This window comes from Tasmannia lanceolata, unplaced genomic scaffold (genome assembly GCF_043159265.1).
Source record: "Tasmannia lanceolata isolate RefF3 unplaced genomic scaffold, GAP_Taslan_0.1 ptg000018l, whole genome shotgun sequence".
Classification (NCBI taxonomy): domain Eukaryota; kingdom Viridiplantae; phylum Streptophyta; class Magnoliopsida; order Canellales; family Winteraceae; genus Tasmannia; species Tasmannia lanceolata.
The window spans coordinates 34,767,260-34,839,348 of NW_027518695.1; the positions used below are offsets into that span (position 1 = coordinate 34,767,260).

The 72,089-nt window shown below is 37.9% G+C and overlaps 1 protein-coding gene, 1 long non-coding RNA gene and 1 pseudogene across 2 annotated transcripts; all 3 read right to left on the bottom strand.

Annotated features, from left to right (window-relative positions):
• Positions 1-21,360: 21,360 nt before the first annotated feature.
• LOC143851295 (uncharacterized) lies at positions 21,361-30,029 on the bottom strand. The gene is made up of 2 exons (XR_013236281.1): positions 29,737-30,029; positions 21,361-21,623 (listed from the first exon to the last, which is right to left on the bottom strand). It is a non-coding gene; the product is annotated as an uncharacterized LOC143851295 (long non-coding RNA).
• Positions 30,030-35,698: 5,669 nt separating this feature from the next.
• Positions 35,699-36,295, bottom strand: LOC143850308 (uncharacterized). The gene has a single exon (XM_077359566.1). It carries the CDS (start codon positions 36,293-36,295, stop codon positions 35,699-35,701), a length of 597 nt encoding a protein of 198 aa, XP_077215681.1.
• On the bottom strand, positions 36,292-41,459 carry LOC143850309 (uncharacterized; annotated as a pseudogene).
• Positions 41,460-72,089: the final 30,630 nt, after the last annotated feature.

Sequence of the window (72,089 nt, forward strand, 5' to 3'; positions counted from 1 at the left end):
TTTTATATTTTCAAATTTCTTACCGTCGCGGTCGACCGACCCCATGGCAGTCGTCCGGCGAGGCTAACCTGTTTGATAAAAAATTCGACTAAAAAACATATTCGCGGTCGACTGACCCATTGCGGTTGTCCGCCAAGCCCAACCTGGATATTTTCTGGATTTCCAGAAAATCAATCCGCGGTCAACCGGATTGGCCCAGTCGACCGGCCCGATAAATTCTGAGATGTCCTGGATTTCCAGGTTCCATCCCGCAGTCCCCTGGAAAAGCCCGGTTGACCGGCCCTGTATGAAATTCCATTTTTAACTTTAAAAATCAGGGGCTTTTGGGCCATGGTCTTGGGCTTATGTCCTAGGTTTTCAAACACATTTTAGCATGTGTGTATGGTTTTCAAAGATGTAAGAAGTGAAGTATGAAATCCATTTGAGAACCTTTTGAAAGTGCATTTAAACCTAAAATCAAGAGGACTCTAAATACATTCTAAAATGATACCGTTGAGTCTTCTTGGAATGTATTCGCTCCTTTGCACTTTCTTGGACTTCTTCGGCTTGTGAGTGAACTTCTTGACCTTGTTTGGCTCTTGTGACTTGTCCTCCAATCTTCAATGCATGTTGAGGTACATCAGGTGTCACCATGGCATGTTCAACTCCAAGCTCCTTCTTGACACTTGCTTAGGGAACTTGTGGGATCTTTATGTTGAGTTTCTTGACTTGATCATCTCCAAATGAGGATGACTCCAATGTAGGTGCAAGCTCTTGGTTCCTTTGCTCCTTGATCCACAAGCCATCTGTTGAGAATAGTTGTGTAATGATGATTATGACATGAAAATCGTGTATATAACACAACACCTCAAAGCAACACATTAGTTCATAAATGCTAATCAATTTGAGTTTGCTAGCATCAAAACAAGAGGTAAGATGAATGATTAGACCCATGGGAACCCTTCGGCTTACATTCTCCCCCTTTTCTATGATGGCAAACAAATTTATTAGGGAGGCAGGAGATATTAAACAAATGTATGAATAAACATTTAAATACTACAAACAATGAAGCAATGCTCCCCCTCAATATATGCACAAGTTAATGCATGAATGTAAAACATATGGGGCATATAAAATATGGACTACCTAATCAATTCTCAAAAACTATCTCCCTTTTTGCAATGGCAAAAAGGAAGGATATGCAAGTGAAAGTGCAAGTGGGGTGTCAAGATAAATGTATCTTATATAAGCTACATATATGGTCAGCTAAGCATGCGAATCATCTAAAGAAAGCAATCATTCAAGCATACAAACAAGTATCAGACCACAGATTCCTATGATTCTAGGACAATGAACCCTAAGACTCTAATGTGAAATTCGACTCGGACCAGGATGGCCATCCCGACTATGATGCCTAACCATCTAAGACCGCTATCCTAAACTCGATCAACTAGACTCGATTAGTTTTTAAAGCTTCTTGTGTGATTGCTTAAGTTCAAGTGAATTGTGGATTTTAGGACTCTCTATATGCCCTAACTACTGCAAGTTAGCCCCAAACTAATGCAGGTGGGCCCTACATCCTATGTGTAACTAGGCTGTGTGTCCTAAGGAAAACCATGGCGTAACTAAGTGCTTCCTAGTCTAGCCATCGGCTCGACTAAGTGTCCAACCGGCCACGACTCGAGGTCTCCTAACTCTAGGGACACTTACACGAAACACACAAAACATCAACATAACCAGGACAGACTCCTAAATCTAAAACATTTCAAACATGTAGAACAGATTCCTAACTCTAGGAGAAGAACTTTTCGAAAATCGGTGTAAATGGTTTGTTTGAAGAATTTTTGTATTTTTGAAAGATTTGAACATGTTTATTTTGAAAGGTTTGACTGGACCTGGGATAAGGATCCCAAGCTGCCTACGTACCCCGTGGGAGGGGATCAAGCCAACGTAATTCGAACACAGACTCTCCTAGCTACTCTCCTAATGACTCTCGACTTTTCAGATGCTTTTAAGGTTTTTTGAAGTGTTCTGGTTTATCAGATGTTTTTTAAGTGTTTTTGCTTTTTTTGACTTAAGAGGACAGATTCCTATCATCATAAGGGTAGGACAGACTTCTAATATCCGGCAAAGGTTGGACATAATTCTATGCTCTGCGAGGGGGTTGGACAGAATCACGACTCTGCAAGGGTTGGACAGAATCCTATGCCTTGCAAGGATTGGACAGAATCACATGACTTGATGAAAGATTGGATAGAATCATAGCTCCTTATGACGATAGGACAGACTCCTATGACTCTATGATAGGTGGGACAACTGACTTTCTATGACAACATGACAGACTCCTAAAACTAGAGGACAAACTCCTATCTAGAGGAACGACTCCTATGCTAAAGACTGACTCTCTAACTAATGGACTGACTCTCTGGCTAAACTGGTAACTCTAAGAGAAGGTGATATCTAGACAAAGCATGTCCTCTAGAAGAAGGGGAAACAAGGAGAGTGCTAGCGAGACTGGGCAAGTCTCCTAGACACAGAGGTGGGCTCCAAGTATCCTTATCATTGCCCCTGCAATGATAAATAGGAACATGGCGACTAACAGACCAAGTTGGTCTTTAACCTAATAGAGGTGTAACTAATTGTGAGACTTAGATACTCTTCTAAAGTGTTGACTCACCAATGAGACAAAGCCTGTCTCCAAAGAGTATAACTTTTTCTTCATGAGACATAACTTGTCCCCTAAAAGAGGGCTCTAGATCACTCTTTCATTGCCCTTGCAATGAGGGAGCTAAAAAAATCTAATGGCTTAAGGTAAGCATATTTAAGACTGGGCAAGTCTTTTAAGTAAAAGAGCGAAGTGCTACTTGGACTGAGCATGTCCCCTAATAATGGGCTTGGACTAGCGCCTTCATCGCCATTTGCAATGAAGGAAGGATACTATGGTTTGAATACGTCTTAAAGACTTAACAAATCTTCTAAATGAGAGTGGGGAGAGCTACTCGGACTAAGCAAGTCCCCAAAGGATGGGCTTGGGCTAACGCCTTCATCACCCACTAAGCTAAGCATGAATCAAGCATCAAAACACGCATTTGCATTCTACATGGAAGCAGAGAATTTGTATTTACAATTATACTCTCCAAATGACCAAACTAGCAAGTGTAATAGACATAATAGTTCTAGGGGACACATCAGGGAACATTTTATTAGTTATGTACTTCGTCCGGTTCTCACCGGATGTTGCCGGAAAACAGTCATCTTTGGGGTGATTTCAGATTTCATTTATGCAGTTTTATTTTTCAAAAGTTCTGATTTGGTTTTGCAAAACAGATGATCAAAAATACATTTTCAAGAAAAGTATTCAAGTACAACCTTTTAGGAAATTGATCAAATAAACTTTTCTTTGTTGAACATTTCGGTTGGATCTTGCCGGAAGTGGCAAGAAAACTACCATTTCCGGGCAAATTCAAATCTGGAAATGTAGTGTAATTGGCAGACGTCTATAAAGTAGCATAACTTTTCTATTTGTCATCGTTACGAGGATCATAAGATGCCAAATCGAAGATTTGGAAAAGATCTACAACTTCCGTGTCTATCACTTTTGTTAGATCTAGTTGGATTTTAGTGAAAAATTAAAAATAAAATCTGGACAGAATGTAATTCAACACAATTTTAAGACATTTCACATCAAAAGTTCATTCAAACACAAGATCTATGGGAATTTGACACAAATATATGATAATACATGCTGATTAGGCTTAGATCTAACCATATTAGTTTCAGTTTTCAAGATCTTTAAGGAATTCTCATAAAAATGTATAGATTCACCATTTTAACCTAAATTTTCAGATGAAATCTTGAAATTGGCATAACTTTTTCGTTTCTTGGCCAATTTTGGGCCATTATATGCCAAATTGAAGTTCTCAACAAGCTCTACAAATATTATGTGAAGTACAACACTCAGTTCTAAATAACATTTAGTGAAAAATGTAAAAAACAATCTGGACAGCATATATTTTTAATGTTTTTCAACATCTTACAAGAGCATTTCACATCAAAACCCTAGATCTACCATGAATTTCACTAGATATTCACATCACACACATATTAACACATAAATTTTTGAATTTCAAAGCCTAACACATCAGATCTAAAGATTTTCACAAAAATCATCCAAAAATTCACCATTTTAACCCTAATTTTCAGCTGAAATCTTAAAATTGGCATAACTTCTTTGTTTTGTTACCAATTTTGGGCCATTATATGCCAAACCAAAGATCCAAACGAGCTCTACACCTTTAAATAAGAAATCTTCATGAATTCCAACCGAAAATTGATGAAAATGGCAAAAACGAACCTGGATAGCACTTTATTTTGCTATTTTCACATCGAAATTCAACTAGAGCTCAAAATCTAAGGTGAATTGCTTTAGATCTTTATACGAGACATATTTTTTAAACATATTTTTGTAGGTTTTAGCCCTAAGTTGCTAGATCTAACCATTTTAAAGCATTTTTCACTTAGATTTTCCATTTTATGTTAGATTTTCAAAGAAAACTCAAAATCTACTAACCTTGTGCTCTTCTCTTGAATCTCTCCTTTAAATCTTCTTGTCCTCCTTTTTCTCTCTAGATCTCCTTCTTTCTCTAGAATTCTCTCTTTCTCTCTCTAGAATCTTCTCTCTCTCTCTAGAAAACTCTCTCTCGCCCTCTCTCTAAAATTAAATTAAGATACCTAATTTTTTTTCAAATGAGAGCACAAATTCTCTATTTATAGAGCTTTCCCTTAATTTTTGTCCCTATTAGTATATAAGAAAACCCCTTTTCAAAAAATTTGCTTTGGTTTTAGTTGCAAAAGGGTGGTTTAAGGAGAAAAATTTAAGTAAAAAATTAACATAATTTTATCCCCTTCTATTACCCTAAGACACCCCTCTTATGTGTTTTATATTTGATTTTGCTGAAAATTGGTGGTCTCGGAAAGAAATTAGGACAAAAATTAGAGTGGAATAATTCACCCCCCTTTAAAGGTAGCTTACATCCTAAGCTAAGTTTTCTTAGTATAATTAACTAAATCACCCCCCTTTTCACTCTAGTGTAAAAGCTGGCTAAGCTAATGGCTAATACGCTATCCTATTTACACTATCATTCTAACTCGACTTGTCTTATTAAGCATTTTTGATCGAATTTTGACAAAATTTTGCAGGAACTTAGCCGGGACCCTGCCCTAGCGTGGAATTTGGGACCTTAATTCACTGATTTGGTGAGTTTTCTATTTACACGAGGAGATTTAGGGCCCGGTCAAAATGGGGTGTCTACACCCAACGACTAGTTCTCGATACTTGGGAAGTCGACCGAGGTACGGAGGTCGCCCGCCCGTATCGGGCGCTTCTTTTTTATTTTGGAATTTCAAACCACCGCGGTCGACCAGGGTGGACGCGGTCGCTCGCCGAGGGCTTCCTGTTTGTTTTATTTTTTTCATTCAAAACCTATACACGGTCGACCAAGCCAGTGGAGGTCGACCACCAAGACCTTTCTGGATTGCTCCAATAAATCCAAGAGCATATCTGCGATCGACTGGGGTGTCCTCGGTTGACCGGCCTACTTTCGAAAGAAAATTGGTGAAATTCCAGCAACCCTTCCGCGGTCGCCCGGGGTACCTTGATCAACCAGCCCTGCTTTGAATTTTAGTTTTACAATTTAAAACTATGGGGCAATGGGCTAAGGTCTCTGGGCTTTTGTCCTATGTTTTCAAACATGTTTATAAGTTTGTCAAAATGTATTTAGAAGAGTTTTGAAAACATAAATCCATGCAAATGACTCCATGTCCTGAGGACTCTATTACACACTACATGAACCTTGAGTCTTCTTGAGTCTCTGTCTTCTAGGCACTTGCATGCGATGTTCACTTGGAAGAGTCTTCTATCTTGCTTTGGTGCATGTGGTTTCCTTGAGTCTTCAATACTTGTAGGATGACCACCACGGCTTGACTAACTCTAAGTTGAGCCCTTCTTCTCTTTGCTTCTAGTGATGAGTTCAATGATCCCTCTCTTGATCACAACACTAGAGCAACCATTAGTAATCTGCCCTCAATTTGGGTTTGTTGATCATCAAAATATGGATGGGTTGCACCCTTGGGCTTACAAGATATTACTCTTAAAAACAATCGAAGGCTTTCTTTTAGCCAACCAGAGTCTAAACCTTGTAGGTGTTTGTACCCATACAAACGCTAGTCTTTTGGCCAACCCTTAAACCGATAAAATCTCCAGATGTTTGAGAAACATCTTTTCAAAATCAGTACTGTTAAAGTACAGTATCTCATCATATTCAATCGTCAGGTGCCACTTCGGCATTTCAATTATCAGTGTCCGCACTGGATGTCATAACGACATACCTCGAGGTCTCTCTCCATGTTAGGCTCCAAACCTGACTTACCGATGAGCCTCTTGGCTGTCAGTAGCGACGTCCACCCAAGACTTGTTCTAACGGTCGTATTTTCATAAACCCAAAAAACCGTCAGCGAGAGGTTTCAACTCGATGACCTGACATCAAGTCTCCTCGGTGAACGCTGTACGCTTTAGGATCCGATGCGAGTCTTACAAGCCTATCATTAGTCTCTAGTGACAAAATTTTGTTGTCTCCGTACTTTAGCATTTAGGTGCCTTGCACCCTCTACCAAAGAGGGGCATCTATAGACACCGAATTTTGTCAGGGAGGTACTAATGATAGGTGTCGCAAGGAAGAACCTTATGACGAGTCCTAGAGCAGCAGTTCAGTTTCTCTCAATCTCTCTTTAGGGTGTTTTCAGAAGAAAGTAATTTTCAAAAGCTATTTTTTACAGCCGGAAAGCCTTTTTTACACAACACCTGCCTTTTCGGCAACCGAAAGCATGTTTTTACACAGCACCCGCCTTCTACAGCATAAACCGGTAAGCCCATTTTTACACTACATTTCAATCGTAAGTTAACTTTGGGTCGAAAACTTCTGTTTTCACATGAAGGACAGTTCATTTTCTGAAAGTAAGCGATATTAGATTCATTGGAAAGTCCCCAGAACTAGGAATCCATTGGATCTGACCGCGTGCAAATCGGAATTCAATCGGAGGAGTTAATGACATGAAACTCACTGATAAAAGACGAAAAATCACATTTTACGAGACGGGAAGAGACGAAACATCTCGCCTATCGAAATATGATGACACCAAATTTCGGCCTCGGGCGAAATTGACTTTCGCCCCCAGCGAAATTTGGTCGAAATGACTAGCAATTACCCCCCCCCACAAAAAAAAAACTATAAATAGGGGGGTAAGAATAAATCAGGCTTTTACTCTCTCTCTCTCTCTACCCCTCTTTTTGGTTTTTACACCCCCTCTTTCCCCTTTTGTGATTATTCACCCCCTTTTTGGTATCCCCAACCCAATTACCCCTCTGAAATCAGAAAGAAACCCTAGTCTAACGGTTTCTAGAAGACAGAAAGTAGAGAAATTCAAGGTAGCTTACACCGGGCATCGGCATTTTGCCAAAATTCTGAACGTTCAGAGCAACATCCTCCAAATAGCACCGTTGTTCTGTCGAATTTCAAAGAACCACTTGATATATTTCAATAATAGCGCCATTGTTCTGCCAAAATCTTGGCAAACCCGAAGCCCCTTTGTCAGAATAGCGTCGTTACGCCGCCGATTTTCTGACAAACCCTAAACCTCTTTGTCAATACACCACCGTTGCGCTGCCGAATTTCGGAGAACTCAAAAGCCTTATTATCCAAATAGCGCTATTGTTCTGCCGAAATCTCGGCAAAACCCGAAGGCCTTTTGTCAATACAGTGCCGTTACACCGCCGAAATCTCAGCGATTTTGGATTCTCCTTTTCAGAATAGTGCAGTCACTCTGCCTATTTCTCTTCACATAAATTTACATTTATTTATCAGCTTTATGTCATTTTCTTTAAAAAGTAAGGTACGAGGTGGTGACATCATAAGATCTCCGGCTCTCATTTGCCCTCAGAACTTATAATATAAATCCCTCTACCTTCCTTTTATTTTCTGCGCTTTCCTTTACAATGTAAGGTACGAGGTGGTGACATCATAAGATCTCCGGCTCTCATTTGCCCTCAGAACTTATGATATAAATCCCTCTACCTTTCTTTTACTTTCCGCACTGTCTTTTCCGTTAGATTTCAGTTAACCTGATTGTGATCAGTTGCGAGATCTTTTGGGACTCATGTTACAACATACGATCTCAATCAGGATAACTACCACTTATTTTGGGTCTTTTTTTTGTAAATTCACTTTATTTACATCCTGAAATTAAGCATAATCTAAGTAAAGGATAAAAAGATAAGTTATCCTGGTTAAATCCTTCGAAAAATGCCAATCTAAGTTGAGGGACCGGATTCGTCCGGGCAAGAGGGGTGCCTAACACCTTCCCCGATTGCAACCATAACTCTTACCCAGATATCTGTAAGGACCATGCCTTAAACAAATAGAGCAAAAGATAAGGTTCTAGGCATAGAGCAAAAGAACCCCTTTGGTTATTGCTCTTCTAACAAAATTCGAGTACTATTACTCATTTCAATGGAAGAATAGGCACGGGTCCTAGGCCCTAACGTAGGTGGCAACTCTGAGTTTCTCTTTCTTGCGAAGTTAGGATTTCAGTCCCGAGTCCGCAAGAAACACAAATCAAATAAACACTCCCTGAAAACCCGATGTGGTAATCCCCTGCTGTCATGCGCGCCAGGAAAAAAACCAGCGATTGTGATATTATAAATAACCGCAAGTGCACGAATAGCGTGTAAATACGGGTCGAACTCAGGGAAGATCTTATTGTGATTTATACGCTTCTACGCTTATACTAATTAGAAAATAAACTTATAATATATTGTTGCCTGGAATGGACTTAGAATTTTCGTGGACTACAACTTCGGATCCAACAATATATTTAAATTTATAAACTAAATAGACAAGAATCGAAAACAATAAAGAAACGATTACAAGTTTAACTCTTATATTTAGGCAAAGTGAACCAAAAGGAAGTCTATTAATTATCTACCCTAATTATAAAACTAAAATCTAAAGCGTAAATTAATTGGCAAATTGATTAGAAATACCACTCTAAAGTGAATTGGAAATCAATTGGAAAAGTAATTGAAAATTAGATTGGAACCTTAATTCGATTAAAAGACAACTTAGGGTTAGAATCCACCATGGGTTTGGATTGAATAATCAATTAAACCAATGTTTGCATTGGATAGTGTATTTGCTAAATCCGGTCAATGGGGAATAAGATCTATGGATGTCATTACCCATGAGTAATTGATCAAATATATTACCCAATTATATAAATTATATAAGAAAATTATATTTGTTTATCGGCAATTATTCATACGAAAGGGGAAAGCCAATGGCATGAGTGATTGTGATCCAACAAATATAAACTCCTATATATGATGTTACTCTATGCCATTGATTTTAATTAATCATCTTTCTCCTTCCCCATGGTTTTATCTAAACCCTAAGTATATGGATTTAGTTACTCACGGAGAAAGGGAAAGAAACAAAAATAAAGAAGAAGAGGTAGAGAGCCATTCTAGAACTTTTACCTTACAAGAGGTGGTCTGGGTAACAATGGTGTTGAACAAAAAAGTAATGACATATATTTTATTTTCTTTTTTTCTATGGACAATTCCGTCAAGCATATTTATGACTATTCTTTTCTTATAAAGGGGTGGTCTTGGTAAATTACGGGAAATGAATTTCTTTTCTCTTTTTTTTTTTACACTCAAGAACTAGTATGGGTGCACCTCTACCTAGATAACTCACACCCTTTTGGTTTTTCATTAACACATATATGCTTTGATGAATGCACTTAATCAACTTGGTCTTATTTGAAATTTCTTATCCAAGTTCTATTAAATTTATAGGGACCTACTTGGAATCCTGAACTACCCTAGGGTTAATTTTGGGACACTAACTTACTAGTTTGATGGGTTTTTATTCAAACTTGATGGTTTAGGGTTCGGTCAAAATGGAGTGCCTACAACTAGTAATCCTGGTTACATACAATGGAATGCTATAAATAGAATACTAAAGTATCTAAAAGGCACTAAAGACTATGGGTTGTACTATAATGGGTATCCTATGGTATTAGAAGGATACACAGATGCCAGTTGGTTAAGTGAGCATGATGATCATTCATCAACGACCGGTTGGATATTTACTTTTGGTGGGGGAGCTATCTCCTGGCCTCTAAGAAGCAGACTTATATAACTACTTCCATCACGAAAGCGGAGTTTATTGCATTGGCTTCATGTTGTGAAGAGGCAGAACGGCTAAGGAACTTGCTATTAGAAATTCCAATTTGACCAAAACATATGCCATTGATTTATGTGCATTGTGATAGTCAGGCCACACTATCAAGGGCATATAATCATGTTTATAATGGTAAGTCCATGCATATTGGACTTAGACACAGTGTTGTCGGGCACGTACTAACTGATGGAGTAGTAACTATAGATTATGTGAAGTCAAATTAAAACTTGGCTGAACCTTTAGTAAAAGGTCTTGGAAGAGATATGGTGTTTAAGACATCAATATGGATGGGTCTAAAGCCACTAACATATGATCACCAGTGATGGAAACTCGACTCAACGCTTGAAGAGACATCAAGTCTTGAGTTCAATGAGCCCAAGTACATCGTATCGAGTGGTTGCAAGCACTATATAAATAACATTCCAAGGTAAAGTGTTTGGTACCTGTAATAAGTAACGGAGGAAGTTGAGTAGTGGGCTCTTAATAGGCTTGTAACAAAATTGTTAGGGTGCTATAGTTGTAGGAGCACTCTTAAGCCTACCTATGTGAGTGTGAAGGTGCCGCCAGGGCTAGTCTCTAGAGCACTCATGAAACCGAGATACAGACACAAGGCTAGTTCACGTGTCGGCTGATTAGAATCACCTAAGGAAATGAATTTCTTATGTGTGAAACGTATCCGGTTGGCTATATAGAATCGCTAGTTCAAAGACATGTCTACTATGCCATTTTTGTCAACTTTGATATGTTATCATTAAGTGAAGGTTCAAATTGTAAGATTCATTCAATTATACATTATAGTTCCAAGTATAATGAGATAATACTTTTGATTTTGAAAATGGTGGGGGATTGTTGGTGTATTTTCAAAATAAAATAGCTTTAGAAAAGAGTTTTCAAAGGAAAGTACATTTGTTTTGTAAAAGTGATTGCTTTTAAGAAATAGAGTAAAGTAGCTTTGAAAAGATAGTTCCACATCAGTTAGTGAAATAAACAAGCGGGGGGTGAATTGGTTTTAACACTAATTTCTACCTTTTTAATTTTAAGCATTAAACCTAATTTGAATTTTCTTCTTTTGATTAGATTTTGGTTAATACAAATAAGATCAAAACAAAATGAAATGCCAAACCAAAATCAAGAATGAAAGTGCAAGACAAAGAAGGAACACACCGATATATAGTGGTTCGGGCAAAGCCCTACTCCACTCTTCTTAAGATCGTCCTTAAGGATTTTCACTATGTGAGACCTCCACGATGCCCGGCTCCGAGGCGATTACACTTCCAAGGGATATTAAATGAGGATGCCCTTGACACCTTTACACCGACTCTCCTTTTTCGTCGAGTTCTAAGCAATACTCTCTAGGGTATTAAGATAGGATGCCCTAGCCACCTTTACAAGAATAGAAGATGAATAGCTTGATGCACGTTGTAGTCCCTTGAATGCTTCTCCAAAATAGGTTGCAAGTGAAAGCCTAAATCCAAACTCAAGATATTTGCAAGTGCAAGGCAAGTTTGAGGAGAAAAATAAATTCTTAAGCTAAAATGAGTTGCAAGTTTGTTTGAATGCTTAAGGAGGTTTTTCCAAATATTCAAGAAAGGAAAATAATCCTCTTGAAGGTGTATATATAGCCTCTTTACAAAATATAACCATTTGGGGTTAAAGAAATCAAAAACCAATTTTTAATTCAAAAGCCAACGGCTATATTTTGAGCTGTCGCGACGTTCTCGGAGTTCCGAGACAAATTCTCGGAGTTCCGAGAGAACGGCCAGAAGAAGAAAAATTCTTTAGAATGATGTGATCATATAGCCTTAACTCCTAGCAACTACCAAAATGGGTTCAAATTTAAAGATGTACTTGAAGCTTTAATTTGAACATATGGGCAAGAGTTGTGGTTGAATATTTTATAAGAATTAATTATGATTTTCACATTAAGTTCTAGTGTGGCATATTAAGTGGATGGATACTAAGTGCAATAAAATCTAAGTCATAGTGTGTGCACTTAGCCAAATATCTATTCATACCAAAGAGGATAGTGTACTTATACTAGGCATAATGACATGGGATAACAAATTAAACAATCCTAGTGTCTCATGTCACATATGGTATGAATAGCCTATCATAGATACATAAGGATTAAACATGATAAGTCTAGTGTATCTATAATTTTATTTCTTTACAAAGATGTGATCATTAAGCACAAAATATGGATACATGACATTCAAGCAAGACAAGTATATTGTATCCAAACAAGTTTTCATATGACATAATATTTAAGCACATCCCCTAAGTCTAAGATAAATACAATGTAGATCATGTTGGGGGTTTTGGAACCCAAACCATGTTGGTTCTACTTAAATTTGTCCCATAATATGAATCTTTTCTAACCCATACAAACTTGGTACTTTTTACAAACATAAACATACATTTAGATTTGTAATGTCCAATTCTACCACAATAATCACAAGACAAATATGAGTAGGTAGAAGGACGGGATGAACAAGATGATTTACAAGAATGACTATCATGAAAACTATGTTCTGCACTTTCTTGTAAATAATGATTTTCCAACACTAATGTTTCATTCTTGATTTTTAAATTATTTATTTCCGTTTTAAAATTCAATAATTCAAGAGATGAAAATATTTTGATTTTCTCTTCTTCTTCTTTAAGGAGTTGATTTTCCTCTCTTAGTGAAGCAATGGTATCACTTAGTTCAACAAAATCATTTTTAAACATTTCATTTTCTTCACTAAGATGTGTATGATCTATTTCTAACAACCTAAACTCCTTGTTAATACTAGCAATATTATTTTTCAAGATTGAATTCTTGGCTAGTTGATCCTCAAGTTTCTTATGTAATTCTTAGACATTTTCTAAAAGTTCTTGAAATGTGAATTCTGCATTATCCAAGGGGTTTTCATTAGATAATCTCATTTAGCATATGTTTTGATTTTGACGATTTTCAATAGAGTCCAAAACATCTTTAGCATTTTTGCAAGAGGATATTTTTTCATAAATGTTAGTTGGTAATGCACAACATATTGCAATTAGGACTTTTGTATTTAGTAAAGATAATTTTTTATCATAATCATTTAATCTTTTAGATTTAACATTTAAAACTAAATCATTTTTAATTATCTTTAGCATATCTTTATCTAGACCTTTTAAGTATGTCTTCATATGGATCAACCATGATCCATAATCCGAACCATCCAAAATAGGTAGTCTAGATCCCATCTTTTATAGTTGCTAAAAATTAGATCGTTTAACTCTTAACCGGTTAGGGTCTTAATCAAGAGCCCAAGCTTTGATACCAATTGAAATCCGAGGAGTGACTCGGTTGGAAACCTAGAGGGGGGTGAATAGGATGTTTATAAAACCTTTGTCTTTTAAAAACTTTCCTAAAATTTCACCCAAGACTTATCCCTTGTTTAATTAAATTTGAAATACTTGAACTTAAACAATATTACAAATTAATATAAGTTCAAAACCCTTGTTGATTAGCAAACTTAATTGGGTGATTTATAGCCTAGTTAGCATGGTACATTTATTCAATCAAAAATAAAATGCTAACTACTCACTCAATTCTAACTATGTAAAAATACAAGCACAAATGATAGAGTGAGAGGGTAAGAGAGAAAAGGAAAATACCAACACAAGTGACACAAGGATAGTGGTTCGGCAAACGGCCTACTCCACTCTACTCAAGGTCGCACTTGAGGATTTCCACTATTGAGACCTCCATGACGCCCGGCTTCGAGGCTTTTACACTCCAAAGGAATTAAATGAGGATGCCCTTCCACCTTTACAATGACACTCCTTCTCCGCCGAGTTCTAAGCGCTTTCTCCGAATGGAATTAAAAACGGATGCCCTTGCCACCGATCGAATGAAGAAGAAGAAGAAGTATTAGACTCTTACTAGGCTTGATTACAAGTTGTAGCTCACACACTTTCTCTCAAGAATAATTTATAAATGAAAGCCTAAACCAATCTCAAATGATTTTCTCAAATCAAGGCACAATGAAGGATTGGTGAGAGATTTACCCAAAAATGGTTGGAAGTGAGTTTCAAGGGTTTTTAGTGTTGGAGTATGCTCATCATGATGTTTTGAACCCATACAATGGATATATATATATATAGAGTCCCAACACAATATGACCGTTTCAGGGGCAAACTGGTCATTTTCGGTTCAAAAATTCAACTAGCCGTTGGGCCTACAACAGCTATATTTTTTTGTCCCTGGTTGTTTTCTCGGAGCTCCGAGAAAAATTCTCAGAGCTCCGAGACTGGATTTCCAGCATTTACCTTTCAACTTGTAAAATTCATATCTCCCTCATTCTCATCGGATTTTGACGTTCTTGTACTCTACGGATATGAGAAAAATGAGAGCTATTTGTTAAAAATATTTTCAAAAATATTTGAAAATATTTTAAATAAATTTTGATAGGATTTAGTAGCTAGTCCAGGTTGGTGCTTTTTGTTCATTGTTGTGCCGAATGCCATATGGGTCCCAACATGTTGGTACACCACTATGGCCATTCACTTATCCATTTAATTCCTTAAAGGGTGTGTTAGTCTCTTTGAAAAATATATTTTTAGGGGTTTTAAGATGTGCCTTGATCAAGAAAAAACATAAGAGAGAAAGGTGATACATACTACCATTCTAACTACTCTCTTGAACTTCTCTTGAGCCAATCTTCATTTGATCTTCAATGTGGTGCTTGGCTTGCTTTGGGATCTTCAAAGTTGAGCTTATTTCTTTGACACCTTCCAATGATGATGCCACCATTTGGTTCAAGCTCCTTTGTCCTTTGCATTGCTTGTTGATGCTCTAGCTTTGGCCTTCATTGATTTTTCCTGATTGTCCAAATGCTTGATGTGGATGATGTTTAGCTTCTCCTTGGTTGATCCTCCAAGGTGTGATTAGTCCAAATATGTTCCGAGCTCCTTTGCCATTGTGTTTGGTTCATCTTCAAGCATAGGCCAACAAGGTGTGTGCTTGTATGATTTGACTTATGCAGAACCTGTCTAAAGCACAACACTCAAGGCAAACGATTAGCCCATAAAGAACTAATCAATTTGGGTTTGTTGATCATCAAAACAAGGTAAGAGGATGAGCCATTGGGCTTACATTTGTATAAATTCCATGCCCCAAATGAATGGAAATAGAACTCTTATGTGGAGCATGTCCCACCTTGTTATTAGCGAACGAAAAAGACAGGTTAGGCTCTGCAGCTGATGCAATTCAATGGCCACCATATTGCCTTCCAGATGTACAATTTTATCTTGCTAACTGAAAGAAAAGGTGAAACTGAAATGCTAGCCACGGTATTGTATGTGGCAAAATACTAGCAGTATGCCATCGGTAAGTAGCGAGAACATAGCAATAAATTTGGGTCTGGTCCCATTGCTTTTTTTTTTGGTTGGCAAGCTGGTATTGAACCTCCAACCTCCATGTTGAAGAACAAAGCCTTGACCATTGAGCTAGTGTTACAGATCTGAGAGATTTCAGATCTGCTCAGCTAGGGTTTCATAGAGAAAGAAACAGAGGAAGAAGAAGAGAAAGAGATGCAGGGAAGAAATTGTTCTAGGTTATTCTTATTCTTAGCCAATGAGGGTGACTCTTCTTATAAGGGAAGATGTCACTTTTAGTTGGTTACAATCTACTGACACTGATTGATTCCTTCCTTGACTAACATATTCTCTCTTTGCTTACTACTAATTACGCTATTAACTACTTCTAATTATTCTTTGATCCTTAAGTTAATTAGCAACATAATCCTTCATACATCTTGGTTGTTTAACCCTTTCTGCCCTGTTATGCTTCTGAATCTCCTCTTTATCATTACTAGGTTGAGCCGGATTGCTATCATTGCCCACCCCCTTGAAGATTAACCTTGTCCTCAAGGTTTAATGAGGGGTAATCCTGTTCCAGCTGATGAAGATTCTCCCATGAAGTATCTTCTGGTAAGAGGCCGGTCCATTGTACGAGTACTTGGCTGACAGGTTGGCCCATTTGAAACACAGTGCGTATACCCACAATTCCAAAGGTTCAATGACAGGTTGGTTGGATATACTGTGAGGACGTAGGGTACAAATGTCAGGGGGATACACCATAATATGGTTTTAACAGGGAGATGTGAAAAATAGGGTGAATTTTACTATCTTCTGGGAGTTTCAATTTGTATGCAACTTTGCCAATTCTGGATTCTATTTCATAAGGCCCATAGAAGCGTTTACTGAGCTTCTAAGATATCATGTGAGCAACGGATTGTTATCTGTAAGGTTGCAGCTTTAGCAATACCCAACTCCCCACTTCGAAATGCTTGTCACAACGATTTTGATCGGCGAGAGACCTTATTCGAGATTGTGCTTGAGTCAAATTATTTTTTAGCTGAGCGAAAGTGACTTGTCGCTGGGTTAATTCTGCATCAACAGCTTCAATGGATGATGAACCTGGAATGTAGTTGGGTAGTGTGGGTGGTTTCCTTCCATAAACAACCTCGAAAGGTGTCATTTTTGTTGCAGAGTGGGAGGATGTGTTATACGAATACTCAGCCCATAAGAGATAATGTTGCCATTGGTTTGGGTTATCTTGAGAGAAAGGGTGCAAGTACACTGCTCGAGACATCTGTTGAGTACCTCTGATTGCCCATTTGTTTGAGGGTGGTAGGCCGAAGATAACTTGAGAGTTGTACCACTCAATCGCCAAATTTCTGACCAAAATTTGCTAAGAAAAATGGGATCTCGATCAGAGACGATCGATTTGGGAATACCGTGTAACTTGACCACAATATCAGTAAATAACTTGGCTACTTTGACAGCATTGTAAGATGTTGGAAGAGCTCCGAAATGGGCACAATTGGAGAGCCGATCAATAACTACCAAAATGGTGGTAAAGCCATTAGAAATGGGGAGGCCAGTGATAAAATCCATTGCAATATCTTCCCAAATGTTGTGGGGGATTGGTAAGGGTTGTAGTAACCCCAATGGAGGAGATGTGGCATATTGGGTTTGTTGACAGACAAGGCATTGGGTAATGAATTGTTTGACATCAGTTCTTAATGTGGGCCAATAAAAACTTGCAGAAATCAGTAAAATGGTACGCAAGACACCATTGTGACCACCTTGTGGAGTGCTATGGAACTCATAAATGATTTGATTGCGAAGGGGAGATTTGGAGCCAAGGAATAATCTGTGATTATGGAAGATGAGGCCATTTGTTACGGAAAATTCTGGTGTTGCTTTGCCCTGTTTTATCTCCTCATGCTTAGCTAAGAGTTCGGGATCAGAGGTGTTCTCCCACTGAATCTGACTGGTAATGTGCAGAACTGGTGTGGACGTTGCCAACTGCAGCGTGGATGGAGAGCTCGAGTTATCTTCAATTCGAGACAAGGCATCTGCAGCTGGTATTCGAGACAAAGCAACTCCGAAGGCATCTGTCCTTTCCAGCCTTGTAAACAATTGTATAATCATAACCAATAATTTGGAGAGGTATTGTTGTTGCTCGGGTGTCTGAATCACTTGTGCCATAAGGTTTTTTAAGCTTCAGTGGTCTGTGTAGATAACAAATTTCCGTCCCAAAAGGTATTGACGCCACTTTTTGATTGCCTCTGTAATAGCAAATAGTTCCTTCACATATGCAGAAGCAAGGGACATGGTTGGAGACATTTTTTTGCTGAAGTAATTAATGGGGTGCTTGCCTTGCATCAATACTGCACCAATTGCTATACTAGAAGCATCCGTTTCCAACAGGAAGTCTTGTGAAAAATCCGGAAGGGCTAAGACTGGTACTTGAGTCATCAAAAGCTTGAGTTGATCGAAAGAAGCTTGAGCTGAAGAAGACCACTGAAATGCATCTTTTTTTAGGTGGTCTGTAAGTGGTGCTGCTACAGTAGCGTAGTGTTGTACAAACCGTCTATAATAACCTGTGAGACCAAGAAAGCCGCGGAGTTGCTTCAAATTTATTGGATTGGGCCAATGAAGTATGGCCTGGATTTTGCTTGGATCTGGTTTAACTCCCTTACCAAAGACTAAGTGTCCCAAATAATCAATCTCTGTCTTGCAAAATTGATATTTAGACATCTTGGCATACAACTGGTTGGTGGCTAAGCAATCCAAAATAGAGTGTAAGTGAGAGACATGAGCATGGGAGTTACTGTAAACAAGAATGTCATCGAAGAAGATGATAACAAATTGTCTGAGAAAAGGTTTGAAGATATTATTCATGATGCTTTGGAATGTGGAAGGAGCATTGGTTAAGCCAAAAGGCATGACCAAAAACTCGTAGTGCCCTTCATTTGTTCTGAATGTTGTCTTAGCACAATCAGCCTCGTTCATTCGGATTTGGTGGTAGCCTGACCGTAAATCCAGCTTGGAAAAAATGGAAGCGCCAGGTAATTCATCCATGAGTTCATTGATTGTCGGGATAGAGAATCGATCCTTAATGGTGATCACATTCAAGGCCCTACAATCCACACAGAAGCGCCAGGTATTGTCCTTTATTTTTACCAACAAAACAGGGGATGAAAAGGGACTTTGGCTTTGGACAATTACACCATTGTGTAACATTTCTTGGACTAATCTTTCAATTTCGGTTTTGTGAAAATGGGGGTATCTATAAGGTTTGACATTGACAGGGGAAGAACCAGGGAGTAAATGAATTTGGTGGTCTATGGCTTGATGAGGAGGTAAGGCAGATGGTAATTGAAAAACATGGGTAAAACGATGTAAAAGGTCAGTAATAGGAAGTGGAAGATCAAGTGGAATTTCAGAAGAATGACTTTCTTGGATGGGAGAAGAGGGGGAAGAGCTGTTAGTGCAAATCAACTGATAACAAGTTGCAACGAAGTTGGCTCGAGTTAAACTCTTAAAGTGTGCTGCCTTCAGGGGATAGGGGTTGAGTTCAGGTTCACCAACTAATTTGATTGGGTTGTTTTTCCTGTAAAATTCCAAGGTAGACTCTTTATAATTCGTTAAAACTGGGCCTAGTTCAGCCAGTCATTGGACTCCTAGCACAAGATCAGCACCTTTGATGGGAAGAATGAATAGATCAAAAGTAAAATCATGAGATTGAAGGGTCAGCTTAATGTTAGTGCATTTTCGGTCACAGAGAAGGGTATCACCATTGCCAATTACAACTTTGAATGGTGGGGTAGGTAGAATAGGCCAATTCAAGGTTTTGACAATTCCTTCTTTCACAAAATTGTGGGTGGATCCACTGTCAATTAAGACATGTAAAGAATGCCGGCTATTGATCCTTGTAACTCGAATTGTGCTGGGATTTATTTGTCCAACCAGGGCATGAAAGCTGATTTCAGCAGAGTTCTCTCTCATGGTCTCAATGCCAATGGAATCTGGAATATCAATGCTGTCTTCCTCAGAAAGATTACCGGATTCATCATCTACAGTTGTGAGATGGTATAATCGTTTTTGACACTCATTTCCCACCGTATACTTTTTTCATCACAAAAATAACAAAGGCCTTTTTCACGTTTAAGCTTCATTTCCGCAGGTGTTAATTGCCTTGTTCTTACTGGATTTTGGTGTAATGGAGGGGCAGCTATGGATTTGAATGGAGGATTTGGAGGTGTGGGTAACAAACCAGGGCTAGTATTAGCGGGTTGAGGCCAAGCAGGTTTCCAAGATCGTCTCATGTCATCATATTTCTGTTCACAGATCTTAGCCAAGGACATTGCTTGTGGTAGAGAATTAGGTTGCAAAACCGTTAATTCCCTTTTAATGTCAGGCTTAAGACCAGAAATGAAAAAATTAATGAGAAATGTCTCAGGAAGACCACTGACCTGATTTGAGAGTTCTTCAAAACGAGCTTGGTAATCATCCACAGAAGTCTGTATAAAGAGATGGCCCAAAACGCAATTTGATGGCCTCAAGGAATCCTCGCCATGAATTGAGTAATCGATTGGCTTTAGCGCATTGAAACCATGACAGAGCAGGGCCTTCAAGATTGAAGGAACAGATCAGTAACCTCTGATCCCCCGGAATGCTATAGTAATTGAAGAATTGTTCAATTTTAAAGGACCAACCGATGGGATCAGTGCCATCAAATTTGGGAACATCTAATTGGATGAATTTGCTGAGGTTTGGAGAGATAGCTAGAGCTCCTTCTTCCGAACTACTGGTAGAATTATCTTCAACGGTTGTGCGTTGAAAATAAGTTGTTGGTGGATGAGTCTGTAATTGCTTGATCATGGCAACGAGCTCGTTGTGTTGTTGGGATTGGACCTGACGTAACTCATTGAGTTGTTGTTGATAATGCTTGAATTGCTCGTCAATCTTAGCTTGGGCACGAGTTTTATCAGCCATGGAAATATGGAAGGAAGGCTCAATGAAAGCGCCAATGTTACAGATCTGAGAGATTTCAGATCTGCTCAGCTAGGGTTTCACAGAGAAAGAAACAGAGGAAGATGAAGAGAAGAAAAGAAAGAGATGCAGGGAAGAAATTGTTCTAGATTATTCTTATTCTTAGCCAATGAGGGTGACTCTTCTTATAAGGCAAGATGTCACTTTCAGTTGGTTACAATCTACTGACACTGATTGATTCCTTTCTTAACTAACGTATTCTCTCTTTGCTTACTACTAATTACGCTATTAACTACTTCTAATTATTCTTTGATCCTTAAGCTAATTAGAAACATAATCCTTCATCCATCTTGGTTGTTGTTTAACCCTTTCTGTCCTGTTATGCTTCTGAATCTCCTCTTTATCATTACTGGGTTGAGCCGGATTGCTATCATAGAGGTTCAATCCCTCCATTGCTTACACCCCTGGCAGCACCAAGACCACATTTTCATGCACAGGACATTACCAGTACTCAAGTCCGGGTCCAAAAAAATTCTGGTGCACCTATCAGAGTAGTACATTTTTCAACCTGATATGGGCCGAGTCAGCTGAGCCCCCCAAATCTGATTTGACACCCCCAAGTAAACAAGTATTAGGTGGTTTACTAGGTGGCTCTTACGAAGCAACAGAGTAAATGGCATTTCTTCCTTAACAATACCAAAGTATGATGAATTACATGGCCAATTTGCATCATATTCAGCTAAAGCAAACTGCTTAATGACACAGCTAAACTGGAATATGAGTTTTCTCATTATATATGGATGTGCTACGGACTAACTGATAAGAAGTTGTTCCAAAGATGAACTCTTTGGTAAATCATAATATCAGAGCACAGGGGATGAAAAGAAACTAAGAAGAAAATATACAAAGAATCCAGCTATGAATATCCCACCATAGATAAAAGTTTGATATGACTGCACTGGAATCTTGTATTCAATTTCACAGCACCACATCTTCTCCTTCTCTGTTGCCAGTACACGGTCCGCAAATCTGTTGCAATACAGAAGGAAAAAGGAGTGTCATATAGATAGAAAAAGCAAAAGCAAAAGAAAAAGAACAACAAAATGGCTGATCTTAGATCTAGACTACTTAGGTTGCTGCCACAACACAATAAAATTGTACAATTTCAGTCAGAAAAAGTATATGTAGACCCAAAAGGTCTAAAACTTCTTAGGAGCTTCTGCCTCGAAAGATGCTATTTATTAAAAGATAAATCATGTCAAAAAACCCAAAGCTACTTCTTCTCTCACTGCCTCTACTGTGAACCAGAGAAGCTACAAGATCATTATCTTTGACTTTTTAGATCTCATTACTGAAAGAACTAAACAACAAAAATAACAGCGAGAATTTCAAATTAAACTTGCCTTTATGTTCTCTTTAAATGAATGAGAAACAATAGAGAAAACAAAAAGTTGTTCCTTTAGTGATAATTCTTTTTTTTCTAGCTCATTAGTGGTAGAGGATCCACGGATTTGGGTGCCGAGTTCAGATAGCCAAAGTGACATGCCATTTTGGGATGACAATAGCCATCAGACATGCCATGTTGGAAACTGACGTCTTCCACCACCTCTAAGAGCTGCAAACTTGGAGAGATACTTAATACTATATTTTTGAAGGGGAACAATCACTTTGAAATGGTTGCAAAGGATCAGAAAATGGAGATCGAGTTAAACTATGGTGATTGTACAGTTGGCTAGACAGACCACCATTCCGCGGCTTCAATTCGAGTAAGAGCTTCCCAACTTTCCCACCCAATTTGACATTTCCATGTGTCCTACAAGCACCCAATAGAGCCCCCCCCCCCCCCCCCCCCAGACAGCTGCAATGGGTTCCATTGGCGTTGTCTTTATAAGGGCCTGTCCTGCGTAGGATCAGAAAATGGAGCTCAAGTTAAACTATTGTGAATGTACAATTGGCAAGACAGACCAGAAGCGAACTTGATTTCAAGATAGATGTGGGTTATGTTTCTCTTAGGGACCTGTACGGTATCGGACCTGGGCAGAACTACATGATTTTGATCTTACACTAGATGCTTTGAAAACATGATGGTCAACTAGCAAATGGATCTAGCATGAGGTTGTAGTCATATTGATAACATAGTTTCATAACCAGTTATACTTGGTTTTGTAAGTGTAAAAATCGCACCACATGAGAGTTCAATGATGAGGCTCCTGTGGTGGCAATGGAAGAAGTGACAAGTGATATAGGAGGAGGAAGAAGAAGGACGAAAGAGTTTTTGATTTATCAATAGGTGCCCAAACTGATAACGCTAAAGCGAAAAGAGGAGATAAAGTAGAGGAGCTGAGTTCCATCGATAATTGCCTCCAATTGGAATGAGGTAAATTACTGAAAGAATGGGATGATATCTCAAGGGAGGAAATAAGTTGGAGGTATCAATCCAGGGCCCTATGGCTTAAAGAAAGAGACAAAAATAACTCATTCATTCATAGAATGGAATGTGCAAGATGAAGGATCAATGGCATCAATCCTATTGAACATCATGGGAGACTAATAGAAGAGAGGAAATTGAAATAGTTAAGTTATATCTGACTACTCCAAAAGATTTTAAACAAGAGAACAATAGTGGCGACCCAAGGTGAGGGGATTCTCCTTTGCTACCTTACCATCTAGCAAGGAGGAATGGTTGGAAAGAGCATTTGAGAAAGAGATAAAAAAAAATTTATTTTTTGTATGGAGATGGATAAAGCATCGGGCCTGGATGGTTTTCCTATGGCCTTATATCGCACCTTCTGAGAAAAGGTTAAAGAGGACTTATTTGCGGTATTTGTCGAATTTTATGCAAAGATTGGCAAAGGTGCAAATTTGGCATTCATCAATCTAAATCTAAAGAAAGGAGCATAGGAAATTAATGACTTTAGGCCAACTAGACTCACAGCATGTACAAAATTATTTCTAAAGTTTTGGCTAGCGACCAAAGTAATGGGCCTTCTAATATCCCCATATCAGCGATCGTGAAAGGAAGGCAAATTTTAGATGGAGGTTTAATCACTAATGAATTTATAGACCCTAGAAAAAATGGAAATGATTATAATGTATTATTCGCAAAATCGACATGAAGGAGATTGCTGATTTTTTGCACAGCACTCATGATATGCTAATGGAGGAAATTGAAAGGAAGAACATGGGATGGCAAAGGAAATAATACAATAATTAATGGAACAAGCAGAAACTATGAAATTGTCTTCTCATCATCCTCGACTATCTGTTAAGCGTCATACTACTAGATAATCATTTTCATTTGTTGTTGCTTGATCTTTTTTACTCTTTTATCCCTGAATGTCATTGCAGGGTATTATTTCTATGTTAACCTTCACGAGTCAAGATGTTTATAATAAGAAATATATATATATATATATATATATATATATATATATATATATATATATATATATATAGAGAGAGAGAGAGAGAGAGAGAGAGCATGCATTTGCTGTGCTTGAGCACAGAAACAGCGTGGGGCCACATTTTGGGTGGGATCCAAAGCATTCATTTGATGGGCCCTTTCATGGGTTGGTGTCCATCAAAAATTAGCTCCATTGGATCACCTTAGGGTGTCCATTTGTGGGGCCAAAAATGGACAGATTTGTGGACAAACAGTATCTGTCCATTTTTTGCCCCACAAATGGACACCCATTGGTGATCCAATGGAGCTGATTTTTGGTAGGCCCCCCATTCATGATGGGGCCTTCCAAATGAATGCTTAGGATCAACCCCCACCCCCCCAATGTCCCCACCCCCCTGTTTCTGTGCCAGAGCGCAGATAAGCCTAGCTGCGCTCGAGAGCAGCAACCCTTTTCTCATATATATATATATGAGAAAACGGTTTCTACACGTGTTTAGAGAGTTCTCTACACATTAGTAACGTCTGTCGCACCTTTTAACAGCAGCCCTTAGATGTTAACATATCTCAACCATACGTTTAAAAAACAAAAATGAGGGCATCGAACAACAAAGCTCAAAACGGAAAAAATATCTCGTCTCCTCGTCTCTTTCTTTGAAACCCTAGCCTCAAAATCCTCACTGGTTTTGGTGAAATCCTCGCCTCTCGCCCTCGTTTCGCCCTCATCTCCTCGCCTCTCCTTCTCGGGTTTCCACCTCCCTCCCCAGGTAAGGGTTTCTCCACCTCTTTCCTCTTTTTCCTTTTTGTTGTACGCTTTTTTAGCTTCATTACTGTGTCAAAGCTGGTTTTTGGAGACATAAAAACAGGATTCTTCATCTTCCTGGGTTTCGGATCCGTAGAACATAAAAACTGGTTTTTATAACACCTAAAAATGGTTAGGGTTTGTTAGCTTCATTACTGTTTTTTGTTGGAAAAGGCTGAAAAACAAGGAAAGAAAAACTCCATTGAAAATATGAATTTTTTTTCCTTGTTTTTTAGCCACTTCTCACCCTCTACCCATTCATGCCCTCCCAAATCTCTCCTCCCATCTGCCCTAACCCTTTCTCTCCACCCCTTTCTTTCTATTTCCATTTTTTTATGATAAAAGAGGGAGAATCGGGCCTAAAGAAACCCGGTTTTGAGGACATGTTTTAAGCCTAAAAAAACCTGGTTTTTAAGCATGCAAAAAATCAGGTTTCCTTGTTTTCCACTGTCTCGGATTTGGATTTTCATGCTTTTCATTTGCACACTTAAAACTTGGTTTTTTGGGTACCTAAGCAAAGCCCCAAATTGAGAAGTATATAGAGTGGAATCCTTCATTAAACAGTGAAGAGATAGCTCCTAAGGGTAAATCAAAACTAAACTGTCATAAATTGATATAACCCAAGGTAAATGGCTCTAAGTTCCTAATTGTTTGGCTGGGTTAAAAGAATTCTGGCAACGATTCTACCTTGTTAAACAACATTATCGAGAGTGGGTGGTTTTTAATTGGTTCAAAAATCTTATAATTAAGTTTGGCTGCTGTCATTAATCAAGAAATTGAAAGGGCTTTCACTTGGATTGGTTGTGTCTCTCCTCATGATGATGCATTGTTCAAAATTGGTGTTACAATGAAACAATGGCAGTGTCTCTCCTCATGTGTCACTCCTCATGATGATGCATACATGTCTTCTGATTTGCTATTGCTTAATACGTCATCCTTGATTCCCTGAATTTTTCTTTATATATACGTAACCAATTCTTTTACTTATGATGAAATCCCTGAATTTTTTGTACAGATAGTTAAGATTAATCGATGGCGTCATCTATTGAGAGTGAATTGTAAGTGTCAAAAGAAAGCCTGTATCAGAATAACTAAGTCAAATAAGAATGGAAACTGAGGACGACCCTACTACACATGTGGATTCGTTGTAAGTAAAAATTCAATACATTTCAATACGTGTGATTTTATTTCTTGACCAAATTTCAAATTCCTAAAGCTCATACATCACACAGGAACTTGGCATCAAGAAGTGTGAGTATTTCCGTTGGTGTCAAGATGATGTTGACGACAATGAATTTCGTTTGAGGAGGGACAACATGATTGCAAATCAACGTCTGCAAAGGTTGGAGAGCGAGGTTGCCGAATTGAAGGTGTTGGTGCAACAGGGACGTGAAGCCATTAAAGTGTTGGAAAGGTTGGATAATGAGGTTGCTGAATTGAAGGTGTTGGTGCAATAGGGACGTGAAGCCGTTAAAGTGGTCGAGAATGCAACTGAGTGGATTAAAGTTATGGGTGTTGTGGGTTTTTTCCTTGTTGTTTTTTTTATGAATGTAGCACTAAGTGAGGTGAGAAGAATGAAAGAGTCTTCAAAAGGTTTGCTAGCTAAAACACTCGCCGCATCATCCTTATTAGTTTCTGAGGTACCAGTACCGCCCTCGTCATTATCAACCCAACCTAGCGGTTCCTCTTCATCACCCTTCTCTAATCTATTTCCCTCACCAACACATAACCTATCGGCTTGCGACAATGTATCATCAGCCATAATTAATCTATTTTCATCAACCTCCACAATAGACAGCCCCAACAGATCCATATACTCTAAAGGAGGATCAAAAAACCTGAAGATGCAAGTGATCGACCATACAAAACCAAAAAACATTAGATCGAGATAAACATGTAACTTCAAAATTTAGAAAATTGCAAATTGATGAGATAAGTAAGTAAATAGAAACCGTAAAGATGAATCTCACACCAAAAACCACCATCATAAGAAACCAAAAACTAAGAAGTCTATATAGTAGCTACTTATAGAAAGCATTGGTTCATCTACAACTCCTATTACCACAGAGTATCATAGATTGGGTTAAAAGTTTTAGACAGAGATATAGGGTCCATAATACACCTCAAAATAAACCAATCATCAGTATAATACAGTTGTGAAACCCTAACCAAATCTCCATAAAATAGAGAAAAACACATTAAAAAACCAACATCACAACCCAAAAATCATTTATAAACAATATCAGTGGAGAACAATATTGATTGAAAAAAATCAGTTGAGAACAATATCAGTTTGAGAACAATATCAGTTGATGACAATATCAATATCAGTTCAGAACAAAATCTATAAACTCATATTGTTCTCAACTGAAAATAAAATCCATCAACTCATATCATTTGTGAACAATATCAGTTCAGACAAAGTAAAGCGATTCTTCGCTTAAAAAACCCCATAGACCCACAACTCCAAACAGTAGATGGAAAAATCTTTGCTGGTTTCATTGCCTGTAAGGAAGTAATTTACTTTGCTTAAAACCCCATACCCCATACCCCTATAACAGAGCTTCTATTATGTCTATTCGACACAGATTTTTTGTCAGGCATTTTTACAAGTAGATGAAGCCGGCATTTTTACAAGTAGATGAAGCCATGACAGATTTTTTTTATCCCACAAAATCTACACACGATTTTTTATTTTTTATGATAAATTAGTTTGAGGGGTGGAGAGAAAGGGTTAGGGCAGATGGGAGGAGAGATTTGCGAGGCAACGAATGGGTAGAGGGTGAGAAGTGGCTAAAAAACAAGGAAAAAAATTCATATTTTCAATGGAGTTTTTCTTTCCTTGTTTTTCAGCCTTTTCCAACAAAAAACAGTAATGAAGCTAACAAACCCTAACCATTTTTAGGTGTTATAAAAACCAGTTTTTATGTTCTACGGATCCGAAACCCAGGAAGATAAAGAATCTTGTTTTTATGTCTCCAAAAATCAGCTTTGACACAGTAATGAAGCTAAAAAAGCGTACAACAAAAAGGAAAAAGAGGAAAGCAGTGGAGAAACCCTTACCTGGGGAGGGAGGTGGAAACCCGAGAAGGAGAGGCGAGGAGATGAGGGCGAAACAAGGGTGAGAGACGAGGATTTCACCAAAACCAGTGAGGATTTTGAGGCTAGGGTTTCAGAGAAAGAGACGAGGAGACGAGATTTTTGGGGTTTTTTCGTTTTGAGCTTTGTTGCTCGATGCCCTCATTTTTGTTTTTTAAACGTATGGTTGAGATTTGTTAACATCTAAGGGCTGCTGTTAAAAGGTGTGACAGACATTACTAATGTGTAGAAACCGTTTTCTCATACTTTTCTCATATATATATATATATATATATAGAGGAAAGTGAAGCTACACCGCCGGCTTAAAATACAATGGACCCACATTGTTTTGGTGATCCAAAGAATTCATTTGATTGGCCCTCACATAGATAGGGTGTCCACCAAAAATCAGCTCCATAGGATCATCCCAACCCTACGATTTGTGGAGGCAAAAATGAACGTGTAAAAACCTTCAAAAATTTGTCCATTTTTGCCTCCACAGTTTGAAGGGTTGGGATGATCCTATGGAGCTGATTTTTGGTGGACACCCTATCTATGTGAGGGCCAATCAAATGAATGGTTTGGATCACCAAAACAATGTGGGCCCATTGTATTTTAAGCCGGCGGTGTAGCTAAGTTAGCTACACCGGCGGTGTAGCTTCACTTTCCTCATATGTATATATATATATATATATATATATATATATATATATATATATATATATATATATATATATGAAACTTCAGGCATTTACAATGAAGCTACAATCTTGACGTTATGTATAAGTGAGGGAATACAAGGCTTGGAATGTAGGATTTTTCAATAGTTGTATTGTTATGGATGGAATCAGTGACCACAACAGAAGATGAATATGTACTATTACATGTCAACAGATGGTTGATGCACCCATCGTTAGAACTTTTCTGAAGCCTCTCCTTAAGTTCTTGTTTCACGCTTCAAAATTGCATTTGGGTCATTTCTCACATTTTTTTAACCTGGAAAAAATGGCCCTGGGGCAGACAGCAAGATGATTTGAATTGAACCAAACCATGAGAAGGACTTGCCGCCCAGCCTCAGATACAACTGGGAACCACCCACTTCATGGACAACAACGTGGGAACCACCTCTTCTGCAGCCACAACCACAACCCCTCACTAGCAAGCTGCCGCAGATCTCTAACCCAAGGAACAAAATGAAACATTACAGCCCATATGGAGAGAAGATACCCGGAGGCATCGAAAGCTGCAACTAAATAACATCCACAGTTCAATCCGGGTAGGAATCTTCACCGCCCAGAAACAACCCCTGCTGTAACTGAATAACAACGAACATAGAAAATCCGCAGCCCACGGAGGAGGTGACTCCATCTCAATGCATAAGCAGGACAGCAGACGCCACCGAACCCTTAGAAAAAATGAGGAACTGCCGAACTAAGGCTCCACAAGACCCAGCAACCAGCTGAGGGCTCTGCTCCCCCCGCCAATCAAGCTGCACTTCATTATAACAAGTGGCTGAAAGTAAGGAAGCTACCTTGGTGATCTAGACTAGGCGGTGGAATCAACATATAGAAATGCAGATCTAATCTAAATCATAACTTGAAGAACAGATCTCAAATTGCTCATGAAATTGTGCAGAAATTTAAGAAACTAGGTTGTTTTTTTATAGAATTAGGGCTGATTTCTCTAAAAATTCAGATATAAGATCTTTATTCAATTTCCAAACTCAAATGAAGATGAAATCTACCAACTAACATACGAACACAAAAAAGAAATTGGATAAATCTAAAAGAATCGAAAGAAAACACAAGATAAGAGGAATGAATTATAGATAAATCTCAAAGAACCAGAGAGAAGTATAAAACCCTCGTGTGCAACACATTCAGGCACGGATTCGGTACAACGGTACTGATCTGTCCAATGAGGCTTACTCGGAGCACGCCATCTCAAGGGCCGAGGATCCAACATTGGCGAACTGCTCTTCTTTTCCCTGGGAATTGTCTCCAAGAAACCTCCTCACTCTCAAAAATTACATTTCTTTCAAATGAACAAAAACTAACTAATCTCTACCTCGTCGCCACTATTTATAGAAAATCCCAGCCTTTATATGAAAACCTCGGTACAGACTACGGAGCATGATTTTAAATTTCGACCGAAATTTCGGTCGATAATGAAACCAAAATCAATTATACCCGAAACGGTAGTTTATTTCGGCCGAAATCAAATTTCGAAATTACGTTTATCCAGAAATTTTATCGAAATTTTAAGGGATTTCACAAAAAAATCTCGATTTTTGATAATTATTAATAATTATCCCGAAATTTAGGAAATTTCAGTAAAAATTTTGAAAATTTTGGTCAAAATAAACTACAAGTTAAAATAGCTGTTGAATTGATGTCGTCGGATATTAACCGAAATTTCGAAATTTCCACAAAAATTTCAGTTTCGGTGACGACCAGAAGGCATTCCGAAACTGAAATTTGAAACCACGGTACAGAGACACTCATCTTTCCACTTATTACAAATAAACCTCTACACATCACATATGCACTTATGGCCATAGATACACTTGTACACACAAACATCACCTACACCACATAACCACGTGCACATGCACAATATTTTGGGTCCACAACCACCCCAAATCTCCATCGTTGATCTACACGTAGCCACTACATAGGCTCCATCTTTTGCTTGCCTTATCTTCAATACGGGGCTATCTAGAGGGGCCAACGTCCAAATCAAACTCCTCCCCTTAAAAAAAGCTTGTCCCAAAGCTCAGACCTTTTTACATTAGGGAATGAAGTACAGCTTCAAATTGAGACCACTTATTGTTGCCCAATAGAATAATTTTTTTTTAAATGGTATGTCCAAGAGAATGATTATTACCATTTTAAACTTTATTCCTAAGATCAGCATGATCAGTATCTTGAGCACACTCCTGGCTGTCATAATTCCACAGTAGTGGCTCTAGTTACAGCTCTAGCTTCAGACCACATTGGTGAAATTGTTTCAGTAGATCTAGTGGAACAAAAATTGGGTTGCCCATCCTTGTTTTGATACAGAATACTCAGCTGGTTTCCCTAGTAAGACCTACACCCTACTCATCTCTTTCTTGCTCAAGACAACCTGCACCCCATTCATCTCTTTCTTGCTCAACACTTGTAAAGGATAGCCTTTGTATAGGTACAATTTTCTAATGCTGATTGTTCTGTAGTGCGGAAACAGGATCCAACATCTGAGACGCTGAAATGCCAAGGGATCTGAGCAAGTGACCTAAGGAATTCCTAGTGGATCCAGCCCCACCATTTGGTCCCCAGATGCAAACACCGATTACTTTCCACAATAGATGCAAATGTATCAAGTGATGATGTCGTTGCCCATACCCTCCATACGCAAGATCTCTAACGACGGAAATCGAAAATGGTCACGGGACACCAGTCCTGCACGACTGTTCACACCACATGGAATCAAAAGGGACTGACCTGTAGCTGGGATTGGAGGCTCCGGCACTGAATATCCGATCAACCACACCGGTTAACATGTTTAAGCATAAAACACAAGTCACATTGAGGGCCTTCTTTCAGCATTGGTCTGAGCACAAGCACAAGCAATTTTCAACACTACAATAATCTCCTAGATACGTTCATAGAACAGCCACCTATCAATCAATAGACCTTTTACAGAGAATCACCTTCAACTTGAGTTGCTGTTCTATTGTGGTATAACAGTTGGAATGAACCAACATCATGAGCTAACAACCGAGAGATGAACACCATGGACAACAGACTGAACGAACATTCCAGCATGTATAGGAGGATTGAATTAGACATAGGGAACCTAGACTTCGATTACAGACGGAAAGCAAGCATAGAGTGCTCAGGCTCTAAATGATTCCTGCAATGTTCAACCTTCTGCAAGGATGGTGTTAGGCCTACAATCGGTAACAGATACGGCAGTGACGTAAGAGCTGAGCTGGAGGACCTGAGGAGCTGAAGTAAAGGAACTAAGTCCTGCACAAGAGCGCACGAGGTCAGAAGACCAACCCGGAGTCGTTGCTCCGGACGGGCCCTTCGACACTCAAGTCAGTATGAGCAGGAGTGCAGAGCCAAAAATTTAAGAGTAGTAGCTTAGAATTCATTACCCCTTACTTTGAGCCTTGAGAGGACTTTTATAGAGGGAGGCCTGGGGTGGTTGAATTACCTACCCCAGGATAGGTGTTGGCCCGTCTGTGGGTTTAGGTTTACCTACTCTCAGGTAATTACCGGATTACCCCAGGGCAGGTGTCGATTTCGTGGTGGGCCCTTCCGGGGCCACGTGTCGACAACTCATTAGTTGTTGTTTTTCATACCCCATCAGTTGCCCCCCAGTTCTCCAAGTCATTGTGATGATTTGGGGAAGTATGAGACCGTGCTCTGGAGCGGCCGGAAAAATGAAGCGAAAGGATCTGTCCGGGCAAGCCATCTGAGCGGCCTGGGATGGGCAGAAACTTGGAGTGAAATCTGTCCGGCCAAACCATCTAGGCGGCCTGGAACGGGCAGAAACTTGGAGTGAAATCTGTCCGGCTAAGCCTTCTGGGCGGCCTGGGACGGGCAGAAACTTGGAGTGAAATCTGTCCGGCCAAGCCTTCTGGGCGGCTTGGGATGGGCAGAAACTTGGAGTGAAATCTATCCTGCAATCTGTCCGGCTAAGCCTTCTGGGCGGCCTGGTACAGGCAGAAACTTGGAGTGAAATCTGTCCGGCTAAGCCTTCTGGGCCGCCCGGGACGGGCATAAACTTGGAGTGAAATCTGACCGGCCAAGCCTTCTGGGCGACCTGAAATGGGAAGAAACTTGGAGTCAAATTTGTCCGGCTAAGCCTTCTAAGCGGCCTGGGAGGGGTGGAAACTTGGAGTGAAATATGTCCGGCCAAGCCTTCTGGGCGGCCTGGGATGGGCAGAAACTTGGAGTAAAATCTGTCCGACCAAGCCTTCTGGGCGGCCTGGGAAGGGCAAAACTTGAGTGAAATCTGTCCGGCTAAGCCTTCTCGGCGGCCTGGGATGGGTAGAAACTTGGAGTGAAATCTGTCGGCTTGAGATGACCAGAATTTTGTCTTTTAGCGAATCAAGCTATATCCTCTTCGGCTTGAGATGACCAGATTTTTGTCCTGTAGCGCATTGCGCTATATCCTGGTCGGCTTGAGATGACCAGAATTTTGTCCTGTAGCGAATCACGTCGAGTCCTTATCACCTTCAGATGACCAGAGTTTTGTCCTGTAGCGCATTGCGTTATATCCTGGTCGGCTTGAGATGACCAGAATTTTGTCCTGTAGCGCACCGCGCTATATCCTGGTCGGCTTGAGATGACCAAAATTTTGTCCTGTAGCGAATCATGCCCAGTCCTGGTCGGCTTGAGATGACCAGAATATAGCGCAATCTGCTAAGAGACAAAATTTAATTTTGTCTTGTAGCGAATCACGCCAAGTCCTGGTCGGCTTCAGATGAGGAGAGTTTTGTCCTGTAGCGCATTGCACTATATCCTGGTCGGCTTGAGATGACCAGAATTTCATCATGTAGCGCATCGTGCTATATCCTGGTCGGCTTGAGATGACCAGAATTTTGTCCTGTAGCGCATTGCGCTATATCCTGGTCGGCTTGAGGAACGGATGAACTAGAAACTGATCCAGGTCAGCCATTTCAGGTCGTCCATCTCAGGTCGGCTGAAAAACAGATGAGCTACAACTTACCCTTCTTCAGGTTAAGTTTTACCCACGCGTGATATCCAGTCTGGCTGGAGATGTTCTGAACGGCTTAGGTCGACCAAGATTTTGAAGTGAAATATCATGTCCGGCCATGTATGCTCTGAACGGCTTCGGATGACCAAGTTTTATTGAACTTGGGTTTTTGGAAGGGTTTGGTTTTCTGCCCGGGCCCGTTCCTGACTAGAAGTGCGCTTCCGATCTTTGTGGAGACGAGCCGGGGTTAACCAAGTAGCGAGTACCCAAATTTAGGCGACCTGGGTTTCTGAGCAGGTTTGGTTTTTCTGTCCGGTCTTATTCCTGACCAGGAGTGCGCTGCCGGTCTTTGTGAAGACGAGCCGAGGCGAACCAAGCAGCGAGTACCCAAGTTTCAGTGAACTGGGTTTTTGAGACGGTTTTGTTTTTCTGCGTGGGCCCGTTCCCGACCAGGAGTGCGCTCCTGGTCTTTGTGAAGACGAGCAGGGGGGAACCAAGCAACGAGTACCCAAGTTTTAGTGAACTGCGTTTCTGAGATGGTTTGGTTTTTCTGCGCGAGTCCGTTCCCAACCAGGAGTGCGCTCCCGGTCTTTGTGGAGACAACCCGAGGCGAATCAAGCAGCAGTACCCAAGTTTTAGTGAACTGGGTTTCTGAGATGGTTTGGTTTTTCTGCGCGGGCCCGTTCCCGACCAGGAGTGCGCTCCCTGTCTTTGTGGAGAAGAGTCAGGGGGAACCAAGCAGCAAGTACCCAAGTTTTAGTGAACTGGGTTTCTGAGATGGTTTGGTTTTTCTGTGCGGGCTCGTTCCCGACTAGGAGTGCGCTCCCGATCTTTGTGGAGACGAGCCGGGGCGAACCAAGCAGCAAGTACCCAAGTTTTAGTGAATTGGGTTTCTGAGATGGTTTGGTTTTTCTGCGTGGGCCCGTTCCCGACCAAGAGTACGCTTCCAGTCTTTGTGGAGACGAGCCGGGGCGAACCAAGCAGCGAGTACCCAAGTTTTAGTGAACTGGGTTTCTGAGATGGTTTGATTTTTCTGTGCGGGCCCGTTCCCGACCAGGAGTGCACTTCCAGTCTTTGTGGAGACGAGCCGGGGTGAACCAAGCAGCGGCATGATTTGAGGAACTCGGAACTTTGCAAAGAAGCAGTAGCCTTTTTTCATTATCCACACAAGCGTAATTATAATGGCATCCGCTTTTGTGTCGGGCGGCAGTCTATTGATAGTATTTTCTGAGGTCTTCGACGGGTTCAGTCACCTGGGCTTCGTCTCTCATATCAAGTAGCTCAATCGGCAATGATTCTGATGCATTTTTGCCTTTGAGTGCCATGGCATAGCACTCCCTAGACTGTGGTTGATCTCCTCTGACTTCTCCCACGCCGTTTGGCGTTATCAACTTCATTTTCTGGTGATACGCTGAGGCGACTGCACGGATGAGGTTCTGGCCTCGACGTCCCAAGATAGCGGTATAGACCGAAGTTGCCCTCACTACGAGGAAGTTGACCATTGTGAAAGCTTAACAGGGCGGTTCCCCGACGAAGACTGGGAGTTCACTCGAATGCATGGTAGTAGAGAATGTCGACCGAACTCCCGTTGTCAACGAGGATCTTCTTCACTTCTTAGTTCGCGACTAGCATGGTTATGACCAGGGCGTCATCATGGGGGAGTATCGAGTTGTCGAGGTTCGCGTCTGAGAAGGAGATCTCGTTCTCTGTCCTCATCTTCTTGCTGCACGTGTGCACGGCGTTGACTCTGCGTGCGTAGGCTTTTCGAGCAGCAGATGATGTACCCCCGGCGGCTGGTCTGCCCATAATTGTGTTGATGACCCCCTTGGGCTGGGATCGGTGTATCTCTGACTATGGACTGGACGACGGGGGAGATTGGTTCCGCACAGGAAACGGTGGGGGTCGTTGAGGGCTTTGGCCATGAGGGCTTCTCCCCTTGCGCTCTCTTCCGTCGCCATTACTTTTAACATACCTTTTCAGGTACCCCCGATTAATCAGCAGCTCGATTTCTTCCTTGAGTTGCCAGCATTCATCTGTGTTGTGCCCGTGGTCTCTATGGAACCTACAATACTTCAACTTGTCTCTCTTGTTTCCTTTTGAGATCATCCTGGTTGGCTATCTTACGAATTCTTCTCCCTCGATTGCGGCCAGTATGCTTCTCCTGGAGGTGTTGAGGGGGGTATAATTCTCTTCCCTCCTCTGCGGGGATCTTTCTCTTCTCGGGGCTTTATCATCCCTACGCAGCTTGGTAGGGTTATTTTCTTCAGAGGTCCTCCTCCAGTTTGAATCTAAGGCTGCCAGAGTTTCCTCCACGGCCAGGTACTCCTCGGCTCCAGCCATCAGATCTGCCAGTGAGTGCGGGTTCTGGAGAGCTATTGATCGCCGGAAATCATTAGACTTCGCGCCTGCTAGGAGCTCATTTACTGCGGCTGAGGGGTCCAAGTTTGGCACCTGGAGGGCCTCCCTGTTGAAGCGGCTCACGAATGTTTTTAGAGGTTCATTATCCTCCTGCCGCAAAGCCATCAGGGATGTTGTTGTTTTCTTCGGCCTCCGGCTGCTCATAAAATGGCGGACTAGGTCGTCCCCAAAGTCCTCAAAGTTGCTAATGGAGTTCGGCTTGATCCTCGAGTACCAGTCCCGGGCTGCACCGGTCAGTGTGGCCGGGAATGCCTTCCAGAGGAATCCATCAGAGGCACCGTGGAGGAGCATCATAGTCCTGAACGTCTCCAGGTGGTCCACAGGGTCGGTGGTTCCGTCATAATGCGGAACCGTCGCCATTTTGAACCCTTTGGGTCTGGCGCGTTCATAACATTATCGGTGAACGAAGGTTTCCTTGAGTACGTCTTCACAGCGGGCCGGCCTTGATCCTTTGCCATCTCTTCTATACGGTGGTCTATCTCTTCTATCCTCCGTAACATTGGGTCAGCCCTCCGGTCTGCTCGGCCCAACGACTTATGTTTCTCTACTGAGGGGCTCGCGGTAGAGCCGGAGTGACTTTCAGGACTCCTTCGATGATGCGGGGATTTTTCCCGCGGCGCTCGGTCTTCCTTAGCTTGATGCTTCTGCGCGGAGCGAGATCGTGACCTCTGGCGGTGGCGAGGCTCTGTATGGGCCTGCCTGGTTCTGGAATGATGGACTCGCCTTGTGGAGTGGTGGGTCCGGTTTCCACTAGGGCGCGCTGGCTCTCCCCTGTGGGCACTCGACCTTTCCTGTACAGGTCGTGGGGCCTCTGGGGGATGCTGGGGAGGCGCTTGGATCAGATGTTGGTATTGATCGACAAGAGCAGTCATCTGTTGGAAGAGAGCTTGCACTTGATCCGGAGTGGGAGTGGGATTGAGGTGTTCTGAATGAGCCGGGCTCTGCTCTGCTGTTGCAGAGGGAGCTACTACATGCGAGGCGATTCGGTCACTTCGAACCCGCGAGGTACTACAGCTCGGGTAGTTCGTGCAGTCGGTACCCGAGTACTCTTCCGCCCTGCCATTTTGTATAGGGGATTCGAACAGCTTTTAGTTCGGGTCTCACGGATGGCGCCAAACTGTTAGGCCTAAAATCGGTAACAGATATGGCAGTGACGTAAGAGCTGAGCTGGAGGACCTGAGGAGCTGAAGTAAAGGAACTGAGTCCTGCACAAGACCGCACGAGGTCAGAAGACCAACCCGGAGTCGTTGCTCCGGACGGGCCTTTCAACACTCAAGTCAGTATGAGCAGGAGTGCAGAGCCAAAAATTTAAGAGTGGTATCTTAGAATTCATTACCCCTTACTTTGAGCCTTGAGAGGCCTTTTATAGAGGGAGGCCTGGGGTGGTTGAATTACCTACCCCAGGACAGGTGTCGGCCCTTCTGTGGGTTTAGGTTTACCTACTCTCAAGTAATTACCGGATTACCCCTGGGCAGGTGTCGATTTCTTGGTGGGCCCTTCCGGGGCCACGTGTCGACAACTCATTAGTTGTTGTTTTTCATACCCCATCAGAAGGCAACAGGTAGGAAGAACCCTTAGAAAAGAAGCCAGCAGGTATGTCCCCTGAACTGATTGCAGACAAGATCTCAGCTGTAAATGCCACCAATGAGGCTCTGCATTGCACGAGGATCCATCTGAAGGTCTTTCTCATATGCTTCAATGGACATAGAAATATTGCTTGCACCTCTGTAAAGAACACTTAAGTGGGATTTGCAACAACAGCTTTCCCAATCATCCTTACTGCAGCATCTATTTTACCTCAACCAAAAACTCTTCAATTTTCCTTGAATTTCTTCCCAACTGAAACCTCCACAAGACCACTACCCCTGAGGAAATTTTCTTCTCTCTTAATCAAGAATTTGCAAAACTACAAGATTGTTTAGCGAATGTTAGAAGCTTGGCTTGATAGTTAAAGCCATCTGATAACACTCAATAGATTTGTCAAGATTGTCTCTGTCTTAGTATATAACGCCTAGATTGTGAAACACCTCCAAACAATTGGGATTAAACTGTAATGCAAGTTCATAGAAAACAACTGGCATTTCAAACTTCAACAGTTCACTGTATGCAACTGCAAGCTTATACAGTGCATTGGCATAGTGCCAGTTGTAATACAATTCCCTTTTGTACTATGCCACACCTTGGCTGATGTCTCCCTCCAGTTTTACATTTGTTCCCAAGTCTGCCAAAGTTATGACCATTTTATTCCTGCCTACCTCAAAGTTTGGAGACACAATTAAACATCTCTCATAGCAAGCACCAAGTCTCCACGGTTATATATATATATATATATATATATATATATATATACAGGGAAATGATTTCAACACAACTATGTTTTGATACAAGACGCTCATGTATCTTGACTTTTAGCATTTCATTGTGAGTAAGTACTTTTTGGGGACCATAAAAACCCTTTTGCGGCTCTTTAAACATAAAAGACAAGAAACATGAGAGTCGGGTATCAAAACATGTTTGTGTTGAAATCATTTCCCTATATATATATATATATATATATATATATATATATATATATATATGAGGAAAGTGAAGCTACACCGCCGGTGTAGTTAACTTAGCTACACCGCCGGCTTAAAATACAATGGGCCCACATTGTTTTGGTGATCCAAAGAAATCATTTGATTGGCCCTCACATAGATAGGGTGTCCACCAAAAATCAGCTCCATAGGATCATCCCAACCCTACGATTTGTGGAGGCAAAAATGAACGTGTAAAAACCTTCACAAATTTGTCCATTTTTGTCTCCACAGTTTGAAGGGTTGGGATGATCCTATGGAGCTGATTTTTGGTGGACACCCTATCTATGTGAGGGCCAATCAAATGAATGGTTTGGATCACCAAAACAATGTGGGCCCATTGTATTTTAAGCCGGCGGTGTAGCTAAGTTAGCTACACCGGCGGTGTAGCTTCACTTTCCTCTATATATATATATATATATATATATATATATATATATATATATATATATATATATATATATATATATATAAGAATAGAGTTCCTAAGGTGTCACCTCATATAGCTTATATGAGGTGGCGCTTAAAAACATAAGGGGCCTACTTTGTTTGGGGTAATCCAAACCACTCATTTGAAAGGCCCTTAGATGGATATCGTGCCTACAAAAAATCAGGTCCATAGGATCATCCTAACCCTTCCATTTATGGAGGTACCTACCTCAAAGTTTGGAGACACAATTAAACATCTCTCATAGCAAGCACCAAGTCTCCACGGTTATATATATATATATATATATATATATATATATACAGGGAAATGATTTCAACACAACTATGTTTTGATACAAGACGCTCATGTATCTTGACTTTTAGCATTTCATTGTGAGTAAGTACTTTTTGGGGACCATAAAAACCCTTTTGCGGCTCTTTAAACATAAAAGACAAGAAACATGAGAGTCGGGTATCAAAACATGTTTGTGTTGAAATCATTTCCCTATATATATATATATATATATATATATATATATGAGAATAGAGTTCCTAAGGTGTCACCTCATATAGCTTATATGAGGTGGCACTTAAAAACATAAGGGGCAGCTTATATGAGGTGGCACTTAAAAACATAAGGGGCCTACTTTGTTTGGGGTAATCCAAACCACTCATTTGAAAGGCCCTTAGATGGATATCGTGCCTACAAAAAATCAGGTCCATAGGATCATCCTAACCCTTCCATTTATGGAGGTAAAAAATGGGCATATTTATGGAGGTTTATACCCATCCATTTCAACCTCCACAAATGGAAGGGTTAGGATGATCCTATGAAGTTGATTTTTTGAGCACACCCTATCTATGTAAGGGCCTATCAAATGAATGCTTTTGATCATCCAAACAAAGTGGGCCCCTTTTGTTTTTAAGCGCCACCTCATATAAGCTATATGAGGTGACACCTTAGGAACTCTATTCTCTCTCTCTCTTTCTCTCTCTCTCTCTCTCTCTCTCTATATATATATATATATATATATATATATATATATATATATATATATATATATATATATATATATAGAGAGAGAGAGAGAGAGAGATAATAGAGTTCCTGAGGTTAACCTCACATAAGCTTGTATGAGGTGGTCCTCACAAAACATACGGCGCCCACTTTGTTTGGATGATCCAAACCATTCATTTGCAAGGCCCCATCATAGATAGGGTGTGTACCAAAAATCAGCTCTATTGGATCATTCTAACCCCTTCAAAAGTGGAAGGAAAAATAGGCAGATTTGTGGGCAAAAAGTGTCTATCCATTTTGCCCTCCACTTTTGGATGGGTTAGGATGATCCAATGAAGCTGATATTTTGTACGCACCCTATCTATGATGGGGCCTTTGTATACACACACAAGCATGTTGCAACATGCTTCAGCATACATAAGCCTCTGCAGTGCAGCCCTTTCACAGCAACTAAGAGCCAAAATATATTGCATCAACTCAGAGTAAACCACCCAAAGGTTATCATGAGAGGAAGCATATTGGATATCGATTTTTAGAGCTTCATAATATTTGTGCATTCCTTCCTAAGTGATTCCAGCTAGCTTCAAGCTAGATCTGTCAAGACAATTGTTAGGTGTTCGACAGCTGGTTTGTAAGAAGGATCTGCCTTTAAAGCCTTCTAATATGACTCAGTAGACTCTCACAGAAAACTACTTTCGGACTCTTCCCAGTGTAATACACAAACCCAGGGAATTTATTTGGCAGCTTTGAAAATTTTGTTTCAGCACTTGAAATTTGCATGCGTAAGGACTGCTCAACAGGGAATTTCTGATACAAATATGGAAGTACTAACTCTATGATACAGGTCACTAAATCACTTCCCTTTTGTGTACAAACTATGGGGACTGGTTCAGGTGCTTACTGACTGATATATAGCCTTTTAAAAATCTTGGTTGAGAGGAATTCCATAGCCACAGATTCTACAGTCATGTTAAAAAGGAAGAAATCTAGTGGTCTTTTTGACAACTTCAGACAAACATCAAACATGCAATTTACCTTCATCTTTTATAGCTATTAGATGAGTTATCGGTCTGAGGGTATACTGGTCATTTCATTTCACTATGTATAACCCTAGGGAAGTGTAACCTATATATAAATCATATTGGTGAGATGGCCTGATCTCTCTCTCTCTCTCTCAACTTTTCTCCATCATCATGTTATCAGCGCCCTAGCGCCCTAGGGTTCTTAAGTTCTCATGTACCTTTTCTTTTCTCTAGCATTCTCTTTCTTTTATTCCGAACTTTAAAAAAAGGTTAATCGTTCACATGAACAATACCACATGAATAGTATCGCTACAGTACACCATGAACAGTATTATGCTACAGTACCGCTTGAATAGTACCGCTACAGTAACACATGAATAGTACCACATGAACAGTACCGCTACACTGTTCATGTGAACAAGAACCCTAGTTTTCTAGGGTTGTCGGAGGGCAATATATAGTGCATCATTGGTCGCCGTCGTCTTCATTACGTAAGCCTCCACCACCGTCGTCTTGATGCCGTAAGTCTCTAATTTGTATGTATGTTCTTTGCACTACAACAAAACTAGGCTTTCCCTACCCATTCTAGTTGTGTCCGTAGGGAAATACACCATTACCCTACGGGCGTTAATTCCTCCGTCCGGATATAATTTTTACGTACAGTTTATATAGTAATTCGTAGGTAAAACTGAACACTTATGCATACGGTAACATTGTACCTACGGAAACGACTTTATTCCCATAGGGATATGGTATGTTTTCTCTACGGCTAATTAGATATGCCTGTACATATATATCTAATATTTTCCCCACCGATTTCTCAATTTTAAGTCTCTCGCGCGCACTCGAAATTCCCCCTTGCATTTTGACCTAAAATCGAGTACCAACCAAAACAAAGCTCTCTTGCCGTTTTCTCTCTTCTCCCTCACTCTCTAAGAAAAGTTCGACCACAACCCTCTAGCCCGAGTTTCATTCTCTACTAAATCTCTCTCCAAAGAAGAAGGTTTTCTCTAGGTGAATCTTCAACCTCTCCTATGCGAAGAAAGAAGAGGGTTGTAAGCCCAAGTGTTCCCATGATTTCATACATTCACCTTTTCCTTCTTGTTTTGATGCTAGCAAACTCCAATTGATTAGCATTTATGGACTACTGTATTGCTTTGAGATGTTGTGCTCTATACAAGAATTTCATATGTCATATCGTCATTACACAACTCATCTCAACACATGGCTTGTGGATCCGCACACTTAATGATCAAGAACTTGCACTCACGATGAAGACATCACCAGTTGGAGGATGTTCAAAGTCAAGAAGCTCAAGTTCAAGATCTCACAAGTTGCCTAGCAAGTGTCAAGAAGAAGCTTGGAGATGAACTAGCTATTGGTGACACCTTATGTACCTTTCAACATGTATTGAAGATTGAAGGAAGTCACAAGAGCCAAACAAGGTCAAGAAGTTCACTCACAAGCTGAAGAAGTCCAAGGAAATGTAAAGGAGCAAAGACATTCCAAGAAGAGTATACACGTTTAGAATGTATTTTGAGTCCTCTTAATTTTATTTTTAAATGCACTTTCAAAAGGTTTTCAAATGGTTTCATACTTAACTTTTTATATCTTTGGAAATTATCAACACATACAAAAATGTGTTTGAAAACCTAAGACTAAAGCCCATAGACCATGGCCCAATGACCCTGAATTTTAAAAGTTAAAAAGGAATTTCAAGTAGGACCGGTTGACCGGGGAGTCCGGGCGACTGCGGAAGGATGGCTGGAATTCCAGCATCCTCCGAACAAAGTCGGGCCGGTGGACCGGGGTTGGCCAGGCGACCGCAGAATTGTTTTTGTGGAAACATAAGCAATCCGTCATGGTTTGGGCAGGCGACCGTGATGGGTCGGTCGACCAGGATAGTGTTTTTGAGCTTAAATTTAAATCAAACAGATTGCCCTCGCAGGGGCGACCATCACTGGCTCGGTCAATCGCGACAGTTTGAAATTTGAATTTACAAAAGAGAGCCTGATAAGGGCGGGCGACCGCCGTTCCTCGGTCGACCGCCGCGGCGTGAAAAACTAGCCATTGGGGCTTGCGCAGGTTGACTTTTTCAAGCTAAATTTTTATGGTTTTACCACCAAACAGTCATATTTCCTTGTGGGCTATATATACACTATCTAAACCTTTCTAACCAAGCTTTTGAACATTTTTGAAAGATCAAATCCTCTCTTTTTTAGCTTAAACTTTTCTATCAAAAGCTAAACCTCTTTGAACTTGTATTTCCACATCTTATCAAGAGGAATTCCATAGGCTTTACATTTGTATCTTTCTTTGGAGTGATTGTGAGCTTACAAAGTTTTAATCTGCCTATCAAGAGGCATTGAAAGTTTTTCTTTTTATTTTGTTCTTCATAGAGGGTCTCCGATTCGGCCTGGTAAGAAAGGTGAATCTAGAAGAGGGTCTCCGATTTGGCCCGGTAACGAAGGTGAATCCATTGTAATTGAGGGTCTTAGATTCAGCCCGATAAGAAAGGTGAATCGTTGTAAGAGGGAGTGTTCCCTTGCAAGGCTTCGTGCAGAAAGGGTTTCTCCCCTATGAAGGTTGGAGAAGGTGTGTGTACGGCTTGGAGGTTTGCCATTGAAGAACCTCATTTTTAGTGGAGAATCCCAAGGAGATAAACTTGGAAGAGTGGAGTAGGTCTTGTGATAGACCGAACCACTATAAATCTTGTATTCCTTGTGGATGACTCTTCTTCTCCTTCTTCTTTTGCACATGTGTTGATTGGTAATTTCTAGCCTAACTTGTATTTGTGTTTTTAAATTGAACAAGGGTTAGTAAATGCATGCTAAAGTAAGATCTAAACCCTAACTTTCATATTCATGTTTATTTGAACAAGAATTAGATTAATTTGTGCTTAATTAGCGGATTAACTTTTAATCATCCACCTAATCAAGTCTACAAATTTTAATTAGCCAATTCACCCCCCTCTTGGGAAGTCACACTTGCATTTCATTTGGTATCAGAGCTCAGGCTCTTAAAGAGATTTTTAAGTTTAAAAATCTACAAGAGAAAAGATCCATGACAATCCAAATGGATTCGAGAGAGGCCAATCCGCTCTAATTCCTCAATTTTTTGATGGAACGAATTTTAGAGCTTGGAAAGTAAAAATACTAGCCTATCTTAAATCCATAGACTATGACATTTTAGATGTCATTGAAGAGGGATTTTATTTTTCAAGAAAGTGTATTGAAAATGATATAAAATTATTTTCCTTGAACTCAAAGGCAATGATTTTATTGTGTTGTGGTTTAACTCCAAACATTTTTAAGAATATTTCTAATTGCATCAATGCAAAAGATATTAAGACTACATTAGAAAATATCTATGAGAAAGATGCTTGTCTCCTCTCAAATGATAAAACCTTTGGACAAAAAGAGACTTCACAAAATTCTTTTGCAAATGAAAATTCTTTCAAACATTCAATTTCGGAATTGGAAAGTCAAATAGATATTTTGAAATTAGAAGTAAATGAAAGTTTGAAAAGGAATGAAAAATTAAGTCAATTAAGCAAAATTTTGATAAATAAAAATGATGACTTAATTCATAGATGCAATGCCTTTGAAAAAGAAAACAAAAGCCTTGAAAACACAAACATAGAATTAATTGAAAAATATAAACATGTTTGTGAAAATGAAGAATAACTAAAAACTAATTTAATTCATCAAAAAGAATATCTTAAAAATCAATCAAATGAGATAAAATTAGAAAAAGAACAACTCTCATTAAAGAATCAAAGACTTCAAAAAGAAAAAGATAAACATATTTGGTTAAAGTCTTGTAATTCTAGTTGCTCCTCATCTACCAATCTTTATTCTTGCACTTATTGTGATAGATTTGGACATCACAAATCTAGGTGTAAGCTTAGATTTGTGAAATCTAACAAGTTTGTTTGGATAAGAAAAGATACACTCCCACTAACAAACTTGGGTGGAACCAAAGTGATTTGGGTTCCAAAATTTCCCATTTAAACTATTCATTGAATATATTAATATAATGGGTTGTGCTTTCATTGTCGTATCATATGATTTCATTCCAGATACCTCATTTCATTATTAACATCTTTGTATATAGATTTCATGTGCTTAATTGTTATATTTTATACATTCTCTCTAGATACTATAAGCTAAATGTTAGATCTCTTGTATCTAGATTACTTGTGCTTTAATTATACATCATTTCAAAGTTAAGCGTAGATACATATTATTATACATAATAGAATGTATCTTTGCCATTGAGCTTTAATGAACATCTCATTTAGAAAAATCCATCTAAGTGCAAAATCATATCACTATGTCTCACATCACTATGCACTTAGTACTCATCCACAAAGAAAATCCACATTAGAAAATTTAATGTGAAAACCATATTTGTACTTTCATGAAAATCAACTTCACCATTAGCCCATGAGTTCAACCTAATCTATCAAGTTCATTTCTTTCATATTTGAACTCTATTTTGGACAAATTTGGAGCTTGCTAAATCTTAGAATATTTAACTTGTCTAGTGTATCATTTCTAGCAAAATTAAGAAGCTAAAAGCCATGTCCAAGAAAATCCACTCAAAATTCTTTCTTAGACATCTCTTGTGCCCTGAGTGAGTAAATATTTCTATTTCTTGCACCTAGTTGTCTTTCAACCCACTCTTGTGTGCTTAATGATTATCATTAAATGTATAAGAAATCTTAATGGGTTAAAGTGGATGTGTTCCAAAAGCTTAAAATGGATATCCTCTCATGACTAAGATGAACTTTGAAATTTAGACGAAATTATCTAGTCAAAGTAGTTCATTTTGGAATGCATGTGTCCAAAGTGTTTATCACTTGATATTCTCAAAATCCTTGGATAATTCCCTAAGTTCATATAAGAATATATTATTGAGGGAAGTTGAAAATGAGTCTAGATTCAATATATGATACTCATTTGAGTAAATTTGAAAATGTCATAAGAATCTAGTATCATTGATTGGGCACTTACTCATTATGGTGGTTGGCATAAAATGCTTTGTGATGGGAACATATGTCTCCCACACATCTTGGTTTTCTAAGGGCTTACGCACTTTGTGCTTAATGCCTATCTTTGTTTTAAAAGTGGTTTATGGATAATCATGGATGTTGTGATAGGAATAACCCTTCATCCATGAGATCTACATTGTGTTCACATAGAATGGTTTAAAAATTAAAAAAATGCAAATGTATGTGAACCCATCATTAAAGAGAGTAATTTAATAGTAATACTCATTAAATCTCTTTAATAAAAGGCATGGAATCTAAAAGGAAGTATATATATATATATATATATATATATATATATATATATATATGAGGAAAAGGATTGTACGCTCGACCGTACCTAAAGTTAGGTACGGTAGAGTGCCAAATCACATGGGTCCCCCATTTTTGGTGGGCATTTAAACCATTCATTTGCAAGGCCCCATCATAGATAGGGTGCATACCAAAAATCAGCTCCATAGGATCATCCTAACCCATCCATTTGTGGAGGCCAAAATGGACAGACAGTGTTTGTCCACAAATCTGCCCATTTTGCCCTCCAGTTTTGGAGGGGTTAGGATGATTCAATGGTGCTGATTTTTTGTATGCACCCTATCTATGTTGGGGCCTTGCAAATGAATGGTTTAGATGCCCACCAAAAATGGGGGACCCATGTGATTTGGCACTCTACCGTACCTAACTTTAAGTACGGTCGAGCGTACAATCATTTTCCTCTATATATATATATATATATATATATATATATACACACACACATTATGCCTATGTGTGTGATCTATAGATATCTTCATTTGAGTATCTTTAAGATAGATCACTATAGAGATTGAGTGAGTTATTAATATGAGAAATCTAGAGTCACTCAAACTTGTATCTAGTTGTCGTCATAGGATAGAGTTGCTTGTCCTAGGATTGGGTGCCTCAAGAAACTTATGTGATTTTGCTATCCTTGGTGTGCTTTTTGTTTATTTATAGCACTCTATATACGTTTATTCCCCTTTTTATAATATTAGCTCATGGTAAGATGTTAAACCTTAAAGTTAAAAGCTACTCAATTGGTACTTTTAGTTTTCTTACTTGATGAAAAGGAGAATGTACCCTCACTTTAATTAAAACACTTAATTCCTTTGGCCTCTTGCCAACATCTTCACCATGGTAAGTCATATGTGCCTTGAATTATCACATATATATATATATATATACTTATATATATTATATGGACATAATTAGGGGGAGCATGGTCTGCTAGGTTGTTATCTCTTTTCGTATCACTTGACTACCCCTAGCAAACATGCAATTGTAGCCCAAGGATTGTTTTTCAATCATTCACCTCTAAAACCCTTGGCGACTATGTCTTGGACAATCCTTTGGATTCATACCCTGTATGAGCCTTTAACAAAGGGGGAGCTATACATGTATAATATATGTCCTTCTATCTTATCATATGTGGGTAGATATGATTACTACATTCCATATGATAAGTGCACTCATTTGGAGCCTCATTGCTCCATCTATGCTGTAGTTTGGGTCTTGTCATATGCCTTCTTATTTTAGATCATCTCTCATGTATGGCAAGTACCCTTAGCCTGAGCATCAATGTCAAATCCTCATAGGCTTTATACTTATCTTGGATAGACTCATATGTTTCTATCTCTGCCAATGTGTGGGACCCGATCCCGCGAGAGGGGTGGGGCGCGAGCCGTCACGCCCTCTCTTGGTCTCTCGTACCCACGCGATTGGCGTGTGCTCTTTTAGTATTGATTTTAATTCATCTTTTATGTGAACTTGGGATCACTAAGGTAATCCGAATTCCACATAAAAGAGACTGACAGAGTCGCCACCTAGATGTGAGATCTAGGACCCATAATTAACCAGAAATCTAGACTCGCTACATGGTTACAAGAATGGAAGGTATGGGGAGTTATCCACCACATGCACCATTCCTGCCCGATTCCAAAAGTTAACTCTTTTAAATTTATTTTAAATGGCTCATTCAACTCTTTGTTAGTGTGCGAACTACGTGACATGCATCCTATGATCTAATTTCAGTGTGAATCCTAAATGTGTATCTTGATTTCTTTATTTGTATCTAAGTGAAAGTTCTCCTAAAATTCTAATTTCATGGAAAATCCTAAGTGATTTAATTAAGCATTTACAAGAAAATTAATATACAAAACCCCACAATTTGTTGTGGAGCCGACTCGCGGTTGGTATGCCATCAGACATCCAAGCTGCCTACGTACCCAAGCCTCACTGGGATCAGAGTCGACGTAGTTCGGTGGACCTAAGCTAAGCTACTTATGCCTAACTCAACTAAGACACCGATCTAGACTGATTTGACTGTTTCAACAGTTTTAAGAGGAGTTATTTAATTCAAGTTGAGGATTTTATTATCCTAGGATTTCATCTAAGATGCTATATGATTCTTATCTAAATGCAAGTTGTTCTTTAGACTAATGCAGGTTAGCCTACATCCTAGTTTACTAGGCTTATCCTAGGGAAAGATTGGGTGACTAGTGTAACTAGACCTAGGGTACGGTTGCTATCCATAGCAAACGTACGTGATGAGGCTGGACTCCTAACTTTAGGACTCCCTAAAACCTAGGACACGACCTGACACCAGTGTTCCTAAATTGGGCCCTAATGGTTCTTATGACGGAAACCGTGATCCAACGGTTCCGAAAGACACGAAGCAAATTGATTCAAGCTCTTGAGGTTAATTAATTTCAGATTTCAAGGATTTACGGTTTCTGGATATTTAAGGAATACCAATGGTTCTAGGGTTCACCAATTTCGGCCTCGAATGGCATCCAAGGAAGGGAATCGTGCGCTCTTTCCTTGTGCAATTTAATACTTAGGTTATAGCATCTTATTGCCTGGCATATCTCAGGATTCCGTGGACAGTGAACCTCGGAGCCAACAACATGCTATAGCTTAAATATTCAAATTGTCAAAGATTGAGTGCAATTGGGATACGATTATGGATGCACTGGCCATTTTTCCAGGGAAATCTAAAGATCCTAAAATTTCTATTTTAATGGATTAAGGAGTTAATATGTGACAGAAATTTAAGGTTCTTCAGAGATTTTCAAATGATTTTCAATTAATTTCGGATTTTCAATGAATTTTATCAATTTTAAACATATGAGTGATTTTACAAGTGAAACTGCTGCAAACGAATTCGAAATGAGTTGAAACTTCTACAGCAGCAAGATATGATGAAATGTAGCTTACTGGAAGATTTTTACATTAAGCTCATATTTAATTTTGATTTAACAATTAATTGACCAGATTGCAAAAATAATACAGAAACTACTAGAAATAGAAATCTAAATTCAATGAAATTTCTACAGAAATAAGATATGAGTAAATATAGTATACTGTGAGATTTTCATGAATTTTAGAAACTATTTACTATCAGTTTCGGATTTTTCAATTTTCAGACCAGATTATGAATTAACACTACATCCCATATGAAACAAGATCTAAATCACTTGAAAATTTTACAGCAACTAGAAATATGGAATATAAGACTACTGTAAAGATTTTGGGAATTTTATCTGTGATCTGATGTCTGTAAAAATTCTCCCAAAATCTGATAATTTTCAAAGAAAGCATAAAATAATATACCAAACCAAATCCAAAAATTCTCAAAAATTCTTGGTAGAATGTATCAGCATTATATTATTTTCCCACGAAAGTTCATTAATTTTGGAATTCGTTTAGTATATATTTTATTTTTCTTCGTCGAAAATATATTTTTGAAGAGTTTTCTATTTTTAAAACATGATTTTCGAGAAACTTACGATTCCGGAAAATGTCCTCCAACGTTGTTCTGATGTGATGAACACAAGAAAAATTTAAAATTCCAAAAAATAGATCATCCTGAGATAGCTATTTTTTCGAATTTCGTAATTTCTCAGCCAATATTTTAAATAAAATTCTACTCTTCACTCAAATTCTAAAAAATCGTTGATCAAATGGTCGATCCAATCCGATAGTTATTTTACTCTATTTAAGTAGAACATTGTATTAAATTTCGGGACGAAACGGATTTGAAACACTCATGCAGATGATGATTTTTAGCTCACACATATAATATTGAATTAAATTTAATTAAATACTTAAAAATCATGCAAAATACATAAAAAATACCAAATAATCTTGGAAAAATCTGATAATCATGTACCTACCTGTAGTCGAGATCCTCGCCGCATCCAAATGCCGAAAACTCTGAAAATCACGCCGACGGGCAATCCGCTCGCCTTCTTTCTTTCTCTTTTTTTTCTTTTTTTCTTTTTTTCTTGCTTCTCTCGCTGTTAATGGGGATAGAGAGATATAAGGAGAAGGATCGAGAGAGTGAAGGAGACAAAGGGTGTGAGAGTGAACGAGAGAGATAGAGTGGGAGTGAGAACGACAGACAGAGAGGGAGTGGGAGGGTGACCGAGAGGGATGTAGAGAGAGTGGGAAAGTGAGGGAGTGAGACAGCGAGGGAGTGGGAGGGTGACCGAGAGAGAGAAGCCAAGAGAGAGTGAGAGAAAAGCCGAGAGAGAGAATCGGCCAGCACTCTATATATAAAAACGATACTCTGTTTTATTCCTCTTCTCTTTTGTCGTTTTTTTTTTAAATAACAACAGAGGAACCGAGACTCTGCTTAACAGAGAGAGTGTGGAGAATGGAGAGTATACTAGAGAATAGAGAAAATGAGAATGATAGAGAGTTGTGAGATAGAAAAGAGAGTTTAAGAAGATTAGAGATAGAAAGAGAGAGAGAGAGAGAGAGAGAGAGAGAGAGAGAGAGAGTCGAGAGAAAAAAAAACAGAGTATACATGTATACTCTGTTTTTCACGTTTTTTATTTTTATTTTTTTTTCTTTCAAAAAAACGAGAAAACCAAAGAGAGAGCTTGAGGGAGATATAGAGAAAGAGTGATGGGGAGATGGAGAGTGGCAATGAGAGTGTGAGAGATAGAGATAGAGGGGGAGAGAGGGAGTGTAAGAGAGAGAGAGAGAGAGAGAGAGAGAGACAGAGACAGAGAGAGGAAACAGAGTATCGGTGAAAACCGATACTCTGTTTTCTTTCTTTTCTTTGCTTCTTCTCTTCTTCTTTTTTAAAAGATACTTCTCTTGAAGGGATGAGAGGTGAGGGGGATCATCAGAGGAAAACCGAGGGGGAGAAGAGAAGAAGGAAACAGAAAAACCGAGGTTTCTCCAGTGTGGGTGTTCCTCCAGCCCACCCCGCTGTTAGATCCTTTTTTTCCCTTTTATTTCTTCCCATGGGGAGAAAGATCGTTGCTTGCCAAAAGTCTCCACCGATTCTTTTTTCTCTCTTTTTTCTTTAACAGCTAATACCTTCTATTGCAAGCTCTTGCCCAAAACTTCACTCTTCTAAAATAAGAACCTTGCTGTTTATTTCCATGCATATACATGCATGCCTTTTTCTTGCTTATTATGCAAAGAGAGAAAAGCAACAAATTTCAGTATATTCACTTTCTAATAATCCAAAGTGGGCTGACCGAATATGTATGGGGCCCATTTGGAATGATCCAAACCATCCATTGCCGGGCCTTCATGCAAGGTGATCTCGATCATCCATTTTACGAGCCACTAAGCGAATAGGTGGCACCTCAAGGCCATTTTCATGGGAAGATCTAAACCGTTCAATCTTGTGGGTCAAAAAAATGTAAATTGGTCGCGCTCATTAAATCGATTCCATGGGATGATCCAAATGGTTCATTTGGTGGACCACGATATAAATTGGATGCTGCCCTCCTTAAGTGAGATAATCCGAACGATCCACTTGATGGGCTTTGACATGAATTGGCTGCATCTGCTAAAATATCTCCATAGGCTGATTGGACCCGTTCACTTTGCTAGCCCCCTACATGACTTGGTTACACCCCTCAAACTGTTTCCGAAGGATGATCTTAGCTGTTCCCTTGATGGGCATCTTTATGTATTAAATCGAAGTAGGCTCAACACTAATTTTTCATTAAAACAATATGCGGGCCCCCCGGTTGATCCGAATTTAAACAAATGTTCAATGTGGACCCACCGAAAGGGTCCAAATTCTCCCTTGCTCGGATTCTTGCGAACAACCCCTCTCAACACTTAGCGAAAAGAAAAATGCGGAACATTGCGGAGAAGATCAGAAAGATTGAGAAAACACAAGAGGCAGACACGGGATTGGGAACCACTGAAAAACGGATAGCGAAACACTGACTTCTTTGCTGATTAAAGCGAAGCAAAATGGGGGTGTCTACACAATGATAAGTATCTAATTCTAGAGTTTGAAAACTCTCTAGAACTCTCCTTCATAGGATTGTGCTTGAATTGCTCATCTTATTGCCTATGAAGTAGTCTCTTATCATGTGATTTTGAGAGTAAATATATCACGCATCATGATAAGATCCATTGGCTATGCTATCACTGTCACATCTATAGCCAATTTGTATTGTCATGCCCTTTCACATAGGTTTCACCTAGAGCCAATGACAAATACATAGGGGGAGAGCTTAGTGGTATCATATCCATGTTTATATAAATCACTGTGATATGCTCACAAGATCTATTGTCCCATTACTTGTGCTTAACTTTCAAATTCTTTAGATAAAAAAATAGGCTTATCATGCATTTTACTTATGTTTTATCTTTGATAAGCATCATAAGAGCTTAAATGTAATATCATATACTTGGTACATAGCTTAGATAAGAAATTATTGACCTTGACACACCGTTTGCACTTTTATTGTGAAAATCCTTCCTTTTTGCTGTTGCCAAAAGGGGGAGAGTTTTTGGAATTGATTAGGCAGTTCATATTTTATATGCACCACATGCTTTACATTCATTTATTATACTTGTGCATATAGTGAGGGGGAGCTATGCCCTATTGGTATCATTTTAATCTCTATATGTCTATTATTTTGATATCTCCTGACTCTTTAATCAATTTGTTTGCTATCATAAAAAAGGGAGAGAATGTAAGCCCAAGGGTTCCCATGGGTTCAAACATTCACCTTTTCCTTCATGTTTTGATGCTAGCAAACTCAAATTGATTAGCATTTATGGACTAATGTGTTGCTTTGAGATGGTGTGCTCTATACAGGAGTCTGATATGTCATATCGCCATTATGCAACTCATCTCAACACATGGCTTTTGGATCCGCACACATAATGATCAAGAGCTTGCACTCACAGTGAAGACATCACCAGTTGGAGGATGTTCAAAGTCAAGAAGCTCAAGTTCAAGATCCCACAAGTTGCCTAGCAAGTGTCAAGAAAAAGCTTGGAGATGAACTAGCCATTAGTGACACCTCATATACCTTTCAACATGCATTGAAGATTGGAGGAAGTCACAAGAGCCAAACAAGGTCAAGAAGTTCACTCACTAGCTGAAGAAGTCCAAGGAAGTGCAAAGGATCAAAGACATTCCAAGAAGATTCAATGTTATACACGTTTAGAATGTATTTGGAGTCCTCTTAACTTTATGTTTAAATGCTCTTTCAAAAGATTTTCAAATGGTTTTCATACTTAACTTTTTATATCTTTGGAAACCATCAACACACCCAAAAATGTGTTTAAAAACCTAGGACTAAAGCCCATTGACCATGGCCCAAAGCTGTAGACACCCCCATTTTGCTACGCTTTAAAAAACAAAAGATTCGGTAGTATCATCGAGTTTTGAATCCGTATTCAGCATTAGATTATGCATCCATGCATTTTAGGGTAGATTTCATTTCATTATGGGAGTTTTGAAGTTGATTCGCGATCCTAAAGGTCTCTATGGGGTTCCTTTGGCCTCTAGAGGATGAAAGTTCAAGTTTCCAAGCAAATGAAAAAACCTGCTATTTTTAGAATTTTCTGAGTTTCCCTCATTTTTGCCTATTTTGCACTGCAGGGGTATTTTGGTCATTCCCGATGTGTCTCGTTTGACCCCCGAGTTATATTTGAGAAATCTTGAGTGATTTTACAAAATTTGAAAAAGCTGCTATTTTTAGAAACTCATGGGGCTTTCACATTTTCATCATCTTATGGATATTTCAATCATTTCTCATATGTCCAAAACCATCTCGAGGGTACAGCTGATGGATTAGGAGTAATTTCGTAAGATTTGGGAAACCTGCTAAATTTAGATCTCTCAAGATTCTCTTAGTCTTGCACTTCGGGGGTATTTTAGACATTTTCAAACATATCATATTTGGTCCCTAAGTTGTGTCTTAGAAATCTTGAGTCCGTTCATAAATTTTTGAAAATCTACTATTTTTAGAATTTCTCAGGGTCTTCCCTAGTCTCGCCAAATTCTAGCACCTCGAGGTAATTTGGCTTTTCCTGTGTAATTCTTTTGATCCCCGAAATATGTCTGAGAGATTATGAATGATTTCCTGAATTTTGGAAAACCTGTTAAATTTAGAATTTCTCAGGAGTTTCGCTTAATTTGGAAATTCTAAGTGTTGAGGGCATTTTGGGTATTTTCAGGGGATACCAAATTATCCTATTTAATATTGCTCACCGAAAGGACCCAATTTTAAAAGTTTCTATTTTTGAAGTTTGACCACAAAGACTTTCCATTTTTAATTTTTCTCTTTAGGGGTGAACCAATCTGAGGGTATTTTGGTCGCATTTGGATGTCTAACAGTCAAATAGGGGCATTTTGGTCCGAAAAGTTATTTTCCAAAAAAGATGGTCTGATCATGTGTGAGGGATGCACCATAAATGTCAAATGGGTTGGGTCCATATATAGAATGTTGAATTTAGAAAGATTTTATTGATTTTTTACGGAAAAACCCGAAACCCGTGTGAAATGGCCCATTGGGTTGAAGCCCGCAAAGATGGAGCTCATGTGGGTTCACCCATATGAGTCAACCACCATGGTGGGCGGCCCACATGGTTGACCCACATGAGTTGAGCACCCAACCTTGATAATGTCACAATGGTAACATCATATTTGTTAAAAGAAAAATAAAAAGAATAAAAAATAAAAAGAAGGAAAGAAGGAAAAGATGAATGATTGCTTAAAAAGGTTTTCTTCCAAATAAGCAATGTGGAATGAGAAAAGCATGTCTTGATTGACAAGAAATTAAGATTGAAATCAAATCCAATTTGGAAACAAGAAAGAAAGAAAGCAAGAAGGAAAAATTGGAAACAAGCCAAAAAGGGAGCTCTCACATTGGAAATTACTATTTCTCTCTTAACCCTAGCTTTTTTTGTATAAAAATCAAAGCAAACAATCCTAGAAAAGATTGAAAAAAATCCAAATTTGTCATTTTTCTCTCTCCTCCCAAGAAAAAAAAAAAAAACCTATTCTCTCTTGAAGTGTGTTAATATCTCAAGGGTTCTTCACAAAAGGGATTCTTAAAATCCCTTTTCTTCTTCAACAAATCACACATCAAGGATCTTTGGGGTGTTCTTTGGGTCTTCTTCATCATATAAAAGGGTACGACAAAGCGTATAGATGTCCCATTGCATTCTTCAGTGAGAAGTTGAATGGTGCCAAACTCAAATATAGTACTTATGATTTGGAGTTTTATGCCTTGTTTCGCACACTTGAGCATTGGAGGCAATACCTAATCCATAGAGAATTTATTTTGTACACTGACCATGAAGCATTGAAGTACATTTCAGGTCAACAAAAGCTAAATTCTCGGCGTGCAAAATGGGCGGAATATCTTCAAGATTTCACCTTCAACATCAAGCACAAGGCGGGTGTACAAAATCAGGTTGCCGATGCTCTCAGCCGAAAGAAAAGCTTGCTCAATACCATGCCCACTACTGTGCTCGGCCTTGACTCATTCCAACAGCTATACATGGAGGATGAATACTTCTCCAAACTCATATCATATTCTCAATATGAGAAGCTTGCTGATTTCACCTTATGTGATGGTTTTCTCTTCAAAGGAAATCGCTTATGTGTACCAGATTGCTCTCTTCTGCAAAAGGTGATTGGTGAGATACATAATGAAGGTCATTTCGGTCGTGACAAAACTCTCCAACTTGTTTCAGCAAAGTACTTTTGGCCACATCAGAAACGGGATGTACATCGTTATGTTATGAGATGCCGAAATTGCCAAATTGGTAAGGGACAAACTACAAATGCCGGTCTCTATTTGCCTTTGCCTATACCACATGCACCATGGGAGGATATATCCATGGATTTTGTCCTTGGATTGCCACGGACACACCGAGGAATGGATTCCATATTTGTGGTCGTTGATAGATTTTCCAAAATGGCACATTTCATACCTTGCCGAAAGACTATGGATGCCTCACACATTGCTAGCTTATTTTTCAAAGAAATCTTCAGAATGCATGGAGTACCAAATACCATCACTTCAGACCGAGACACGAAGTTCCTTAGTCACTTTTGGCGTCAATTATGGAAGAGTATTGGGACCACACTACAGTATAGCACTGTGTTCCACCTTCAAACTGATGGGCAAACCGAAGTTGTAAATCGATCATTGGGAAATTTGTTGAGAACCTTGATTGATGACAATCCCCGTTCTTGGGAAGACCGCCTATCACTTGGAGAATTTGCTTACAACAATTCGGTGAACCGTTCTACAGGTTGCAGCCCTTTCTTGGTTATCTATGGGCGACAACCCAAGTCAGCACTAGATCTTGCACCTATTCCATTTGCTGAAAAGCCCATTGCCCAAGTTGAAGATTTTGTATCTCAAATGAAACTTATACATGAAGATGTTCATCGTAAGCTGGAAAGTAAATTTGAGACCTATAAGAAGGTTGTTGATAAGAGGCGTCGTGAAGTCATATTTGAACCCGGAGATTTTGTTTGGGCTTACTTGCCACCAGAACGTCACCCCGTTGGAAGCTACAACAAGCTTAGTGATAGAAAGCTTGGTCCACTTGAAGTACTTGAACGCATCAATCCCAATGCATATCGTCTCAAGCTTCCTTCCCATATGAAGATGCATGATGCATTTAACGTTCGCCATTTGACACCTTATATGGGAGATTCCACTGATGATGATACCTCGAATTCAGAGACAAATTCTTTCAAACAATGGGGAATGATGCAGCCCACACCCATGAGGTTGACAAGTTTGAAGCCCAGATGAACCATCCTAAGCAAGTGAGAAGGTCAGCCCGCATCCAAGCCCAACACAAGGCCCATGTCCAACTTGAATCCATTAAGCATAAAAACCACCATGGACACGCTGATCGAGCTGGAGTCCCGCATTAATGAGTTTGACCACTTTTTGGAGTCCGTTTGTGGACCTCTAGATGGACGAATCAGAGAAAATGCTTAACTAGGAAGTTGTAGGTCTTGGAATTATCTTTCCAACAGATATTCATGGTCTTAATTTGGCTCAGTGGTTGAAGTGTTATGGCTATTTTGGTAGACTGTGTTTGCTAGCTTTGACTAGTTAATGTATTTAGAGTTCCTAAACTATTAATGATGTATGTGAGTCCCTAAACTAGTTAGTGGACTAGTTTGAATGAATTTTCTCATGTATTTCTCTATTTAAAGAGTATCAAACATATGTAATGGAGTTAGTTGAATATTTGAATGAAAATTTGCTTAGTGCATTTTTCCTTGAACCTTGAAGAGTTCTTCCTTGAAACCTAGAAGAGTTTCACTACTTGAAGAGTAGGAGCTTTCCCCTATTGTTTACATCCTTGAAGAGTTGCAACCATCAATCTAAAAGAATTGATGTTACCTATCTTCCTTGGCAACCTAGAAGAGTAGCCATTGAAGTTATCTTTCTCTATTTTGCCCCGCTCTATTTCCAGAAACCTGTCCATTCGCATTCACCCACTTCCATCACCATTGCAAGCCCTTTTCAGTATTTTTCTGAGTAAACTTTTGTCAGCAAAGTTGTAGATCTTTGAGTCCTTAAAATTTTGGCTTTTGAATCAAGTCATTCCGACCTATATCGAGGGAGATACGCTTATTTTACCGAACTTGCGCAAATCTGTTTTTCTTGAATCCGAATTCTTGAGCATTCGAGTGTGTGTCTGTCACTCTCCCGATCCTTAGTCCAAGAAGCCTAGGAGAGGCTTGCATCAGTTTCTTATTTTAGAAACTTTATAAGACATCAATCTTTTAGATATAGTAAACTCTAGAGATGGTGTCAAGGAGCTTTTAGCCAAGTTTTGAGATGACGATGAGATGATATTGGATCTTAGATTTAGTTGATAAAGGATGGAGATGGAAAAAATAGAAATTTTCTTATTATGGAAACTTTATAAAACATCCATCTTTTAGACATAGGAAACCCTAGAGATGTTGTCAACGAGCTTTTAGCCAAGTTTTGGGATGAGAATGAGAGGGTATTAAATCTTAGATTTAGTTGATGAAGGATGGAGATTGAAAAATAGAAAGTTTCTTACTTTACAAACATTATAAAGCATCATTCTTTTAGACATAAAAGAACCGAGAGACGATGTCGAGGAGCTTTTAGCCGTGTTTTTGGATGAGGATGACAAGATATTGAATCTTAGATTTAGTTGATTTAGGATGGATATTGAAAGAAAAGAAAGTTTTTTATTTTAGAAACTTTGTAAAACATACATCTTTTAGACATAAGAAACCCTAGAGTTGATGTCAACGAGCTTTAAGCCAAGTTTTTGGATGAGAAGTAGAGGGTACTGAATCATAGATTTAGTTGATGAAGGATGGAGATTAAAAAATTAAAAAGTTTCTTATTTTAGAAACTTTCTAAAACATCAATCTTTTAGACATAAGAAACCCTAGAGATGGTGTCAAGGTGCTTTTTGCCAAGTTTTAGGATGAGGATGAGATGATATTGAATCGTAGATTTAGCTGGTGAAAGATGGATATTGAAAAATAGAAAGTTTCTTATTTTAGAAACTTTATAAAACATCTATCTTTTAGACATAAGAAATCCTAGAGATGGTGTCAATGAGCTTTTAACTAAGTTTTGAGATGAGGATGAGATGATATTGAATCTTTGATTTAGTTGAGAAAGGATGGAGATTGAAAAAATCGAATGTTTCTTATTTTAGAAACTTTATAAGACATCCATCTTTTACACATAGGAAACTCTAGACATGGGGTTAAGGAGCTTTTTGCTCAGTTTTGAGATGAGGATGAGATTGTATTGAATCTTAGATTTAGTTGATAAATGATGAAGGTTGAAAAAATAGAAAGTTTCTTATTTTAGAAACTTTATAAAACATCCATCTTTTAGACATAAGAAACCCTTGAGATGGTGTCAATGAGCTTTTAGCTAATTTTTGATATGACGATGAGATGATACTGAATCTTTGATTTAGTTGATGAAGGATATAGACTAAAAAATAGAAAGTTTCTTATTTTAGAAACTTTGTAAGACATCCACCTTTTAGACATAAGAACCCTCTAGTGATGGTGTCGATGAGCTTTTAGCCAAGTGTTGAGATTAGGATGAGAGCGTATTGGATCTTAGATTAAGTTGATAAATGATGGAGATTGAAAAAATAGAAAGTTTCTTATTTTAGATACTTTATAAAACATCCATCTTTTACACATAAGAGACCCTAAAGATAATGTCAAGGTGCTTTTAGGCATGTTTTGGGATGAGGATGAGATGGTATTGAATCGTAGATTTTGTTGGTGGAGGATTGAGATTAAAAAATAGAAAGTTTCTTACTTTATAAACTTTATAAAACATCCACCTTTTAGACATAGGAAACCCAATAGATGGTGTCAATTAGCTTTTAGCTATGTTTTGAGTTGAGGATTAGATGGTTTTGAATTTTAGATTTAGTTGATCAAGGATGAAGATTGTAAAATTAAAAGTTTCTTATTGTAAAAACTTTATAAAACATCAATTTTTCGACACAGGAAACCTCATAAATGGTGTGAAAGAACTTTTAGCTAAGTTTTGATATGAGGATTAGATGGTATTCAATCTTTGATTCATTTAAACAAGGATGGAGATTGAAAAAATAAAAAGTTTCATATTATATAAACTTTATAAAACATCAATCTTTTAGATATAGGAAATCCTAGAGATGATATCAAAGAGCTTTTTGCCAAGTTTTGGAATGAGAATGAGAGGGTATTAAATCTTATATTTAGTTGATGAAAGATGGTGATTGAAATAGAAAGTTTCTTATTTTAGAACTTTATAAAACATCATTCTTTTAGACATAGGAGAACCTAGAGATGGTGTCAAGGAGCTTTTAGCCGTGTTTTGGGTTGAGGAAGAGATAATATTGAATCTAATATTTAGTTGATTAAGGATGGAGATTTAAAATATGGAAAGTTTATTATTTTAGAAACTTTGTAAAACATCCATCTTTTAGACATAAAAAACCCTAGTGATGATGTCAATGAGTTTTAAGCTAAGTTCTTGGATGAGAATAAGTGGGTATTGAATCTTAGATTTAGTTGATGAAGGAGCGAGATTGAAAAATTAGAAAGTTTCATATTTTAGAAAGTTTATAAAACGTCCATCTTTTAGACATAGGAAACCCTAGAGATGGTGCAAGGTGCTTTTATCCAAGTTTTGGGATCAGGATGAGTTGGTATTGAATCGTAGATTTAGTTGGTGAACGATGGAGATTGAAAAATAAAAAGTTTCTTATTTTAGGAACTTTGTAAAACATCCACCTTTTAAACATATGAAACCCTAGAGATGGTGTCAAAGAGCTTTTATCTAAGTTTTGAGATGATGATGAGATGATATTGAATCTTTGATTTAGTTGATGAAGGATGGAGATTGAAAAAATCGAAAGTTTCTTATTTTAGAAACTTTAAAAGACATCCATCTTTTAGAGATAGGAAACCATAGAGATGGGGTGTAGGAGTTAGTATAAGTTTTGAGATAATAATGAGATGGTATTGAATCTTAGATCTACTTTATAAATGATGAAAATTAAAAAAATAGAAAGTTTCTTATTTTAGAAACTTTATAAAACATCCATCTTTTAGACGTAAGAGACCCTAGAGACGGTGTCAAGGACCTTCTAGCCATGTTTTTAGATGTAGATGAGATGATATTGAATCTTAGATTTGGTTGATGAAGAATGGAGATTGAAAAAATAGAAAGTTTCTTATTTTGGAAACTTTATAAAATATTAATTTTTTTGACTTAGTAAAGCATAGAGAAGGTGTCAATGAGCTTTTAGCCATGTTTTGAGATTAGGGTGAGAAGGTATTAAATCTAAGATTTAGGTTGTAAAGGATGGATATTGAAAAATTAGAAAGTTTATTATTTTAGAAACTTTATAAAAAATCAATATTTTAAACATAAGAAATTCTAGAAATTGTGTCATTGAGCTTTTAGCCAAGTTTTGAGATTAGGATGAGATAGTATTGAATCTTAGATTTAGTTGATAAATGATGGAGATTGAAAATATAGAAAGTTTCTTATTTTAAAAACTTTATAAAACAACAATCTTTTAGACATAGGAGACCCTAGAGATGGTGTGAAGGAGCTTCGAGCTTAGTTTTGAGATTATGATAAGATGGTTTTGAATCTTAGATTTAGTTGATCAGGGATGGAAATTGAAAAAATAGAAATGTTCTCATTTTAGAAACTTTATAATGCATTTATCTTTTAGACATAGGAAACCCTAGAGATGATGTGAATGAGGTTTTAACCAAGTTTTGGGATGAGAATGAGAGGGTAATGAATCTTAGATTTTGTTGAAGAAGGATGGAGATCGGAAAAATAGAAAGTTTCTAATTTTAGAACTTTATAAAACCTCTATCTTTTAGATTTAATAAACTCTAGAGATGGTGTCAAGGGGCTTTTAGCCAAGTTTCGAGATGAGGATGAGTTGGTATTAAATCTTAGATTTAGTTGATGAAGGACGGAGATCGAAAAAATAGAAAAGTTTCTTACTTTAGAAACTTTATAAAACATGCATCTTTTAGACATAGGAAACCCTAGAGATGGTGTCAAGGGGCTTTTAGCTGAGTTTTGAGAAGAGGATTAGATGATATTGAATCTTAAAGTTAGTTTATGAAGGTGGTGGACTAAAAAAATAAAAAGTTTCTTATTTTAGAAACTTTATAAGACATCCATCTTTTAGACATAGGAACCCGTAGAGATGGTGTCAATGAGCTTTTAACAAAGTTTTGAGATTATGGTGAGATGGTATTAAATCTTAGATTTAGTTTATAAAGAATGGAGGTTGAAAATATAGAAAGTTTCTTATTGTAGAAACTTTATAAAACTCTTAGATTTAGTTGATAAAGGATGGATAGTGAAAAAATAGAAAGTTTCTTATTTTGTAAACTTTATAAAATAACCATCTTTTAGACATAAGAGATCTTAGAGATGGTGTGAAGGAGCTTTTAGCCTAGTTTTGGGATGATGATAAGATGGTTTTGTATCTTAGATTTAGTCGATCGTGGATGGAGATTGAAAAAATAGAATGTTTCTTATTTTATAAACATTATAAAGCATCTATCTTTTAGACATAAGAAACCTTAGAGATAATGTCAACGAGGTTTTAACCAAGTTTTGGGATGAGAATGTGAGGGTATAACTTTCAATAATAAGAAACTTTCTATTTTTTCAATCTCCATCATTCATCAACTAAATTTTAGATTCAATATCATCTCATCGTCATCTCAAAACTTAGCTAAAAGCTCCTTCACACCATCTCTAGGGTTTCTACTGTCTAAAAGTTAGATGTTTTATAAAGTTACTAAAATTAGAAACTTTCTATTTTTTCAATCTCCATCCTTGGTCAAATAAATCAAAGATTCGATACCATCTAATCCTCATATCAAATCTTGGCTAAAAGTTCCTTGACATCATCTACGGGGTTTCCTATGTCTAAAAGATTGATGTTTTATAAAGTATCGAAAATAAGAACCGTTCTAATTTACAATCTCCATCATTGATCAACTAAATCTGAGATTCAATACCATCTAATCCTAATCTCAAAACTAAGCTAAAAGCTCTTTGACACCATCTATAGGGTTTCCTATGTCTAAAACGTGGATGTTTTATAAGGTTTCTAAAATAAGAAACTTTCTATTTTTCAATCTCTATCATTCTCCAACTAAATCTACGATTAAATACCATCTCATCATCATCCCAAAAGTTGGCTAAACGCACCTTGACACTATCTCTAGGGTTTCTTATGTCTAAAAGATGTAAGTTTTATAAAGTTTCTAAAATAAGAAACTTTCTCTTTTTTCCATCTCTATCATTCATCAACTAAATCTAAGATTCAATACCATCTCATTCTCATCTCAAAACTTAACTAAAAGCTCATTGACACCATCTTTATGGTTTACTAAGTCTAAAAGATTGATATTTTATAAAGTTTCTAAAATAAGAAACTTTCTATTTTTTCAATCTTCATCCTTTATCAACTAAATCTAAGATTAAATACCCTCTCATTCTCATCCCAAAACTGGGCTAAATGCTCGATGATATCATCTCTAGGGCTTCCTATGTCTAAAAGATGGATGTTTGATAAAGTTTCTAAAATAAGAAACTTTCTATTTTTCAATCTCCATCTTTCATCAACTAAATCTAAGATTTTACACCCTCTCATTCCCATCCCAAAACTTAGTTAAAAGGTCGTTCACATCCACTCTAGGTCTTCCAATGTCTAAAATATTGATATTTTATAAAGTTTCTAAAGCTCTTTGACACCGTGTCTAGGGTCACCTATATCTAAAGATGAATGTTTTATAAAGTTTCTAAAATAAGAAACTATCTATTTTTTCAATCTTCATCCTTTATCAACTAAATATAAGATTTAACACCATCTCATCCTCATCCCAAAACTACGCTAAAAGCCCCTTCACACCATCTCTAAGATCTCTTATTTCTAAAAGATGGTTATTTTATAAAGTTTATAGAATAAGAAACTTTCTATTTTTTCAATATCCATCATTTATCAACTAAATCTAAGAGTTTTATAAAGTTTCTAAAATAAAAAACTTTCTACTTTTTCAACCTCCATCCTTTATAAACTAAACCTAAGATTTAATACCATCTCACCATAATCTCAAAACTTTGCTAAAAGTTCCTTGACACCATCTCTACTGGTTCTTATGTCTAAAAGATGGATGTCTTATAAAATTTCTAAAATAATTTTTTATTTTATTTTTTAGTCCACAACCTTCATAAACTAACTCTAAGATTCAATATCATCTAATCCTCTTCTCAAAACTCAGCTAAAAGCCCCTTGACACCATCTCTAGGGTTTCCTATGTCTAAAAGATGCATGTTTTATAAAGTTTCTAAAGTAAGAAACTTTTCTATTTTTTCGATCTCCGTCCTTCATCAACTAAATCTAAGATTTAATACCAACTCATCCTCATCTCGAAACTTGGCTAAAAGCCCCTTGGCACCATCTCTAGAGTTTACTAAGTCTAAAAGATAGATGTTTTATAAAGTTCTATAATTAGAAACTTTCTATTTTTTCAATCTCCATCATTCTTCAACTAAATCTAAGATTCATTACCCTCTCATTCTCATGCCAAAACTTGGTTAAAACCTCGTTGACATCATCTCTAGGGTTTCCTATGTCTAAAAGATAAATGCTTTATAAAGTTTCTAAAATAAGAACATTTCTATTTTTCAATCTCCATCCATTATCAACTAAATCTAAGATTCAAAATCATCTTATGATAATCCCAAAACTAAGCTAGAAGCTCCTTCACACCATCTCAAGGGTCTCCTACGTCTAAAAGATTGATATTTTATAAAGTTTCTAAAATAAGAAACTTTCTATTTTTTCAATCTTCATCCTTCATAAACCAAATCTAAGATTCAATACCATCTCATCCTCATCTCAAAACTACGCTAAAAGCTCCTTCACACCATCTATAGGGTTTACTAAGTCTAAAAGATTGATGTCTAGAAACTTTCTATTTTTTCAATCTCCATCCTTCATCAACTAAATCTAAGATTCAATACCCTGTCTTTCTCATCCCAAAACTCGGTTAAAATCTCGTTGACATCATCTTTAGGGTTTCCTTTGTCCAAAAAATAAATGTTCTATAAAATTACTAATATAAGAAACTTTCTATTTTTTTAGTCTCCATCCTTAATCAACTAAATCTAAGATTCAAAACTATCTTATCATCATCCCAAAACTAGGCTAAAAGCTCCTTCACACCATCTCTAGGGCCACGTATGTTTAAAAGATGGTTGTTTTATAAAGTTTATAAAGTAAGAAACTTTCTATTTTTTGGTTAAAGGTTCCTTGACACCATGTCTAGGGTTTACTAAGTCTAACTAATTAATGTTTTATAAAGTTTCTAAAATAAGAAACTTTCTATTTTTTCAATCTCCATCCTTCATCAACTAAATCTAAGAGTCAGTATCACCTCATCCTCATCCCAAAACATGGCTAAAAGCTCATTCACACCGTCTCTAGGGTCTCTTATGTCTAAAAGATGGCTGTTTTATAAAGTTTTTGGAAAAAGAAACTTTATATTTTTCAATTTTCATCATTTATCAACTTAATCTAAGATTCAATACCATCTCATCCTCATCTCAAAACTTAGTTAAAAGCTCCTTGACCACATCTCTAGGATCTTAGATGTCTAAAAGATGGATGTCTTATAAAGTTTCTAAAATAAGAAACTTTCTATTTTTTCAATCTCCATCTTTCATCAACTAAATCAAAGATTCAATATCATCTCATCTTCATCTCAAAACTTAGCTAAAAGCCCCTTCACACTATCTTTAGAGTTTTATATGTCTAAAAGTTGAATATGTTATAAAGTTTCTAAAATAAGAGATTTTATGTTTTTGAATCTCCATCCTTTACCAACTAAATCTATGATTGAATACCATCTCATCCTCATCCTAAAACTTGGCTAAAGGTACCTTAACTCCATCTCAGGGTTTCTTATTTCTAAATGATGGATGTTTTAAAAAGTTTCTAAAATAAGAAACTTTCTATTTTTTCAATGTCCATCCTTTATCAACTAAATCAAAGATTAAATATCATCTCATCTTCATCTCAAAACTTAGCTAAAAGCTCCTTCACATTATCTCTCGGGTATCCTATGTTTAAAATATTGAGGTTTTATAAAGTTTCTAAAATAAGAGACTTTATATTTTTGAATCTCCATCCTTCACCTACTAAATCTACGATTCAATACCATCTCATCCCCATCCCAAAACTTGAATAAAAGCACTTTGACTCCATCTCTAGGGTTTCTTATGTCTAAAAGATGGATGTCTTATAAAGTTCTTAAAATAAGAAGCTTTCTAATTTTTCAATCTCCATCCTTCAACAACTAAATCTAAGATACAATACCCTCATGTGCTCATCCCAAAACATGGCTTAAAGCTCGTTGACATCATCACTCGGGTTTCTTATTTCTAAATGATAGAGGTTTTACAAAGTTCTTAAAGTAAGAAACTTTCTATTTTTTCAATCTCCATCATTTATCAACTAAATCTAAGATTCAATACCATCTGATCCTTATCCCAAAACTTGGCTAAAAGCACCTTGACTCCATCTCTAGGGTTTCCTATGTCTAAAAGATTGATGTTTTATAAAGTTCCTAAAATAAGAAGTTTTCTAATTTTTCAACTTCATCCTTCATCAACTAAATCTAAGATTCAATACCCTCATATGCTCATCCCAAAACTTGGCTTAAAGCTCGGTTACATCATCACTAGGGTTTCTTATTTCTAAATGATGAATGTTTAATAATGTTTCTAAAATAACAAATTTTCTATTTTTTCATTCTCAATCCTTTATCAACTAAATCTAAGATTCGATATCATCTCAGCCTAACCTCAAAACTTGGCTAAAAGCTCCTTGACACCATCTCTAGGGTTTCTTATGTCTTAAAGATGGTTGTTTTATATAGTTTCTAAAGTAAGAACCTTTCTTTTTTTCAATCTCCATCCTTGTTCAAATAAATCAAAGATTCAATACCATCTAATCCTCATCTCAAGACTCAGCTAAAAGCTCTTTCACACCATTTGTGAGGTTTTCAATGTCTAAAAGATTGATATTTTATAAAGTTACTAAAATTAGAAACTTTCCATTTTACAATCTCCATCCTTGATCAACTAAATCTAAAATTCAATACCATCTAATCCTCATCTCAAAACTTGGCTAAAGGCACGTTGACACCATCTATTGGGTTTCCTACGTCCAAAAGGTGGATGTTTTATAAAGTTTATAAAATAAGAAACTTTTTATTTTTCAATTTCAATCCTTCACCAACAAAATCTACGAGTAAATATCATCTCATCGTCATCCCAGAAATTGGCTAAAAGCACCGTGACACCATCTCTAAGGTTTACTAAGTCTAAAAGACTGAGGTTTTAGAAAGTTTTTGGAATAAGAAACATTCAATTTTTTCAATCTTCATCCTTCATCAACTAAATCTAAGATTCAATAGTCTCTCTTTCTCATCCTAAAACTTGGTAAAAATCTCGTTAACATAATCTCTAGGGTTTCCTATGTATAAAAGATAGATGTTTTATAAAGTTTCTAAAATAAGAAACTTTCTATTTTTTCAATCTTCATTATTTATCAACTAAATCTACGATTCAATAGCATCTCATCCTCATCTCAAAACTGAGCTAAAAGCTCCTTCAACCCATCTCTACGGTTTCTTATGTCTAAAAGATAGATGCCTTATAAAGTTTATAAAATAAGAAACTTTTTATTTTTTCAATCTCCATCCTTCATCAACTAAATCAAAGATTCAATATCATCTCATCCTCATTCTAAAACTTGGCTAAAAGCACCTTGACACCATCTATACGGTTTCTTATGTCTAAAGGATTGATATTTTAGAAAGTTTCTAAAATAAGAAACTTTTTAATTTTTCAGTCTCCATACTTCATAAACTAAATCTATGATTCAATATCATCTCATCCTCATCTATCAACTAAATCTAAGATTCAATACCCTCTCATCCTCATCTCAAAACTTGGCTAATACCTCCTTCACACCATCTCTAGGGGTTCATATGTCTAAAAGATTGATGTCTTATAAAGTTACTAAAATAAGAAACTTTTTATTTTTTTAGTCTCCATCCTTAATCAACTAAATCTAAGATTCAATATCATCTCATCATCATCTCAAAACTTAGCTAAAAGCTCTTTCACACCATCTCTAGAATTTCCTATGTCTAACAGACGGATGTTTTATAAAGTTTCTAAAATAAGAAACTTTCAATTTTTTCAATTTCCATCCTTCATCAACGAAATCTAAGATTTTATACCATCCCATCCTCCTCTCAAAACCTTGCTTAAAGCTCCTTGATACCATCTCGAGGGTTTACTAAGTCTAGAAGACTAATGTTTTATAAAGTTCATAAAATAAGAAACTTTCTATTTTTTAATCTCCATCCTTCACCAACTAAATCTACGATTCAATACCAACTCATCCTGATCCCAAAACTTGGCTAAAAGCACCTTGACACCATCTCTAGGGTTTCCTATGTCTAAAAGATGGAAGTTTTATAAAGTTTCTAAAATATTAAACTTTCTAATTTTTCAATCTCCATCATTCATCAACTAAATCTAAGATTCAATACCGTCTTATTCTCATCCAAAAATTTAGCTTAAATCTCGTTGACATCATCACTAGGGTTTCTTATGTCTAAAAGATGGATGTTTTACAAATTTTCTAAAATAATAAACTTTTCATATTTTCAATCTCCATCCTTAATCAACTAAATATTCGATTCAATATTATCTCTTCCTCATCCCAAAACACGGCTAAAAGCACCTTGACACCATCTCTAGGTTCTCCTTTGTCTAAAAGGATGATGTTTTATAAAGTTTCTAAAATAAGAAACTTTTTATTTCAATCACCATCTTTCATCAACTAAATATAAGATTTAATACTCTCTCATTCTCATCCCAAAACATGGCTAAAAGCTCGTTGTTATCATCTCTAGGATTTCCTATGTCTAAAAGTTTGATGTTTTATAAAGTTTATATAATATGAAACTTTTTATTTTTTCAATCTCCATCCTTGTTCAAATAAATCAAAGATTGAATACCATCTAATCCTAATATCAAAACTTAGCTAAAAGTTCTTTCACACCATTTATGAGGTTTCATATGTCTAAAAGATTGATGTTTTATAAAGTTTTTAAAATAAGAAACTTTCCATTTTACAATCTCCATCATTGATAAACTAAATCTAAAATTCAAAACCATCTAATCTTCATCTCAAAACATAGCTAAAAGCTCATTGACACCATCTATTGGGTTTCCTATGTCTAAAAGCTGGATGTTTCATAAAGTTTATAAAGTAAGAAACTTTCTATTTTTTAATCTCAATCCTTCACCAACAAAATCTACGATTCAATATCCTCTCATCCTCATCCCAAAACATGGCTAAAAGCACCTTGACATTGTAGACACCCCCATTTTCCTACGCATTAAAAAGCAAAAGATTCGGTAGTATGATCGAGTTTTGAATCCGTATTCAGCATTAGATTAGGCATCCATGCATTTTAGGGTAGATTTCATTTCATTATGGGAGTTTTGAAATTGATTCGCGATCCTGAAGGTCTCTAGGGCGTTCCTTTGGCCTCTGGAAGATGAAAGTTCAAGTTTCCAAGCAAATGAAAAAACCTGCTATTTTTAGAATTTTCAGGGTTTCCCTCATTTTTGCCTATTTTGCACTGCAGGGGTATTTTGGTCATTCCCGATATGTCTCGTTTGACCCCCCGAGTTATATTTGAGAAATCTTGAGTGATTTTACAAATTTTGAAAAAACTGCTATTTTTAGAAACTCATGGGGCTTCCACATTTTCATCATCTTATGAATATTTCAATCATTTCTCATATGTCCAAAACCATCTCGAGGGTACGGCTGATGGATTATGAGTAATTTCGTAAGTTTTGGGAAACCTGCTAAATTTAGATCTCTCAAGATTTTCTCTTAGTCTTGCACTTCGGGGGTATTTTAGACATTTCCAAACATATCATATTTGGTCCCTAAGTTGTGTCTAAGAAATCTTGAGTCCGTTCATAAATTTTTGAAAATCTGCTATTTTAGAATTTCTCAGGGTTTTCCCTAGTCTCGCCAAATTCTAGCACCTCGGGGTAATTTGGTCTTTTCCTGTGTATTTCTTTTGATCCCCGAAATATGTCTGAGAGATTATGAATGATTTCCTGAATTTTGGAAAACCTGCTAAATTTAGAATTTCTCGGGAGTTTCGCTTAATTTGGAAATTCTAAGTGTTGAGGGTATTTTCAGGGGATACCAAATGATTCTGTTTAATATTGCTCACAGAAAGGACCCAATTTTAAAAGTTTCTATTTTTGAAGTTTGACCACAAAGACTTTCTATTTTTAATTTTTCCCTGTTAGCCCAAGGGTTCAACAAGTACTCCTATTGAATTGTTTTGATGATTAACAAACTAAATTTGTTTTAAAGGTTTTATACACTAATGATTTCCATTGGCAAAGTTATAATGTTCACAGTGTACCATCCTCAAGAGTGCATGACAAGGTTGAACTCAAGGTTGAACTCAAGGTTGAACTCGAGGTTGAACTCAAGCACAAGAATGGCAAATCAACTCAAGCATCAATGGAGTTGAGTGAAGACATGTCAAAGCCTCTACAAGGTGCCAACAAGATTGAAGACCAAGTAAATTTAGAATGTAAATGGTCCTCAATGTTTAGTCTAGGTTTATGGCACAAAGGAGAGTTAAAATCAACCTAGATAGAATTTAATGGGTTTGTGAATGTTCATAGTGGTGTCTCAACATTGTTGGACCCTCATGACACTCCATTTATCTTGAAAAATCAAAGTTCCAAAAGCCCAATCAAAGTCAGCAAAATATAAGGAAAATCTGCTGGCCGTAGGCTTCTCGGAACTCCGAGAATATTCTCGGAGCTCCGAGCTCGGAACTCCGAGAAAATTCTCGGAACTCCGAGAATTGTTCCAGGTTCAAAAAAATAGCCGCTCGGAGCTCCGAGCCTGGAGTCCGAGACGACCGTTGGGGTGCGAATATTTTGTGATTTTTTGTCCCCTCTATTTATATGAACCTAGGGACTCTTGGGTTTTTTACCCAAGGACATTTACAAAGATTTCAAGAGCACAAAAAGTCATTTGTTCTCCTTCTCTTGAAGATCTTCACTCTCCATCTCTCTCTTGTGCCATTTACCTTAGATTATTCTTGAGAGACCTTGGGACCTTCACTTGTTCAATCTTGTTCTTGTGAGAGTGAGTGAGCTTTACCTTAAATTAGCCTATCTAGAGGCAAGCAAGCTTTTTCATTTCATCTTCTTTGTATTTGGCACAAAGGGCGCCGTAGAAGACCCTTGGAGCGTAGAGCTCGATTTGTACAAGGCGGAAGGAACGCCGTATTTAAGTTCCTTGGAGAAGATAGTGGAATCCTCAAGGAGAGTAACTTGAGAAGAGTGGAGTAGGTCTTGAGATAAGACCGAACCACTATAAAAATCTTGGTGTCAAAGCTTCTTTGCCTCTTCACCTCTTCTTGTGTGGTAAGTTTTCACTATTGCTTTGAATACTATTTTTGATTTCCTATTCAATCTAAAACTAGTGCAATCTAAGTTTTCAAAATTCTTAAAATTTGAAAAGAAACCCAATTCACCCCCTCTTGGGTTGCTAAGTGGAATTTCACTTGGTATCAGAGCATAGGCTCTTACATAGGAATTCTCTTTGAAAACCTACAAGGGAAAGATTCAAATGGCAACCTTTTCTCATAGCAATGAGGGGCAATCCACCACTAGACCTCCCTTCTTCAATGGCTCAAACTATCCATATTGGAAAGCTAGAATGAGAGTGTTTTTAAAATCTTTGGATTTTGATGTTTGGAGAAGTATCCAAAATGGATATAATGAACCTAGTGTTGATATGGAACTATGGGATGAAAATGAAAGAAGAGAATCCACTATCAATGCAAAAGCAATGAATGCCTTGATTTGTGCCTTATCTCCCGAGGAGTTCAATCGAGTTTCTACTCTTGAAACCGCTAAGGAGATTTGGGATATGCTAGAGGTAGCTCATGAAGGGACAAATCAAGTGAAAGAGTCCAAGATGAATCTTCTCTTTAGAGAGTATGAGCTATTCATGATGGACCCAA

Excerpts from the sequence above, each read along its gene's own strand:
- LOC143850308 (XM_077359566.1), bottom strand. The coding sequence starts at position 36,295 with ATGATGCTCCTCCACGGTGCCTCTGATGGATTCCTCTGGAAGGCATTC.